This window comes from Pungitius pungitius, chromosome 15 (genome assembly GCF_949316345.1).
Source record: "Pungitius pungitius chromosome 15, fPunPun2.1, whole genome shotgun sequence".
Classification (NCBI taxonomy): domain Eukaryota; kingdom Metazoa; phylum Chordata; class Actinopteri; order Perciformes; family Gasterosteidae; genus Pungitius; species Pungitius pungitius.
In genome coordinates, this window is record NC_084914.1 from 13,961,691 (window position 1) to 14,022,638 (window position 60,948).

General features: G+C 41.8%; 8 protein-coding genes across 8 annotated transcripts in view; 3 read left to right on the top strand and 5 right to left on the bottom strand.

The window, feature by feature from the left end:
* casq1a (calsequestrin 1a) overlaps positions 1-696 on the bottom strand; it is a 6,560-nt gene extending 5,864 nt beyond the window's left edge. Inside the window, exon 1 of the mRNA XM_037459569.2 lies at positions 274-696. Within this exon, the coding sequence (XP_037315466.2) occupies positions 274-510 (237 nt within the window). The 5' untranslated portion in view covers positions 511-696. The remainder of the gene's footprint in view (positions 1-273) is intronic.
* Positions 697-7,639: 6,943 nt separating this feature from the next.
* On the bottom strand, positions 7,640-21,616 carry LOC119209921 (serine/threonine-protein kinase 33-like). The gene is made up of 13 exons (XM_037459566.2): positions 21,556-21,616; positions 15,611-15,727; positions 14,987-15,100; positions 14,750-14,854; positions 14,420-14,558; positions 12,682-12,767; positions 12,019-12,106; positions 11,125-11,200; positions 10,927-11,039; positions 10,740-10,825; positions 10,581-10,653; positions 9,946-10,103; positions 7,640-9,571 (listed from the first exon to the last, which is right to left on the bottom strand). Exons 2-13 carry the CDS (start codon positions 15,689-15,691, stop codon positions 9,404-9,406), a joined length of 1,287 nt encoding a protein of 428 aa, XP_037315463.1. The 5' UTR covers positions 15,692-15,727; positions 21,556-21,616; the 3' UTR covers positions 7,640-9,403.
* A 1,994-nt stretch (positions 21,617-23,610) lies between these two features.
* Positions 23,611-26,501, bottom strand: LOC119209568 (E3 ubiquitin-protein ligase TRIM33-like). Its single transcript, XM_037458979.2, is given in 7 exon segments — positions 23,611-24,675; positions 24,820-24,972; positions 25,292-25,366; positions 25,470-25,493; positions 25,496-25,598; positions 25,688-26,207; positions 26,210-26,501. Coding segments are annotated over 7 exon segments (1,404 nt in total). The 3' UTR covers positions 23,611-24,438.
* Positions 26,502-27,816: 1,315 nt separating this feature from the next.
* Positions 27,817-32,932, top strand: LOC119209796 (crystallin J1C-like). Its single transcript, XM_037459375.2, has 10 exons — positions 27,817-27,948; positions 29,218-29,272; positions 30,780-30,956; positions 31,076-31,174; positions 31,268-31,360; positions 31,446-31,602; positions 31,865-31,980; positions 32,181-32,258; positions 32,405-32,544; positions 32,633-32,932. Exons 2-10 carry the CDS (start codon positions 29,218-29,220, stop codon positions 32,729-32,731), a joined length of 1,014 nt encoding a protein of 337 aa, XP_037315272.1. The 5' UTR covers positions 27,817-27,948; the 3' UTR covers positions 32,732-32,932.
* A 253-nt stretch (positions 32,933-33,185) lies between these two features.
* On the top strand, positions 33,186-38,791 carry eif2b5 (eukaryotic translation initiation factor 2B, subunit 5 epsilon). Its single transcript, XM_037458725.2, has 16 exons — positions 33,186-33,398; positions 33,590-33,714; positions 33,802-33,987; positions 34,094-34,271; positions 34,356-34,436; positions 34,520-34,597; positions 34,690-35,002; positions 35,107-35,252; positions 35,825-35,969; positions 36,070-36,171; positions 36,260-36,361; positions 37,093-37,183; positions 37,266-37,389; positions 37,482-37,607; positions 37,723-37,833; positions 38,494-38,791. Exons 1-16 carry the CDS (start codon positions 33,198-33,200, stop codon positions 38,554-38,556), a joined length of 2,172 nt encoding a protein of 723 aa, XP_037314622.2. The 5' UTR covers positions 33,186-33,197; the 3' UTR covers positions 38,557-38,791.
* LOC119209403 (mitochondrial ubiquitin ligase activator of nfkb 1-A) lies at positions 38,786-40,615 on the bottom strand. The gene is made up of 5 exons (XM_037458729.2): positions 40,510-40,615; positions 40,255-40,379; positions 40,070-40,157; positions 39,856-39,976; positions 38,786-39,771 (listed from the first exon to the last, which is right to left on the bottom strand). Exons 2-5 carry the CDS (start codon positions 40,369-40,371, stop codon positions 39,279-39,281), a joined length of 819 nt encoding a protein of 272 aa, XP_037314626.2. The 5' UTR covers positions 40,372-40,379; positions 40,510-40,615; the 3' UTR covers positions 38,786-39,278.
* A 2,146-nt stretch (positions 40,616-42,761) lies between these two features.
* LOC119209402 (vasoactive intestinal polypeptide receptor-like) lies at positions 42,762-55,603 on the top strand. The gene is made up of 13 exons (XM_037458727.2): positions 42,762-42,891; positions 44,108-44,201; positions 44,912-45,025; positions 49,464-49,573; positions 49,651-49,748; positions 50,884-51,013; positions 52,237-52,390; positions 53,192-53,252; positions 53,619-53,685; positions 53,765-53,856; positions 54,050-54,179; positions 54,718-54,759; positions 54,887-55,603. Exons 1-13 carry the CDS (start codon positions 42,832-42,834, stop codon positions 55,076-55,078), a joined length of 1,344 nt encoding a protein of 447 aa, XP_037314624.2. The 5' UTR covers positions 42,762-42,831; the 3' UTR covers positions 55,079-55,603.
* Positions 55,604-55,619: 16 nt separating this feature from the next.
* LOC119209401 (kelch-like protein 40a) lies at positions 55,620-60,534 on the bottom strand. Its single transcript, XM_037458726.2, has 6 exons — positions 59,318-60,534; positions 59,072-59,232; positions 58,715-58,822; positions 58,124-58,309; positions 57,751-57,900; positions 55,620-57,537 (listed from the first exon to the last, which is right to left on the bottom strand). Exons 1-6 carry the CDS (start codon positions 60,437-60,439, stop codon positions 57,426-57,428), a joined length of 1,839 nt encoding a protein of 612 aa, XP_037314623.2. The 5' UTR covers positions 60,440-60,534; the 3' UTR covers positions 55,620-57,425.
* Positions 60,535-60,948: the final 414 nt, after the last annotated feature.

A 60,948-nucleotide genomic window follows, 5' to 3' on the forward strand; every position in this document is an offset into this window, starting at 1 on the left:
CAGAAATTCTATTTCTCATGTGACTTCTATGTATGATGACTAACAATCTATTTTTATATTTTCATGCTTAATTTCTCCAACAGCAGCAATCTGTTCATAGAGGTATTCAAAAGCTATGCAAGCAAATTAAACTAAACTAGATTGTGAAATCAAAACTGTATTACAACCTCCAATCAAACTCTTTAGAGCAGCTATGACTTTGAGTGTGTGTAGGGTTTGTGTGCGCGCTGCCCTATGAATCTCATGCTACCCCTGATCCCCAACTCAACCCACCTCAAGGGTCAACTCCTCAATCTCAAACTGTCTCTGGGCGACGCGGCTGGATCCGGGGTGGTCATGGTAGTACACCACCATGACATCGTACTTCTTCATCACAGACTTATAGTTCTTGGCGTTGAGGTCGTGCACTCGGTCCTTGCCATCGTACTCTGGGAAGTCCAAGCTCTCTTTGCCCAGTGATAGCCCCCCAAAGGACAGCAAGACAGTCACAAGCACCCAGGTCCACTTCATGGCTCCTCTTTAGGATATACGTAGATGTATTTACAGTTTCAAAAAGAAAAAGCAGACGCCAAAAAAAAAAAACGGAATAGTTTGGTAAAAGTATAGAGAGCCCCTTCCAATCCGCGTCACCCAGAAGAGAGCAAGACCAACTCTTGCATCCACCTTATTAAAAACCTCACATGGGTAACTGGCAGTGGGCACCGGGTGCAAGAGGGGTTGGGCTAAGTTTGACATAGGTGCAAGTGTATGTCTACGTGGGCTGTAATCGGGACAAATGAGGTGGGGGCCACTGGGGCTACAGCTTCTTGCGTATGTGTGTGTGTCTGTGTGTGAGAGTGATTTTTCAGACCTGTACAAGTGGGTGGAGTGAGGAGATGAGGACCAACCTGCTCTCTTTTCTCACATATCCACAGAGAACAGAAGAAGATGGGGATGGAGGTGAAGAGAGATGGTGCAAAATGAAGGAATAAACAGATAATGGTTGATGGGATGAGTGTATGTGTGTGTGTGTGTGTGTGTGTGTGTGTGTGTGTAAGCTTACCTGCTCTAAGCCAACTGAAGAAATATCAGTATGATGGATTTAGATCTTGCGGCAAATATCAGGCACTCTTTTCCCATATTAAGTCTAGATGGAGGCTTGCATCCCAGCTAAAAATAATGGATGTGGGACAGAGAAGTACATATCAGGCAGGGGTGCCGGTGTCTAATTTGCTTGCTGCTGGCACCGGCGCAGCGCTAGAATGTGTTGCTGGGTCACCCAGGGACACGAAAAGAGGAGAGGGTGGTGCACCTGCTGAGGATTGCAGGTGTCATTTAGCCCTGACTCAAGAAGAAAGTGTGGCATGTTTTAGGTGGGGTATTCTGAGTATGGTCCATCTGTACATACAGTACACAAGTATCCCGTGAAGTGTGTGCAACATGTGCGCTTGAGATGATGTGATATTACTTTACAGATAAAACGGGAGGAGGTAATCTTTAAATAGAAACTACATGGTACCGTGACACTCCCAAAACAACATACGCGACGCACCCCTTGTTTCTCTAGAGCAGTATATATTTCTTAGATATATAGGTAGATCACTAAAAGTAAGTTGAGAACCGCTACTCTAGATCTATTCTAGAAGGACATGAGGCCTGCAGTGGAAAAGATCGTGGAAAGATTTTGAATGAAGGGAGTAGTTGAGGGATGCACTTGCTGTATGCGTGTGATAGTGGAGGAAGGTGGTTATGTGTGGTGTCAATGACCATGAAATATGAAACTATATTGGCGCTTACCGTGTTACTGTAAACCTGTAAAAAATTGCATGAGATTGAGGTTAAAATGAAATATTTTATGGGCAGTAACATAGCAGCTTTCATATTTATTGTTCCTGAATCAGACACAATAGGTGAATTTATTAATAAATATATCAGCTAGTTCATTCATTCAAATGTGACATAATGCCCAAAATGTTTTTTTTTCACACTCCCCAGTTTACTATTCCATACTTTTGAATGGAACTGCACCACTGACTGAGGGGATTTTAAGTGCAATGCAATCAGATGTTTTGGCCTTTTGTCTTCTTTTGTAGATTTACCATTTAATGTGCACTCCGAAATGGTTCAATTTCCCTCTTGAGGTCATGTTTGTGCTGCAATGAAATAAAACTGTTTTCTCTCATGAAGGAAGGTGCAGAGTCTCAATGCAAAAGTTTGTCCACAAGAGGGAGCTATCATTTCCACTCATTTCTGCAGCAGTTTCCTCTACTGGTCAGTAGGCCATATGCTTGAAAACTGAATGTTGGTATTAACGTTATATTTAATTGTATCTTTAATGCATCCAGTGGTGTATTGAAGTATTAAAAGCATTAGTGTCGTACAGCGTTGACAGCATCCATGTGGAAAAGTGCACAAGAGGGGGGAGGGATCGTATTTTACTTCCGCGTGGGCGGTGCTACAACCTTTCAGAACATGTTTACTAATGCTGCGTCACTAATGAGTAATGGTGTGCAATCGTACTGAAGATATTGTGCAGGTAACATAGTTTAAGGTAAGACTTCTTAATGTCGGCATATATTTAACATAAGCTAACAACTATCCGTTAGCTTGCGTTAGCTAGCAGGGCTTCAGCTCCCCGCCCAGGTAACATTGTCGTTAGCGGTACTTTACTCATAACTTAACTTAGGTAATATCTTTTCAATAAATATTGATCGCGTAAATATTCAAGCAGCCTGTCAGATATCATAAATGAAGTTAGTTAACGTAGTGCAAATCACTGAGAAATATTATTATATTCATGGGTCATGGTACTTTAAAATAGATCATTCTTGTGGTTAATCGAGGAGAAGTTCGAGATGCCTCACACAGCTTACTGGAGCTCAAGGTTGACAGACAAATAGGTCACTCATAGGTGACAATGTCTACTTCGGTCCAAAAATCCCCAAAATATTGGAATTGGAAAATATAATGATACCAAACTGTTTTATAAGGTTCATGCCTAAAGCTGATCTGCTCTCCTTGGCTCTAATTTACTCACACACAAACACAGCAGCGTCTCAGGTCCTTAATGATAAGTGTTGGAGACGCAGGCCGTAGTCCTTGACACTAAGAACCAGGGCCGAGGGGCCCATAAAGCCTCTTAAATCTAATCAAAATGTATTGTGACTACATTCTGAAGCTTCCCAGGCTTGAGGCTCCTCGATGCCAGTATTCTTATCTGAAACATAATAAATCCAAAGTGCTGTTCCCTGTGTGTGTGTGTGTGTGTGTGTGTGTGTGTGTGCGTGTGTAAAGATGAATGTAACACAGTTAACCCTAGAGAGGAGGCTTGCACCGGTTCCCATGTGTGGCTGTTGCAATCTTTAATCCTTTTGCATAGAAATAAACAGAAAAAGACATGACTTTTTGCATGATGCAAAATGCTAACATGCAATGACGCAACATGAGACAAAGACTGACAGGGCTTAAATACACAGGGAGGTGCAGGTGATTGGACACAAGTGGGAACAATCATGGACACTGCATTATTATAGACACAGTGCACAACAGACAGGAATGCATTACCAATTTATAAACCATATATATAGGATATAATATAATATATTTAAACCACATCAACATGTAGAATGGAAGCAATAAGAATACGCAGAGCCAGACAAGCAACGTTCCAGAACCAAGACCAGCACCGTTTAAGAAGGACCAGCAGCAAGACCAGAACCAATCCAGAAAGGGTCCCAGAGGCCCCTCAGTCTTCATTATTGAGACAGTTTAGTTCTCAGACCACCTCACACTAATGAAAACAAAACCCTCAAAAAACCCCAAAACCCTCATAACTCCAACAATCCAAAACCATCAGGGGAAGAAAACGAGGACACAATGACACTGATGACATGCCGACAAGCACAACAGGCAACATGCAAACATGCAATGACGCAACAAGGGACAAGAGACTGACATGGCTCAACCCTCCTATTACTTTTGGGTTCAATTTGACCCCATCCGATGTTTAACATCTCTAAATAGATACCTAACATCATTTTTTTTGCTTCAAATGTTCTGACTTTCCTAATTTAACGGGGACAACTGGGTAAACTGGGTAAACATAAAATTACCGTGATGATATGTTTTGAATGTCCTGTACACATGTTGCAATTTGACCCCAGGCTGTTTTAGCAGTATGAAACTAATCAGGTCGTGTACAGGTCAGACACAAAACCTGCACCTGCAAACACAAGCACTTGCAGTATATTATCACATAATCTAAGTAACACATTTGAACCTATTACTTGGGTTTGGTGGGGGGTCGGAGCTGGGACTGCTGCACCAGGGGCTACTGTGAGACTGACCACCTGACCAGCAGGCTTCTAAAGCATCATCTTGGTGCTTTGGGTGCTTTATTATTCTGCTCTCTTTCTCTCAACTGAAAATTACTTCTAAAGAAAGATTTTCTGTAAATGAGGTTTTGTTACAGCTCTTTGATCACGTGACGTAGAGGAGAATGTGTCTGAGACAAAAGATGATGTTGAGGAGGACCCTGACTATGAGGCATCGTCCTCTGATGAGAATAAGATTCTCATTGTTGACCCTTCTGTTGTTTCTCAACCACCAGCAACACTAATAATAAAGTTATTATGGTCCGTCTCCCAACATGAACAGGTAGACTTAGTGCTTCTAATGTCATCAGAAGGCTTCCAGGTTCTGACAGATACACTGTCAGCCAGGTCCATGACATAAAATCAGCATTTGGGCTCTTCAGATCACCATCAATGGAAAAGGATCGATTTGAGATGACACATTTAGAGGGGAGGGGTGTACGGGGAGAGTTGGAAAGTGGATGTGACCGACCTGAAGGCCTACATTGGGTTGCTTTTTTTGGCAGGAATGTAGAAGTCTAAAGGCGAAGCAACAGCAAGCCGTTAGGCTGCTGATACTGGAAATATATCATATTATAATAATATAATAATGTTAATTTGAAGGTAACGGGAGGGTTAAATACACAGGGGAGGTGCAGGTGATTGGACACAGGTGGAAACAATCATCGACACTGCAGACAATCACAGGGGAAGATAGGACAAGGCAGGAAGTGAAGTTAACCCAGAGACACAAGAGACATGACACTAAAAAAAAAAACAGGACATGAACCCAAACCGTGACAGACACAAGCAATAACCTCTGACTCACAGGTCACATCAAGTTCCAGTGCAGGTACTCCCAGCCCCTCCACTGACACTACCCAACAGCAGCAACCATTTAGCATAAGACAAACCCTGAGAATGGCAGAGAAAACGCCCTCACTCACAAATAGAGGCGAACCACTGCTGAGTTATTGGACTCATGAATTAGTAAATGCACACACAAGTATTGTACTTGACACCTCTGGTGTTAAGCTAGAAGGCGCCCCCCACGACCAAGGCGACTGCCTATAGGAAGGGCCGGCCCTGGTTTTAGCTCTATTGAACGTATTTAAACCGTCCAGAGAGCTTACTACCTTACCTGCTCTCTTAAGTGTGCCTTTTTGCTCTGTGAAAAGCCACAGGCACCTTCATTGAACGTGGGTCACTCTCTTATCCTGCCTGCCACCAAAACCTGCTGTCTGTATTTCATGCAGCAGGAGAGAAAAAAATAATGTTTAGGGAAGATTGTAATGCCTTTTCCCATTTGTGGGTTTTTTATTCAAAGGAGTTTGTTTCAACTTAAAATAAAGTCTTGTCTCATCCAAAAGTGACACCAGTAGAAGTTTGTTTTGCTGCAGAAAATAATGGAGACCAAAATGTATGTATTTGTTTGTTAGATTTATTGACAAAGTCTTTCTTAAATCAAAAGATTTCATTTCATTATGTATATATAGAGGCTGCAATGCGTGATTAAAGGCCAAGTAGGGTTTCACTCAGGTGACAGTAAGTCGTTTTCATGTATCTCCACAAGATGGCCCAGTTTCACCAAAATTGATCAAAACATGTAGGTCCATACAGCCAGTGTTCTTAATTTCTCCTAGAAGTCGGCCTGTGATTGGTATAAAGAGGCAGGACATTGTTCAACTGTTAGTAGCCAGACAGACACTGTTTTCTGTGGACTGGACATTTTCGGACATCATTCCAACTGTGACTAGGAAGATTTGTGTGTAAGTATCCCCAAGCAAATGTCTATTCATAACATCTAACTAACCAGTAGTGTGTATTTCTACAAGTAACATTAATGTTGGTGTTGGGGATTCGTCCCCTGAGAAACTGATTTATTGTAGGACATTGACCACCACAGGCTTCTAGTCAGAGAACACGCAGACATCTGGTTTGTATGGAAGTAAATCTGTGCCATCGGGGGTTGAAATAAAAAGTTGATTGAATTTCTAGCACTGAATATTTATGCATTGAAATTATGTACCTGAATGTTTTTCAACATTAAAACACCGCAAAAAAATTCAACCTAAAAAAAAAAAATGTTGAAATATTCGAAATGGAGGCTACAATATTCAACCCAAAAATATTCAACCTTGGCACACCAACATGCGGAGGTAACAATATTCAACCCCAAAAAATTCAACCTTGGCACACCAACATCCGGGACACTAAGGAAGAGCAATCGATTCTAGATTCAAGATCAGGAGCGTGCGTCAAGCTAAAGGAGCGAGCACCCAAAACACCTTCGGCTTTGGATTGTAAACATGTCCAATAATAACGGGGCTTTAACTCTTCTTCATGCCATCTCTGAGCCGCCCCATCCATGCTCCTCAGTGGTTAAAGGTGGATGGAGCAGGGGGGGGGGGCAATGGAGGGGAAGCATCCTTGCCTCTTTTGACATTAGCCCACGTGCTCCCACTTTAAACGCCCCATGACTCTCGCCAGAAGTGCCTCTCTGCACCCCACCTTTGCAAGAGTGAGACTCTCTTCAGGCTCCAAAATGGGGCTGCAGAGTTTTAATCCCTTCAGCCCATCAACCCACCCACCCTTACTTCCATCTGTCAGGAGCACTGCTGGAGGAAAAGGGAGGAGGGTTTGGGGGGGGAGGGTGGGGAGGTGGAGCGCATCCCTTGTTCCATCTCAATGAATTTTCTATTTGAAAATTCTATATGAATTTCCTTTGCCTCCATGCTTTGTCCCAAATTTACGCCCCTAACCGATCCACCATACAGCCTCTCCTGTTCTGTCCCCCCACCCCTGCCACCTTTCTCTGTTGTTTTGGTCAAAGTGAAAGTAAAAACAGAGGCTCCAGTTGGATTGCAACAATACAAACTGTCAGTATTTGAAAGCATGTACACATCTACACAAAAAACCTAACATATATTTTTTGCTGTATTCCAGGCACTTTAAATGTGTTGCATCTCGAGTCAAGCACTACTATAATTTTCTGCAGGTCATATTTTTCCTGTACAGTTTTTTGTTTTTATGTTTCCCTATAATTAATCAAATGTCCAGCATGAGACATGGAAGACCATATGCTGAAAAAAACTCTGAAAAAAGAAGCTAAGAAGACGGTTGTCTAAAGAAATAAACTTTGTTTTGTTTACTTTCTTAAATTATGAATCAACCAAATCACATCAGACCAAATCAAACCAAAAAATAAGCATTTCTTATTTTATTCAAATTGACCAATAAGACATTACCATACAATATATTCATTAGCGACAAGTTACATTTACATCACAGTGTTAACGGGCATCGTTTCTAATTACTATTCTTCATGCACAAAACCAGGTAGTAAGCTTTAGGGATACCAGTCTCCTGTCAGATTAACTGCAGGAAATGAATTCAGACACTTACTACAGCTCCATCTGCTGTTTAAACCCGTCTGGGTAAAACACAGGCAGATAGTTTGTCCATAACATTGAAAAGTATTGCAGTCCTTTGGCAAGCAGCTTGAATCAAAGATAATTAAATTGTTCATTCCCATAGTCTTTTTTATTCTAAACAAATCCTACAAGAGACAGTGTGTTTTGCATATCGACTTACAATGTTACTGACTATCATTCAAGATTAGTTTGTCTACCTGGAAAGAATTTGGAACTTTTATCACCTCAAATCACCTGCAATGTAAAAATCTACAACCTAAATTTTCACAACTGCACACTACATTGACCCCCTACTGGACACAGCCTGTGCATGCGCACAGAAGCTCCATTGTTGGCCCTCATTCACTTCAAGATGCAAATGGGTGGATTTGAAATTCAGCCTTTGTGTGTTATGCTTGACTACTTTAATGTTGTATCTATGCTGGGGATTATTCTCTCTACAGCGGAAAAAACCTGTGCTTGAATGGCAGTGCCCTCAAAGTAGCTCCTACTACTTTCAATGGCCTCCAAACGAGATTAGACCCGCGGCTGCTCTCAGTCCCAATCCTCTGCATTCACATGGAGCGAAGCCAGCCTGTGTGACGGGTTTTCTGTTTTGACACTGAGTGGATACAGTCACTGCGTATATGGCGTTTTGGAATTGAGAGGTCACTTCGGTTGTTGAAATAATATCCAATATAACATCCTGTGCTCTTTGTGACTGTTTAACATTACAATCGAGAAACCATGAGAAATATTTACTCATGTTATTGAAAGTGAAATATGACAAACACAAAATCGTGCAATAGTTCTGTGTTTTGTAATACTTGGCACATTCTAAGTACATTGTCTTATGTATATAGACACACACACAGTTGTAATCACATGTTACTGCTCATTTTGAGGGAATCAATTTGTACATTTTCTTTTTACAAACGTTAAAAATACATGAACAGATAGAGGCTGCACCTCTAGCTAATAACATGTAAAGAATCATCTTTCACTTTTAACAGAAGGTGTTTTAGCATTTCTACATGCAAAAGACATACATTACCGTATATATAATAAAGGATGTCATGATGATTGACTGGATGTGCTGCTAGGTAGGAACTCAAATAACTTAAATAACGGTTGTATTAAGGTGCTGTGCTCCAATCCCCTGGGAAACTCTCTTTACGGATGCCTCTTTATAATAAGGGCCTTCAATCAGATTTCTACAAGTCATGAAAATGCTGGTCACAACAAAATAAAGATTAGTGAGTCTGTATTTGAACTGTGCAACAGTAGGCCTTTCTCCAGCAATTTGGCCCCATATGGGTCACATTTCAGACTGGGGCCCTTCACTTTGGCACGAGGCACCGCTGAGGAGCAGACGCTCGGTGGTCACTTCCACACCTGCATGTGAGGCCCATGCATTTTACACTGCTGTCACTGCTTAGTCGCTGGTTATCACAAAAAAGGTTGCACCATTCAGGGCAGTTACACTAACACCATTGCTAAATTGCAGAATTAAATAAAATAAAAGTGTATATCAGGTTCCCCTTCCAAGTTCACCCAAGAGAAAGAACGTGAATCAATCAAGAGGGAAAAACTCTGCTCACTAGAGTGTACTCCTTTAATTCTCTGCCTCAAGTGATAATGCTTGAAGGGGTATTGGTCTTAAAGTTTGCGGGGTGCAGTCCTACTATTACTGGAGGTACAAGGTCTCTGGTCGTCCACCCTACTGAGTTCGGAGGCTGGTTTCTGTCCTGTACTGACGTCCTTCATATCCTGAGGTCTTTGCTGCTTTGCACTCAGGTGTCTGAAGGGTTTCATCCCAGCAGGAGACTGCAGGGATAATATACATAATCTTCTTACATTGCAGAATTAACTATCACATCTATTTTAAAACAGCTGCATCAAAACACCTTCATTAACATCTTCTGCAATAGGTAAATATCGCACCATCTAGTGGTCAATTAATATGGAAACCAGTTTGCATGACAATAACAAAGAATACAGTGTTTTATAACAAGACGTAAGAAGAAAAGCTATTCATTAAAGAACAAGCTGTGTGTAAGCAGAAGTAACACTACTTAAATAGATAAGTAAAGACTTGACAACTTTAAAATATTTGGGAATCGTCTTAAATTAGAGTCCTGGAAAAAAAACATACATAGCCATCTGAGGTCAAATGTGGAGCTGAGTAAAAACAGACGTACGGGTTTGATGGATGTGGAGGGTGTGCCGGCGCTGCCGTCCCTCTCAGTGTGGCTCCAGCATTTGCCGTCTGTTGATGTTGAGGCGACGCTGGGGACCAGGGATGGGTCTGGTGTGCCCTCAAAGGAGGTGGGGGGCGAGTCGTCCACAGTCTGTCTTCCTATTGTGGACAATTTAAAATAACATCAACATCCAGTAACCTCACATGTCTTGGTTCTCTCCTCTGCCTCTCTGTTCCTCAGTACTTTTCACTGTATGATAATTAAATGCCTCATTCTAAATTATTACAATCAGTTACTGGCATGTCGATTTTTTTTACTAATTTGACCTTTTTGACACTGGATTTTGCACAGCTATCCCTAATTTTCTGATTGGTTGGTTGTTATCTGTGAAAGCTTTGTATCAAGACGTGTCAAACACGGTATTGTAGCAAAAACTCAGGGTAAACTGCAGGTAACCATAGCAACAATACAGAAGCTTAACTTAATATAAATGACAATGGCTTTGACTCCACTTTGTCCATTATATTCAAACCGTACACCAGAATATATTGTTGCTTATACAATAATGATTATTCAAGCTACTATAACATGGATATAGTTATTTGAATAAAGTTAAATCCTTATCATTGTCTTACTCGCTCTCTGTTCAAGGAGGTCGTGCATCAAGTCCAGCACATTGGTCGGCATAGCAGGCACATTAGTGTCACCCTGTTGGACAAAGCACCCGGTAAGAGCTCCTAGTGTGACTCATTCAGTGAATTTTATTAAAGCAGCTGAAATAATCATTGCCTTACTGTAATCCAGGGGTTTTCTAACAGCTGATTAGCCGACATGCGGTAGGCAGGGTCCGCCTTCAGAAGGCAAGTCAAAAGATTTTTTGCTGTCGAGACAGACTCAAGCCAATCGGTGAGCTTGTCAGCAACAATCTGAAGACTGCAATGCTACATACTGTACTATAATTCATGTATCACTGAGTTTCACCTGCGTCACTGACTGTGCCCCAGATGGGTTGATGAAATGTGATTTCTTTGTCCATAATCTCCTTAAGTAGGTTTGTTCTTGTTTTGGACAAAAACGGAGGCTCCCCACACAGCCTGAAGGGACACACAGCGCGGATACATGTATTCTTTCACACTATGTAGGCATCCATGTACATATAGTATATGTGTGTCTACTTACAAAATGTACATAACGACACCTATGCTCCACACATCACACCACTGGCTGTAGGCACGACCACTCATCACTTCAGGTGCTGAAATTCACATGCATCCACAAAAGTTTGCCTTTTTTGTCTGTCTGAGAAATGGAAATCAGGGGGCTTAAAAAACAAGTTGAAATAGTTTTGACCCACATATCACTAGTCGCAAAGATTGAAAAGAATACAGACACTAAGGGGGGGGCGTGGCTGTTTCAAAGCGGAGGTTTTGAAGCAGTGGGAGTGACAAGCAGCTGGTCTGTTACTCTGTGCAGATTCTTTCACAGTGATACTGCCACACACGCAAAAGATGCAGTTACCAAACTTTCCAGATGTGTATGCTAGATTTAAATGGAGTCAGAGAATGTCATGGATAGCAAGGGGGTCTGAAGTGGTAAAGGGAGCCATTAGGTGGTTTCCTGCCTTTTCCTGCTAATTGTGAATTTCTTTGCCACTTTTCCCCACCACCAGGTTGCTTTTTAAGTGGAATAGCATGAAACCAATGATGTCATTTTGTAGCTTGCACACACTACACATGTTAACTCTTGGCTTGCTATTTGAGCAAAAGATGCAACCCAAATTCCAACCAAGTACTTATAAAAGAGCTCCATGGCAGCACTATTGGTAAACACATTAGCAGGGTACCTTAACGTATAGATATAAAAACACCAGGAATATCTGATTCAGAAAAAGAAGTATACATTTATTTCTTACAAAAAATCCACTTTTAAAATGAATATAACTTTGGCACCCCTTAGTGGGAGAACCACAAAGATTCTGTGGCAGATGAATAAAATGCTACACACTTATTCAAGCTCTATCCATGTGTACTACTCGCGTGTTTACGGAGATATGTGATATGTGAGGTGTCATACCCATATAGATAAGAGTCCCACAGGTCTCCGTCATCATGTTCTCAATCCTGACACCGTTTGTCTTCACCGATAACCCAAAGTCTGCCACCTAGGCAAAGAAAAGCACTTAATAAAAAGGCGATAATAAATGAACATGAAACGTGCTGATGGAACTCAATCAATAATCTGTTAAAATGTGCTTTTTTTTTTTCCTTTTTTCAACGTGTACAACAACAGTAGCTGTTTAGGCTCTACAGGACCACCCATTGGTATAGGGTTATCACATTATTACAAAAGCAAAAAACATATCCAGAAGACAAGACTAACGCATTTGAAATCAAAGTAACTTATGGTGTGCCACAACAACTCTCTTAAAACATGTACAATATGTCAGTGTTTTTTTTGTGTGAGAGAGAAACATACTGTAGTCTTGTTTTAGCTTGGACACCATGTATCTGATTTGACTCGATCATCGATTCACACAACAATTTGTGCACAGCTGGTAAAGATACAACTGAGTAAAGGTATTCTATAAAGGGAGACCATAGGGAGTACCTCGTAACGAGGTCGTTTTTAAAGCCTTTTGTAAAAAATAGTGGGTGAAGAGATCTCTCCATCAGGGGCTTATACTCGGTCCGACAAAGAATGGTTAAGAAGGTTTCTCAATTGGAGACACCATCTTACCTGTATAATAATCCTGCGTTCCTCCTCCTCACCAAGATCATTCATCACCAGAATGTTCTCAAGTTTCAAGTCCCGATGCACAATGTCTGTGAGATGGAAGGAACACTTTTAGAAATACATAATGGGTTCCCATAACGTGCAGATATATGACAAATAGTTGTCATGATCAATATTTATATCAATATTCTCATGAAGCCAAATGATCAATAGAGCTATAGATGGCAGCTCTGATGAAAAGAACCATTTAAGCCTGTGATCAGAGTGCAACGTGATCTGCTAACGTTATTGACCAGGAAAAGACAATGTTTTCCTCAGACTCGGTCGTAGCGGTCGGTTTACCTTTCTAACAGTCGAGCCGCCTCGTTAACAAAACTTGGTGGAGTGAGAGAGGCAGGAGGGAAAATACAATTTGCCCCGGGCTGTCTTGTTCACTGCCCTGTTTGAAGCAACCAATTATAAAACGGAAAAGTGTTGATGGGGTGTGAAAGGTAAGTTAGAACAACTAGTGTTCACAAAACAAATACCTGAGAATGTTTTCTTTTTTTCCTTCATGCATTTAAGTTTTGTTCTGTGTTACCTTTTTATTCAACTGCTTGCTGACAACTAAACACATAATTTCACATTCAGAACTGTCTATTTAATTTATTACATCTACTGTAAATTTACAATAAGCAATTCGAAAACACTCGAGATCTGAATTAATTTTGCTGTATTTAATGTTTACCAACTATAATATAATTATTACTTACAGAGCCACTGGCAATAAACCATTGTTGTTGTAGAATTAAAGCTCAAATCACAGCCGAGGTGAAGTGAGGCTCCAAAAACTGACAGCTCAATGTGAGAAGGAGCCGACAAGTCTGACGAAGGACAGCAGAATTTAATAATGTCATGAATGTTATTTAATAATAATAGAATAAAGCTTTGTGAAGGTTCATACTGGCTTCCAAGTTCAAAACCAGCTCTTTCTCATTAGCATGGTTACACTAAGGGGAGGGAAACCAGCAGAGAGGTACTTTCCAACTAAAACACACCTATTAATCAGTATTGCTCCCTGGCTTGATGCAAATGAGTCATTAGACGCATGTGGCGATGCCTCATTGCCGAGCAATGTCCTAAATTACCACCAACAACAGTTCTTGCTCTAAAAAGGTTAATCAGCATTTTAAAATCCTTATAATGCTCCTATAATAAATACAAACTATGATGGCAATGTGTTGGGATGCAGCGAAAAAAGGTTTGGTTATTAGCAAGTTAAATGATTGATTAATAGTTATTAATAGTAAAGTGGTTATGTCCTGTGGAACTCAACAATTGCTCTGCCGCTATTATATGTATTAAAAAAGCCTAACAGAGCTAATTGTGCGTGTGTGTTTGTGTTTGTGCGTCTGTATGTGTGGGTTAGTTTGAAATGAAGAAGATAAAGATAATTCTTGTCTTGCAGGAGAGAAACAGGGACTTGAAGAATCCCGGTACAGAAACACTCTGTACTCTGATTCACATCCGTGTGAACATCGAGTGACTCGGCAACAACACTGTTTCAATAGTCTGATGCTTAGTGTCATGTTTGTAACAGTGACCACAAACAGAAGTTGTTAACCTGCAAACTGCAGTCAGTGATTTCAGAGAATGGCGAGGTGAGTACTCCAACGAAGGTCATAAAAAACCTCCTTCTTCGTCTAGCTTTCAAAGATGATTTGTAACACTATCAGAATTTCTCTCTGTAGGAGGAAATTACCTCTTTTGTGGAGGTAGGCAACGGCGTCAGCTAAGCTACAGATGATGTGTCTAGTCTCGTCCTCTGTAAAGTACTTTTTCCGTTGTAACAGCTGCTTAAGATCACCTCCTTCGCAGAGGTCAATAACCAAATAAGTCATCTAAGAACAAGAGAGAGAAAATGCATCTGAACAAATAGTCCACTTGGGTGATTATAAATAGCATTCATGCACACGGAGTAATAGGTCATGATATGCGATATACAAAATGTGTCAAGACACGCATTACAAACAACCCACTGTCTCAACTGGCTTACTTAGAGTTTGTTACTTAGAATGTTTGCTTAGATCACCTGGGCCGTGTGGTACACTTCCTGGAGATGTATTATATGAGCATGATACACTTGCTTGAGAATGTTTATTTCATGGCTCAGCATCTTGGCTCTCCGACTTCCTGCCTAAAGTGACACAATGGGGAATCACAATTGATGACTTTTCATTCTGGTTGTGATCATGTTTCTCTCAACATTGAACTTTCCTATGAGTGCAACTTAAAACAGGCTTTCCAGAGAGACGCCAAATGCACTCACCGCTGGTCTGCAAACCTCCTTAATAGCCCATTTTGTCTGTGTCTCAATATGGGTGGCTTCATAAACCACTCCAAAGCTACCTTGACCCAATTGCCTTCCAAATGTATAGATGTCCTATGGTCATAAGGAAGAGAATATGAATACATTTGTAAAACACACCTCCTGTAAGACTGTAAGACAGCACAGGATGTGCCTTGTGTTTCAGATTTTAGGATCATTTCACTGTTTTGAAATGAATGCGTTAACTTAAGACCTGAATCCCAAAGAGCATCCTAATTCCAAGCACTCGGAAAAACACAGAACATTTTCAGGTCTCTGGTGGTGCAGAATATAGTATTCCTAATCAAGTTACAAATGATTAAGTGGCTGCTGCAGTTTGTTCAATCTCAGGTCTAATTAACTTGATCATTATCTGTGTGCATGCAAGGCTGACCACTGGCTGCTTTAGTATTTGGCGATGGGAGAAGTCAAATTCCCCAATGAAGAGTGGCTATATAGCAGCAAATTGAAGTTTCATCCTCTTCTGTTGCAGATATTATTAAGGTCAACAGTGAGTCTGTGTGTCTGTTTCAGTGGTGGCCCTATAGCAAAATACAGAATCATGTAAAGAACCGCTCACCGTACCCTGAGGTCGGCATCATTCTCCAGGTGTGTCACAGGCACATTGCACTCCAGTATGTCCTTGCTGGTTGGCGTGGACACCATGTTAATGCCTAATCCACTAACAAAGACACGTGTCACCTAGAGATGGAAGAAGAGGGCCGTCATTATCCCTTTGAGATTTCCTCTCAGGCCATCGCATGACAGGTTGTCCATAGACATTTAGAGTAAATGGAGATATTTGTTACAAATAACAACTGCATTGTGTTACGACCCCCGGGTGGTCTAGGGGTGAGGGCCATAGACATATGGGCAGAAACCGGTCGTGTGACAAAAGGTACAGATTTATTGGCAAACAGGTAGGCAGACAGGTAACAAAACAAACAAAAGGAGGGTGGATGAGGGTGCTGTGAAAAATGACAACCACAGTCAAATAAAAGAGGTCCCCACAAGGAGGACTATGCCCATCTACACGTTCAAACAAAAGATAAGTTCGTACTAAAGAAAACACAAAGCGCACAGCACCCACTACACATATGTGACTAACAGAGACCAACTGTGTGTTGTGAATTAGTATTAACTCTTGCCCTACTACAAAAACCCACACACAATCAAAGGTACTGGAGCCACAAACTGGCTACGACTAACCGTTTACCCTCGTGCTAACACAGTACGTCACAACGTTATACACCGCAGGCACTCAGGAGGCACACAAGTCAATGGGCTGTCACAAGCTGCCGCGAGCCACCTGTGGTCTCTCCTTTTGAGCAGGATGTGCAGCTGAGGTGGTGACGTGCCATTGGTTGCGCTGGAACAGGGTGGACCAATGGTGGAGCTGAAGTGAGCCTGACGGAGCTCCCCAGAAACCAGGAAGTAGGCGGGGCTTCAGTCCGCAGGACCGCACAGTCTACTTGGCACAGGCAAAACAAAGACAGAAATACAGACAGACCACGGTGACAGCCGTGACAATTGCCATGAGCTATTCTTATAACATAATAAATGTGCACGAATGCGATTATTAAAGAACAAAACACATTTGTGAATATCATTTTACTTGATTGGTTAACATTTATAATTAACAGCGCTGTTTGCAATTTGTCAGTATTATCTCAAAATGTATTACTGACTAAAAGTGTGACATTAACAACACACTGGATCATTTAAAACAATTTTTAAATAGCTTCCTAAGTGTATTAAAGAAACAAGTTTACTAATATCTATTGTCTCATTTGTTTGAATGAGTGGTTTATGACCAAACTTCTGTCTCAGTACCTTAAGCACAACTCACCCAGTCTCGCCAAATTAAATGTAAAGCAATTATCAAGGGATGACAAGGAGCTATGAAGTGAATCCACCACATGAACAGCAATTAATTATTAACAAGGAAGCTGTGTCTTTAACCTCTTCACTGATGCATTATTTTAGCCCTGTCAGGGCTCTCATAGCAGGCCTGTCTCTCCCATTACCTCATGTCTATTTTCCAATCAAAACGATTGTGACAGCCTCTGGAAATTCCAATCACCTCAATCTCAGCTCATTTGTGGAAGACAGAGGCATGTGATGAGTGTATCACCGGGGACTTGAAGGTACTTGAGCAGGGTCCTGCGCACCTCAGGTGCCTCCAAGACAGAGGTGTCTGGTCCTTAGACCCCAGTTCCAAGGTGCAAAGGAAATTGGATATCAGGGTCAGGTCAGCGTGAGAAAGTCGGATCTTAGAAGGGGTAACTAGCAGACACAGGTTCTGAATTGCTTTAAGTTTGGGGGTCGTCAATCTGCAATTCCTAGACCGGTGTTTGTAACACTACCGACCAAAGCACAGTATATTACCCTGTGTTACCTGTGTCTGTTTTTAAACGGAGTCCCTTCAAATGTTTACACAAAACAAAACACTAACAGAGGACCTCAATGGCGGGAGGAAGAAGGCTAACACAGAAAAGTTCAATTGTGGCGCCCAAACGCAGCCATGAATTATTTCATTTGAAATTAATTCAATACTGTTATACACAGTACCTTTGCTACTAGTGTCCAGTTTAAAAAAAATTCGTAAATTGTAAATGCAACTGTTCCTGCTATTCCTCCTAAATTCCACCCCTCTCGGCTCAATCAACATGCAAGAGATTGCTACAAGAACCTTTCGCAGGTTGCAACTTGGACAAGTGTGTTTGTAGCCTGACCAAACTGCTGGAAATAAACTCCCTCTGGGGTTGGTAAGGAGTGGGCACCTTTGCCACCTGTTCACATAAAATGTTTTCCATGAAGTAGCTGGTACATCAGCAGTACAGACATCCTAGAAAGACCATGTCTAGACGGCTTGTTTTGCTGTTGTTCACTTGACTAAGTGACAATATTCTTTGCATGGATCTTTTTTCCCACCTCTTTGTAGACAGAGGATTAACCCGTGGATGAAAACATAATTCTTAACTATGTCCAGCAATGATTAAATGATGGTCGACAGCCCAACTTCACAATGTCAAAACATAGTGGTCTTTGTTGTCAGACATGTCAACCATAAAGAAACAAAGGCTCCATCCTATTCATAGAGTTTGCCTCGTCTCTAGTTTCCACAGGAAGTAATTATAACCACCGATTCATCACAAGTCAAGCCCATACTTGCCTCATCTCTCCATCATTCTGTCACACAATCATTTGTGTGTATTTACCCTACTGAGTATTGAGAGACAAATGAAGCTTAGGCGAAAATTCAGTCAGGAAGACTGGACAGGCGTTGCCATTCTCGGTAGGCTTCCTCTCTCCATGGGGGCACACGGCCAGCTGATTAGGGGCGGGGTCAGGTAGTACCAGCCAACCAGATGTGGGTGATGTTACCGTAAACCAATTGCATCAGGGCTGGCAAACGTTAAAAGACTGTTCTCTCTCTCTGCTGTCAGTTGTCATTTCAGCGCGCACCAAAGGCGACCCGCCACCACCCCTGACACCTCCAATCTACAGCAGTACCTGGCACATCAGGAAATTGGAGCAACTTATTCTCTACCACCATCACCAGTGTCTGGACTCCCGAAGGGGGGGATATAGCTCGGCTCAGCATCCCGGCCTCTGGTCTTTCCTACGGCTGGATGGAGTCCAAGCCCCAAACACATTGCAATAACAAAATTAATGCATGTTATAATAAAGCACTGTTCAAACTTCAACAAGTCTCTCCGGATTGAAATATACGTGGTGCCTAATGACTGAAGGATGGGGAATACTCTCTAAGAACTTTGCAAATAAAATCAATGTCACTTTGGAACAAAGAGAGCTTGGATACAATGCACAAATCTGGCCTTGTGTGCCTTCCCTTAAACCTGCTCATCGTTTGTTACCTCAAGGTAATATGCATTTACTAGAGAGGCTGTGGTGTTCTTATCAGGCTTTGGACCAGAACACAATCCTGTCAACAATGTACAGCAATACAGTAATAGTGCTGCTGATCAACTGGTTTCAAGGGTTATCTTAAGGAGTATCTGTCGATAGAACAACATGAGGGATGCTGATGATGCCGAAAATATTTGTAGATTCATCAATCGACATGAAATAAATCAATGATTTTCTGCCCTGTAGGTCAAAACGGCTTTTTCGGCAAAAAAAGCTCTGTCTCCTAACTGGGAAATGCACCTCTGTTTGTGGCATGTTCTTAAATATCCACCTTTTAAAAATTCTAGTATCATTGTAATCATCACTTATTGTTGTCTACGTGCAATGCTTCATGTGTTGACTATATGTAGTCACCACTTTGTACCAGAGACAGATTCCACTAAAATGCGTCATGTTGCCATTTAGGTCAAGTGTTTGTAAATAAATTTTTTCAGATAATTTATCTAGAATTATATTTTTTCAAATGTGATATGTTTTCCCAGTTTTTAACACTTCAAATCAGTGACCTCTTGTTCTAGAAAAAAAAAAGATATTAGTCTGTTTGAAACAATAAGTACTAAATGGTTAATCGTTTAATCATAAAAAGACTCAATGCAAATATCACTAATAAAAATGATCAGTATTTACAGCCCTAATTCAATGTATGTGTGATTTTCCAGTAGAATAACTGCAGCATATCAACTGTCAGCAGTGGTGTGTCCCAGAATTAAATGGCAAATAGTATGCTGCTGAAACCACGTTGGTAAAACCAGACCATCAAGATAATGCAAATTTAAATTATTATACGGCGCTTTGATTTCTTTAATGAAATAAGTAGCAGAATAAATTAGGCCTAAGCAGCTTCTAATCACGGTGCCTCAGGCTGTAAAAAGCAGCCTCGAAAATATAGCCTCAAAATCAAACACAAACAGAATCTAGCTTACTTCAATTAAAATGTACACTGCTATTCATTTTGCTTGAGCCCAAATATTAAATTTTTCCCCATGTGAAACTTAATCATTTATTGACAGCTTGGCTTTGACGACAAATGATAAACTTCACAGTCCTAATGAAGCGTGGAATTACATTACCTGATGAGACAAGAAATTGCATGTTTAGAATGCAAATATAGAGCCCATCTACTCCGCTAAGTTATTTGGTGACTCATAATATTATGCAGAGAGATTATCAAGGCTTGTGGTCTGAGTGTAGTATATCAAGAACCTTCCAACCTTAAGCCATTAAAGCATACAACACTTACTAAAGAGCTGTAAACACAATGTAATAGATAGCTGACGGACCACGGGGCTAACAAAAAAACGCTTCTTTAAAAATCTATTCCTACATTCAGCAAACAAGTACTGCACGTTGCTGCTCCGAGAATTCCCTCTGTCTCCAATGGTCATATTTAATAAGTCTATTGGAAAGAAAACATGCTTTGCCAAAAGGAAGTAAAAGATCAAATTCTGCCATTTGCTCAGAGCAGTCCACTTGTTGCTAGAAGATAAGGGCCGACACATTCAAATTTTCTCATTGGTTTAATCCTGGTAAAAGCTAATCTCTGCCCTTGCTGGGCTCAGCCTTGGGAAGCTATGAGGGCACACATCAAGAAAAATGTGGGCCTTGGCAAAAAAAACAAGAACAAATCAAATTCATTTCAATGACAACCCGAACGGAATTGAGCACATTTATATCTGAAAACACAGATGTCTGACGTTACACCTTGGGTTATAATTCAGTAATTGTCCAACACGCAAGCTGATCACGTTGACACAAAATGTTTTTTATAAACCGTTAGCCAGGACAAAAGATGTAGGGCAACACAACCGAATAGTAACGAGGCTGTAACTGACCCATTAGATCCAACTTACTAATGAAATCGAGGAGATTATGAATATAATGAATTAACATTATCGGCATCGACAGCTCCTGCTACTCTGGCAGTTTTCAAGTGTCTAAAGAATGGAATAAATCTGTTGTTATTCGCTTTTTAGTACAAAAGGTGCCTTAATTACTTCACCAGAGATCTAAAGTAGCATTTTTTCAACATCTGTCAGACAGATAACTATCATCATCTCAGGTGATACCAAGCAGTTAACAACTGAGCTGATAAGAAGGCAGGTTGCTCCTTTCTAGTACTTAAAGCTAATCTGGTTATTTTATGTTAGATGTCCTTTGGAAATCGGTGAAGGTTTTGTTCGCTCTCTGAAATGTTCCAAGTGGAGATATATTTGCAGTTAACCTCGACTAGCTTGAAGTTGATGGGAACACGTAAGTTAACATTAATTTAAGCTATAGGCAAAAGAGATAACGCCGGCTTTTTAACGGAAAATGAATTTACATTAACGCGAGGCAATTTCCGTATGTCAGCTCTGCCGTTAACTGTAAAACAAAATGTTTCACGTCAATAGTGTAAGAGTGTAGCGAAAGACTGGGCGGTCAACTTTTATCAAAGCTAAAGTAGCATTACCCCATTGCAAACGTTGTCATGGCAACAAAACATGACGCTGCTGAAGACGACCGGCAGAAACGTCTCAAATATAACACATATGTGAGTTTTATTTGTCTTGGTTGGTAAGACCCTTCAGGTGTGAGAAGGTTGAACGATCGCTTCTTACCTCTTGAAGTAACGTTAGATCATGTTCATTTAGCGGATTGGTCTTCAACCAACACACAAACTTTTTCAGTGAGCGGGAATGGAAAGCGAAGAGGGACAAACCTCGAACCATGAATGAACTCTCCTGAGTGCGGGGAGCTTGCAGCGCCCCTTGTGGCTCGTGTGTGTCTAATGACGGACCGGACATTGAAAAGGCACAACGTGACCACCTCTGGACTTTCACCCAGTTTATAACGTGAGCACTGAGCGTTAGTTCTCTCTTTTACTAGTTTTCTCGGTGGTACCCTGGATTTCGGTTGGTCCGTAGTCTCCATCTAGTGGACGCTACTGGTGTGGTTTGTCTGAGTTTTAAAATTCAGTGTTGGTTGTATTTTGGGACATTTCAACCAGTTTTCTGTGAAGATAAAGACGATGACTCACGAGAGAATTGACATTGAAGTATTTTGCATTTCATCCACTAGACAGATTACGAGATTACATCATGAATCGGATGAAACTGTATGTCAAAGCATATAGCCACTATGGCATACAACTTAAATAAACTCTTTACTGTTACTATGTGCTGTGAGATACTTTTCAAGACATGGCCGCTGCTAGACATGAGCCTGTGCCCTCTGCTTCTGCACCTTCAGCACACAAATGTACCCAATTGGGACACCCAGGTTGACATAACAAATGCTGACTACAACAGAGATAAACCTTGACAACGTTGACCTACTTTTGACTTTTGACCACCTACAGTTTCTACTGTTGATTCATCTTTTTTTGGACTTCTCTCCCACTTTATTCAGGACGCTGTCCCCTTACTTTACTGTATGTCTATTTTTTATGTATTGTAATATGCATTGCTTGAGAATCAATTGCCCTTAGGGGACACAGTTTAAAGTGTGTCATTGGTTTAAAAATGTGAGATTTCAATCAATATTAGAAAAAACCTTTGATATGCAAATGTATAATATGTTTGTTGTGCTATGAAAATGTCTGGAGTACCCAGACAAAATGTTTAATTACAGATATTATGGCCGCTAATTTCCAGCATCAGCCCAACTTCCCCCTTTTACCGGTTTATTGATGAGTTTGTCGATGGGCATGGAGCCACTGTGTCTGCGGTCTGCAGGGTGCTCTAGGTTCTCCATAACATGACAGATCAGTTATGTGAAGAAGCTTGATCTCAAAGTAGCTCTCCTCTACAAACGAGGTCTGGAAGCGGCATCAATCATCCTGAACCAAAGATCGGCCCCTGAAAAGTCACCAGTCTGACATAAACTATTAAAGCTGAATTATACCACTTGTGAACCAGGTGGTGAAGCGGCCTGAGATAGAATAAGATTTGTTATAGTGGTTATGCCCAAGAATCAATTGAACAAAACAACAGTAGTGTGTCTTAGAACATAAAAGTAGAAATGCTTTTTAGTAGTAGTAGAACATTTTAGTGGTATCAATAAATGAAGATGCTTTTGTAATCTACAAATATATCTATTTGCATTAATAATTAATATTTCTACATTTCTATTTTCTACATTTCATATCAGCAGTGTTTGTTAATGTGCATTTTTCTTAAATTAACCCCCCCAAAAACCTTTAATTTTAAACTCAATATTATTAACTCTTGCTATTTACTGTATGCACTGAGTGTGTGCTTTGATACATTGTGTAAGCTATTTACCCCGTATTCACTCAGTTAATTCATGTGAAGGAGCTCTGAAATTTCCCTAATTGTATGAATCCAAAATCTAAATGTCCTCAACCTAGTGTGCTTGAATCTTTTCTACAGGGAAACATTTGCTCATCCCAGTATGGCCTCTGGAATCCAGTCCAACATAAAATACTTACAGCACGAAGCTGTGGAAAAAACATGGTAAACTATTTGCTAAGATAAACAATAACCAGAATGGATGATCTAAATTAGTAAAACATCTGTTAAAAATATATACATCAATCTACATCCTTTATAATATCAATCCACAAAGAAACATGCAAAAATATGTTTGCTATAGAAACTAGGATTTGCTATTAATCAAGCATTAACCAATGAGCATCAACATGGTGGAGTCAGATGCACAAAGCTTTCTAATGAGCAGCAATGAACAACGCCTGGTGCCAGTTTAATCAAACTACGGGACAATGATTACTTTAATCACTGTGGTGCATGATTGCTCATAAGGAAAAAACAAACCAATTAATTTAGAGCAGAAGAAAAGAGGTTTCAAATTCAACACCCCTCTGCAAACTGTAATTCTATCACAATCATCAAGACTGTGAGATAAACACTTAATGATAGTAAAATGTGCACTGATTTCCAACACATGTGACACGGACAGAGAATAAGGTTTTGTTGACCATTGGTTTCCTGTAAACTTGTGATGATTGAAAATGTTAAATGGAAAACATTAAGACATTTTTTTCTCTTGAACAAACTTTGTACAATACAGCATAGAACATTGGGTATGTGATTTGAGGAGGTCTAAATGTAAATAATGTAATTTCCAGTGCATCAGTGGCACAATTATAAAGTAAAAATTACAGCCTTGCAGGCAGACGCCACCCTCAAGTTCTGTTTGAGTGGTTTTTCTCCAATCAGGCGAGTTTGCAAATGTGTAGAATATAATATGCAACAAAACATAGTTTGATCTTGAACTTCTACTTCTTTTATCACTTGAAGTTTGCTGATTGTTTCTCCAGTATTCGTTAGTGCTTTAAATATCTGAAGTACGTGTCAGTATGTTCAGCTGCCATCGGATGGCAGTGCTGTGATATTGTTGCGAACCACTAAATGCACACTAAAAATTACAGAATGGAAACAATGTCACAAGCCCACACGATGCTAAATAAAAACAGCATAGTCACACAAAAAAACATTTTAGTCCATTGTCCCACTCCGCGGTTAGAAGAGCGGTCTCCTTGACTTGAGAGAGGGTCTCCTCTTCCTCTTCCTGTGGCACAGCTCTCTCCTCTCTGGCCAGGGGAAACCACTCTCAGCGGCCCTGTAGGCCTCATCGTACTCGTCGCTGTCAGAGTCCGCCTCTGCTGCAAGAAAAACTCTGTCCGGGAAAACCTCCTTCAGGTTGGAGATGAAGAACATCTCGAGATTGCGGCCCGCTTGAGCCACCTCGGAGTCAGGCTGCGTTTAGAGACGGAGAGAGCCAATAAGATCGGTGCTGGTGAAGCACTATTGATTCATACGCATTATTTAAACCAGGATTCATTGTGATTGGACTTACTGTATATTGAGTTCAAACATACAGGATGTACATTTTCTACTTACATAATTGAACTTTGCACAGTTGCGAAACATGAGATAGACATCAGCAACAAACTCCTCTGTCGAGATATAATGTTGAGTATTCCTCTTGTTGAGTTTGGCTCGGATCACGGACAGGTCCATAGGCCTCTTAATGATCTGGTAGTAATGACGAGCCTGCATGAAAAAACAGAAACCTTTCACCCTGGATATAATCCACCCAGACACTATAGTTTCTTATAACATTAAAATGCAATTACCATCATACCACTTTCTGCACTCAAAATGCATCAAATACATGTTTCATAGATTGAACCTATAAATCTATATCAGAGGCAGACGGAGGGGATTTTTCAACCAATATTATGTATGTTGATACAACCAAGAAAAATAATTGCTACAGTGTTCCTGTAATTGTAATTGTAATGAAAAATATGATGGAAAAAGTTGGCCTTTTCTGTAAATGGTCTATAAAAGTAAAAAGGTGATCACTCACAAGTGGACTGACGGGCTCGTGGAAGGGAGCACTCAGGACGTTACTTAGGATCAGTAGAGTCAGCCGCTCACATTTCTACAAACAAGAAAGAAAATTGTTATGTAATGCAGCAAGGGAAGAAAGTGGCAGAAAACCACTGGCCATCATTATTATGAATGCAGGTGATTGAACAGCTTACTCTCTGGTCACAGGCAGACAGTCTACAGTATACGCTGATGTGTGTTCTCCAGATGTTCTCTCATTCTCGCAGTCATACTCAACCTCTGGCTGCATGGCATCCCTGCACAGGCCGCACACCCAGTCGCCTCTGAAAAACAAATGAACAGCTTGAAAGGAAGTTTGCGAGTAATATCAAATGCACTGGAAGCATTTCATGTTTGGCTAGAAGAAGCTTACGAGGGGAAGCTTAGAAGGGACGGGATGTGGCAAGACAAATGAAAAACTTTTGGGCAGCGTTCGCAGCACAGCAGGTCCCCTCCAATTAGACACACGGCACAGAAGTCCTCACTCTCCATCTCCGGACAGTCCTGGTCGGCCTCGGCCTCCTCTGCGGCCCTTTGAGCGACAGGGTTTGAATGCAGAAGCGGCCCCCAAGCAGCACCGCTGTGGCACTCCTCTTCCAAGTCAGAGCGAAGTGGTTGTGGGTCGTCGGTGGGGAGTTCAGGTTCTGATTCCAGGTCGAGCTCGGACTCGAGAGCGCCCTGAGAGTCTGGAGGCTGGTCGGATAAAACGTCGGAGTCGGCTTCTGCCGGAAAACTGGGATCATTGTCGGGCTTGACACAATAATCATCCAGCCCTTGACCATCCTCCGATCCCTCTGCTGCATCTGATTCCGGGTCCGCCTCATATTCAAGACTTGGCTCTGAATCCCCCGTGATATCAGGTTCACCGCGGAGCCGCATCTGTGCTGGAGCCAGTCAGAGGAAGACTCTGCATTTCGGTCGGAATCTGGAGATGCATCCGAGTGTAGATCTGGATCCGCCTGAGAAACACCTGCGTCCTCTGAGACTGATGCGGGATCAGAATCTGAGTCCAGCTCCAGTGCAGTGTAACTGTGTGGTACGTATGTAGGGTCAGCGGACGCAGGCGCTGATGCTTTACAGGAGCCGATTGTGTCTCGCATGTCAAACTCTCTGGTGGTCGAGGGTGTGGAAGCCGGATCAAGATTCTGTCGCTGTGCACATGGTTGAGCTGTGAGTGAGCAACACATGGGAGAAGAGAAGAGAACACAAGTTGTTATGTTCATGTGGTTCCTTTATAGTTGCTGGTTTACAGCACCCAGCTGAATTAGACGTTATTTCAACATTATGTTGAGTAGAATCTCCAGTGATTACCAGTGATACAAGAAGTTTTCCTGAACAAAACCCTGTTTGACTTTTCAATAAGAAAACAGTCACTTTAGTTGATGTTTTTTTTTTCTATTCCAAATTGGTTGGTACAAGAGAAGTATTGGCATTCGACATTCAAGGATCACCTTTTCCTCGACGGTATGCAAAGAAATGTGACGTACTTCAGGCCTTGCATCGTGCCTGGCCCTCTGCGGAGGCAGGGTTTGGCTCTTCTCCGTCCCGCTGGCCGGTAGAGGGTCGCTCTGCCGTCGTCCATGTGGGGGAAGTTGCGACACGAGGATTTTGAGACGCTCTAAGCAAACCACTGGAACCCTCGGCCTGTCTGAGTCCTTGTGAACATCTCTGTTACTCCAGAGGCAAGCCTGAAAACAAAAGAAAAACCATCCCGCACCCAGGGATGTCTAAGTCTTACTGTCTAACTAACAGTCTAAGTTTAATACTATTTGGCTGTGTTGCCAAGGGCATTGTAGGAAAGGGAGGAATGGGAGATCTAGACCCAGGACTGTACGTAGCAGACTGCCAGACCCACCAAATTCATGCCAGATTAAAACACATCACAACATCTTGACTTTAAACTTTATTCTGATTATTATATATACACGGGTACATATATGAAATGTACTCTCTGCATTTAAGCTTCATGTGGCTTTATGTAATTTCCATGGGCATATTTTGAAAAATATATTTCACCATGTTATATCATTTTATTTGCCATATCGACACTTTCTTCAACAGAAATGGTGCATTATGGTCATCCCAACTATATTGATAATTTCATTTGATTGATTTTCAACATATTGCAGCACAATCTAACTAAAAAAATAAGACTTGTGTAACTACCCTCATACAACTTATTGCATAATTCTGACCACTTTCCTCTTAAAAACCGACTCTTATTGCGCATATTCATTGTGTATTTTTAGCCCTTTTAGACTGTAGCGCCATCGTGTGGTGTTTTCTAGGCATAACGGAACATTTGCATAAAGGAAAACTTGTAAAGAAAATAACTGGGTAAAATGTGGACACAACAAATAGCTAGACAATAAGCATGTGGGTCCAACACGACGCACACAATTGCCTTTCACTCATTCAACGCAAGGTTGGTACCAAAACGTGAACGATAGCTTACAAAACTCGTAATCTCTTCTCGTGCGTCGTCCCGCGTCTTCTCGCGATATCACGACCAGAAAAAGCAATTCCTTGTAAATAACACCGCTCACATCTTCCGCTCGCGTCACAAGTCATTGACATAACAGCGTGGAGCAGACGCTGCGTTTGACTACAGACCCGTTCGCTCGTCCGAATAAGGTATTAGTCTTTTATTCAAGCGAATTCTTCCTCCGTCCCCAATCGGAGTTGAGTAACAGTCGAGTCTTAACTTTGTTTATGCATTCATGCAAAAAGTATCGATACACATGTTTGTGTGGTGTTTGGAAACCAAAATATTTTCTTGCCAATGACGATGTACAATGTCATGGGAACTTGAGAGATCGCCGACGGCGTAGCGCCTCCAATGTGTTGTTGTTTTGCTCGACACGGTTTGAATCCAGATTATGGCAATCTTTTAATAAATGTATGTTATTTTATGTATTTACGTTCGTGGCAATCGTGTAGTGCTCACTTAAACAATCGTAATCACTGCAATGGGTATGTGATGCATTTTCAACATTTTCAGCAATAGGTTTGTGTGACAAATCATGTGATCGAGGCAGACAACATCTGCCGCTGTCGGGGGAAAAGAAACAAACAAACAAACACGCACGCGTAGACAAACCAGTAGGTTAAAAAACCAGTAGGCAGAGATCTACGTCCACTATGATGACGCCATCCGCGCATCGTTATAGTCCCGCCAATGACGGGTTGTATCAGTGGTCATATTTACGTTTTTTCCGACAAAAACTCTTCAAACTGACTTATTCTCTCGTAAAAAATATTCGTTTTAATAATGGCGGAATTAGGTTATGAAACCAGAAATGTGAGACTCCTGAAAGGGTGCAGTTAGACCAATCATCAGGCTCGCGGGCTGCGTGTGCTCGCGTAGCTTTTGACGCGAGTTTAGTCACGCAAGGGGCGCGCACGGAGCTCTTGCGTCTGCGTGTCCTTGCGTTTCTCTGACAACGCAGAAGCATAAACTAGGCCTTTATGGAGCCAAATCCAGGTCAAAAGTTTAGTTCATTCGAGAAAAAAAAGTGAACCTGAAAGTTTTGTTGTTGAACATTGAAAAATACAACACTGTATCCACCTTCTACCTGGGTTCCCTCCCATCAACTTACCTACTGTTGCTCTCTATACATAGTCAAATAAAAAACCTTGTTTGACTTCACAGTACGTGCGAAATTCTTATCGTAGGGATATCTTATACCTGTATACCGATTGAACCGGTGTAGCCCTAGTATCATGCTTTAACCATTTTTCAATATCACTGCATACTTGTACATTCAGTGTACAAGTTCAGTGATAATCTGAAGGACATCCCATCAGGGAGTATTTCCACCTATATATATGTATATATTTATTTGTTAAATAAAAAAATAACAATTCTACTAAATCACTGCATTATTTTGCATCATTCTACAGATGGCCAACAGAGCGATAGGTGCCATTGTAGGATCAGCAGTTGCAGATGCAGCAGGTATCGTTTGTCAAAGTGTAGTGTTGTATTGGGTCTGATGTAGTTGGTTCAATGTGTTAATGTAAAAAGAAAGGGGTCCTTCTCCCAGCCCATGTTATGATCATAGACATTACAATATGTCTGTTTTTGGGAGCCAATCTCAGACAGAGAGAAAAAGCCTGGCAGACAATCGCGGATTGACTGAATGTGGAAGGGATTTCAAAATACAGTATATACTTACTAGGAAAGATGTACACTGTTTGCTTTTAATATAATTGTTTTATGTGTTGGTATCTGTTGTGCTAAATGTGCTTATTTTACTGTAAAGTGTCTGAGTAGCCTACCATGTAAAGCACTATATGAATAAAATTGTTAGTATTATTATTTAGACTATACTTTGCTTTAAAAGTGACCAGAGAATTCATATTCCTCTGGAAACACTAGGCCTCATTTCAAACCTTTATAAACAATGCAATAATTAAAATATGCAGAAATCTCTATAAGGTGTGTCTAATTCTAAAAATATTTCTAAATGAATGAATGGCCTTTGTTTTAAACCAAGGAAGGCCTGCGATGGAAGGGATTCAGGGTGGGACAGCTACTGACTGTTCCACCTGCATAAACTCTTCATCTTCGAGTACTGCACATCAAACCCAATCACCCATTTATATGCATATATGAACTGTCTTGTAGAAATCCTCGTTGAGGTAACCCATTCTTCTGTGGCCAGGGAAGGTAATAAAGATGTGTGCCAAGGACTTTAGAGCGAAACACACACACACTTCTAATAGTACGGCAAATAATGCCTTTATTTACAGTTTTGGCATATAAAAAGTGCAGTGCCATATACAGAGCATCTGTTGGATGGTGTGAGCTTCGTGCTCAGCCTCTCACGTCTGAAAGCACGTCTCAATATCAGTGCTTCTTCATCCAACACGTGGTTCAGAAATGGGCATCATGGTGCAGGAAGGAATACCGGTGAGTGGCATTTTATATATCGCCCTCATCATATATCACTGCCCACCAGCGGACACCCCCTCTAACCCCGCCCTGTTGGTCGGTCCGCCCGCAACAACTACAACTACTACTCAGAACACATTCAGAAAACAACGGAATAGCTGATTTAACACATGAGACTGCAGGATTAATCTTAGCCTGGCTGTTGGCCTGGTCTGGAGCAGGCTAGCTTCAATTAATACATCGCCATGGTTACTTGGCCGGGTTTAATTCAACCTGCTTTTGTGCAACCAAGCTCAACCTAAATTCCTCCAGGATAACCTAAATATCCCACCTTAATCCCTTATCCGGGTTTTCGTGCAATGCCCCCCCCTGGAAGCTAAAAAAGCCACATTTTGTGAACTATAATAAACAGGCCTCACCCAAAGAGACAAAAGACCTGTAATATCTGTGACAATGGCAGCAAGGAACAGGATCTTCTCTTGCACCCAGCCGTGTGGTTTACCAAAATCAGTGATTACACATCTTCAAGTCCTTTTTTAACTAAAGTCTAATGACTGGTCTCCTACAGCGCAGCCTCTCCACTGGGTGTATGACCTCCAGAAGCTGCAGGGGATTTTGGCTCAGCACCCGAGCCCTGAATTCATCTCTGAGTCGGCCAACCCTTTCTACAGGAGGCAGACGGGTCAGCAGAGCTGCTACGGTGACCAGGCCTTTGTTCTGCTGGAGTCCCTGTCTGAATGTGGCGGTAGGCTTGCTTCTTCATCTTATCCGCCCAACAATAAATTCTCTAAAAATAGGTTTTGCTATCAAGTTAATATTTACTGTCAATTCAACTCAAACTGCACCCATAACCTCTTTGGCTAGGTCTAAATGTTGACGACTTGACGCAGCGCACACTGAAATTCTTTGGCCCTGGATCCGACTATGACACGCCTCTCAACAATCCTTACAGAGAGAAGGGTGGTAAGACACTATTCAGCAGAAGAGGAGGAGTTTATTAAGTTGTTACAGAATAGTTCCTTCCACGGATTATGTGTTTGTCCTTGTTTACAACAGGGCCGACACCTCAGCTGCCCATCGAGGGACCATGGAGACATGCTAGTTTGAAGAGTTTCCTGAGGAATGTGGATTCAGGCAAAGAGGAGACCGGTAGATCTGTAGTCATTTTATAACATTAACTAACATGACATAACTAAGGGAAACGGCTTTAACTGATGTGTTGTGTTGTCCGCAGGCTGTGAGAACGACTGTCAGATTGATGGGATAACCAAACTGGCTCCTATAGTTGCTTTTTATGCAGGGAAGCCCGACATGCTGGACAAAGTTGAGCAGGCAGTCCGTGTCACCCAGAACAATGATGCATGTGTGGCAGAGACTCTAGCAGCTGCAAGGTCCGTATGGTTTCCATTTATACATCAGTTTGCTCAAAATGGCAACAATCTTGTTCTTTTTTTAATCTGGGTTCTGAGACAAATAAAAATATACATATATATATATATATATATATATATTATCGCATGCCACAATAGGTGCAAAGAACTTTACCAGGTTATCAGTACTGAGAGGGAATAGTTGACAAGAACTGTCAACAAATATTCCTAATTGTAATATATTTGTATGTATAAATTAGATGGTTTGGACTCATTTCCCCAGGTTGCTGGAACATTTTATCCTGAATGGTCCTGATCCCAAAGCTGTGGACTCGGTGCTCAACCAGCTCAGTGACCCGAACAGAAAGCAGCCCCAGGATCTGGACAAAGCCATCATCGGTATGCGAGGCCTGCCTTTTTGTTGCTTCACTACGGCAAAGTCATGGGACAGAGTGATGTGATTACCCGACCTCATCACGTGCGAGTTAAAAAGACTAAATAGTTACTTACTTTTTTACTGACTTACTTATGCAACAATGTATGTTTTATGTATATTTCCATTTTTCAATTATGGGTTGTTGTATTTAATTTGATTCCAGGGCACATTCATGAGGTGAAGAAGAATCTGTCAAAGACTCCTCAGGAGCTGATCCCCGCTGTGTTTCCGAACACATGAGGTACACTCACAAAGCTCATTTGGACCTCTTTCATCAGAATCGGAGTACTTAGCATAACTTCGGCATCTGTCATACACTGTGCAGTACTGGGGTAACTAGTTACACTGCCATCACTTGATTCACATCTGTAGTTGACGTTCTTTCAGGTTTGCCTGGTGCGTTCCAAGCAGCGCTACACGGAGTCCTGACAGCCAAGAACTTTGAGCAGGCTGTCCGAGACACCATGAGCTGTGGGGGATGTACCTGTAGCAGAGGGTCCTTTATTGGAGCCTGCCTCGGGGCTCAGGTATTACTGCTAATCTTTTGTTATATTTAATATTATACCAGCATTGTAGGTTTGATGATTCTAAAGCGTGTTTTTGAAATGTCAACAGATTGGATTTGAAGGAATTCCAGCTGCATGGACATCCAAAACTCTGCTCTATGGCTCAGTGTTGGAGCATGCCAAGAAGATAACCCAGCAACACCAATAGTTGTGGCCTTTTTCTGGTAGCGTAATGTGCTTAAGGAGGCTGAGGACAAAATGAAACACTGTCGAGCTATCGGGGAACATTGTATGAAGGTTCTTGTCTAAACTACATGACGGCAGGAGCCAGATGTTGTTGTCTCTGATGAAGTTTTACATGTTGTTTCAGAGTTCTTTTGCAATAAAGTCATCCTTAAAAAAATCATGTTATAGAGAATCTTTTGTGCAAAGTGTTTTCACCCAGCTATGGCGACGGCCACAGTTATGAAAAATAAATGTATTTTGTTCTATTGTTAATACAAAGTATTCCTTTTTAAGTTTAAAGTATGATTTGTGGTGTAATACCCATGTAAACTAAATAGTTGGAATCCAAACAATGTAATCAAAGTCACAATAGATCTTGCAACGTGCGAACACCAATTTCACTGCAACCACGGAGAAGGATTGTCCCCGCGCAGCCGCCGTAGCCGCGTATGACGACACAGTCTGTTTCTGTTAGCACCTGCGAGTCGAACATGGCCGCCAGAGGAGGAAAACAGAGCCGTTCGGGCGCCGGCCTTTCAGGTAGGAAAGGTGCGGACGAACAGGAGGAAGAGGAGCAGCCGCTGCAGGCTGTTTTAGTCGCTGACAGCTTCAACCGGAGGTTTTTCCCGGTAACCAAAGACCAGCCGAGGGTAGGCATCGAACCGAGCTAACGGGAGCGCTAACGGTTGCTAACTAAGGTCCATGCTGTGTGAACGATGAAGAGACCGTTACAACAGACATAAACACGTCACTACTCGCCTTAACTTGTGCAGTCTGGTTGGTGTTGATACCAGTTGCTCGCAGTCCCACTTATGACACCTGTCGCATTGTGTGATGACAGGCTCTGCTGCCGCTGGGTAACGTCGCCATGATCGACTACACCTTGGAGTTCCTCACGTCCACCGGGGTGCAGGAGACGTTCGTCTTCTGCTGCTGGATGGCCAGTGAAATCAAGGAGCATTTGCTGTAAGTTCTCACTGACGTTGTGTGATTACCATCACCGGCGCCTCGATTAGCCTCGATGGCACATTTATTTGTCCCCGCGTTTGACAGGCGCTCGAAGTGGTGCAGACCGAGCTCTCCAAACACGGTCCACATCATCACCTCTGAGCAGTACCGCTCCCTCGGGGATGTTCTCAGAGATGTTGATGCCAAGTCCCTTTTGCGGTCTGATTTTGTATTGATCTACGGAGATGTGGTATCTAATATTGACATCAGTCCGGCACTGCATGAGCACAGGTAAGAGGTAGTTTTTTTTTAATGTAGTCTGGAGAAATTACATTGTTTCCAATAAATAGAATCCCTCTTTGCTGCTTTAATACTGTGTGTCATTGCTTACACATAGGCATCGTCGAAAAATGGAGAAGAACATCTCGGTGATGACTATGATCTTCAAGGAATCATCGCCAGGTCACAAGTCCCGCTGCGAGGAAGATGATGTCATTGTTGCAATGGACAGTAAGAGCCAGCGGATTTTACACTACCAGAAGACCCAGGGGCTGAAAAGGCTCCAGTTCCCCATGGTAGGAGTCCCACATCTCGTCACATCTTTAACTTTCTTGGGCTTTTGATGGCAATTGACTTTCACTCCCCGTTTGTTTTCGCAGAACATTTTCCACAATGGAAGTGACGAGTTCGAAATCAGACACGATCTCCTGGACTGTCACATCAGCATCTGCTCCCCACAGGTTAGTTTACAAACAGATGGAGCCTGTTGAACCGACAGTTAGTTTTTCAGGTAACAAGTGTTTCTTTTCCTCTCATTTTTCAGGTTGCTGAGCTCTTCACCGACAATTTTGACTACCAGTCCAGGAATGACTTTGTCAGAGGGATGTTGGTCAATGAGGAGGTCCGGCACAAGCACAGTTGATTTTCTTTTAATTAGGAAATTGTTATTTTTCAAATATCATTAAATTAGTAATTTCTTCTATTTCTGTTTAGATTCTTGGCAACCAGATACACATGCATGTCACCAAGGACGGTTACGGTGTCCGAGTATCCAACCTCCTCATGTATGACTCTGTGTCGTCGGACCTCGTGCGGCGGTGGGTCTACCCGCTCACCCCCGAGGCCAACTTCATTGACCAGAAGGGGCTAAGTTGCACGTATTCTCGCCACAACGTTTACCGAGGGTCCGGAGTCAGCCTGGGCCACGGCAGCCAGATGGAGGAGAACGTCCTCATCGGCTCCGACACTAACATCGGCGCTAACTGTTACATTTGTAACAGCGTCATCGGCAACAATTGCACCATAGGTGAGCTCCTTGACCGGCAGCAACCGAGACTAATAGGGCTCAAGATCATATGCAAGTACTTGTACTAAAAGTGGTGTTAAAGGTCCCCTTTTTCAACACAACAGGTGACAATGTAACCCTCGACCATGCCTACATCTGGAATAATGTTCACATTGCCAGCAATGTGACGATCAGCCAGTCTTTGGTCTGCGACAAGGCAGAGATCAAAGAACGGGTGAAGCTGAATAGACAGTGTGTCCTGGCGTATAATGTAAGCAATGCATGTTTTGTCCATTTTTTTATCCTTCATTTTAATTAGCTAAAAACTGATGCATCGAATAACTCCTGCTGCTTTAATCTCTTGCTTTCCGACGGACATTTCAACGTCTTTCATCCTGGGCATTTAGATGAAACTTCAACGACTTTCAGAGACTGGCCTCACTTTAACTGTTCAGCATATTCATCGCAACTGAAATGCGGAAAGTTTAGATCCATGTAACTGCTTCGATTGCTGCAGCTGATACTTCAACTGTACATTGTACACGCAAAAAAATAATATTTGAAAACCGTAACTTAAAAAATGGTCATCTTTTTTTTTAAATCAAATGTTTGCGTTTGTAGAACTTCTTTCAATGGTAATGCTGCATGTGAGCAAATAGATACAATGAGATACACCGACCGTGAAGTAGGTTTTGGTTGCAGATTTGAAAGTTGCCGCTAAGTCCTACAGTTCATTTAAATGACGTCATGTGCTCTCCTCTACAGAAGTGAGCTCCATATTAGTTGTTTTCAAACATATATATATATACCACTTTCATTAAATCCATGACTATCTCTATCAAGGTGGTGATTGGACCAAACATCTCTCTACCTGAGGGCACTGTGGTGTCTATGCACCATCCAGACGAGGAGGAAGAGGAGGATGATGATGAATTCCTGAGTGATGATGCCGCTGTCGGTCACAGCAAAGACAAAACCAAACTTAAAGGTGTGTGATGAGTGTCTGTGTGCCGACATGTATGTGAATAAACAAATGCTTACGTGTTTGTGTTCATGTCCTCATGTCCTCATGTCCTCCTGTGCTCCAGTGTTTAACCCGGCAGAGGTTGGAGCCGGGGGAAAAGGCTACATCTGGAAGGCCAGCAGTCTGGATGACACAGAGGACGAAGAGATCTCACAGTGTCTCTGGGGTTAAGTGGCATGATAGCAATAAAAAATCCATTTCCCATGTTGCTATGGTCCGTGTCACAGCAACCTGGCTTGTTTCCTGTGCAACAGGTTTGGTGTTGAATCCAGATCCTGAGAGTGAAAGTGAGGACAGTGAGCCTGAGGACCCTGATGAGCCAGTGATCCCCTCCCCAGAGATGGATGATGTCAAAGGTGAGAGTTGCTTGTTTCTACAGCCTGAAACCATATGTTGGACCCATACTGGCCCAAAAGACAAAATAACAACTGAGCCTGCAATTCATTTTCAGGCGTTGATTGATGGGATTACTCATTCACTGAAAACGTATTGTGAGAAATGAACCATTTCAGACAGAAAGTCGCATGAAAACAACATTAACTGAACCGAATGAGATGTGTTAGTCACTTGAGAGGTGCAACTAACTAATTTGCATCACATTGAAATGAACCTTTTTACTTTGAACTAAAGTCTAAGTCTTTCAAATGTTTAATGTTATCGACTCATCAACAAATTTCCTTAGCCATGTGTCCCATGCCAATTTCTATAAATAGTTGCTAAACAGTAGCCTTTAAAACCATATATTTTTAATTAATTTGTCCCTGAAAAAAGCAGAAAAATCTTGTTACCTTAAGAGCAAAAGCTTAAACTCATATATTTGAGGTAAATTAGGCAAGTAATTTCCTATCTTTGAACTATGGAAATTGGTACTAATTCTAGGGCAAACCACTGAGATATGTTAACCTACAGTCTGTGCACTGCATCTGTAAGAAGCTTTCTAGTAAAAGTGATGTGTATAAATAACCTGCAAAATAGGGTTACTATTGGTCCCAATAATAAAGTATTTTCTTTTAATGAGTCAGGTCTTCTGGGTCCATCTTGTGTGCTCGGGTTGAGTCGTCTAACTCGTTGGTGTTTCCATGTGTAGTCTTCCAGCTGGAGGTGCTTGGGACTCTGCAGAGAGGTTTGGAGGAAAACATCAGCTTTGACAATCTCGTACTTGAGATTAACTCTCTCAAGTAAGAAAAGGTTTACGCACTGTTCAATTGCTCAAGGTAACCGCTTTTGCCCTTCCAGTTTGACACACTCTTCTCTCTACAGGTACGCCTACAACATCACCCTTAAAGAGGTGATGCAGATTTTAACCAGAGTGGTGCTGGAGTACCCTTTCCAGCAGCAGGGCCCTCAGCTGAACCCCTCGCAATATGTGGCTCTGCTCCTACCGGTAAGCTACACCTTCCATTCGCGTGTCAAGTGCCGACACGATGGCAGTAAAGATCCGCCACTCTTGAGTTCATGCGTTTTTTCAACTCGCAGTTATTGAAGAAGTGGGCGCCGGTGTTTAAGAACTATGTGAAGAGAGCCCAGGACCATCTAGACTGTCTGTCTGCCTTTGAGGAACACTTCCTGGAGCAGGAGAGTCACTGGGCTGCTATGGTCAAGGTCGGGAACAATCACAGCTACCATTCTGTGGTTTGCTGATTTTTCCACATGGTGAACCTGGGGAACAAGAGCCTGGACCTTACCTGGTGTTGTTTTTTGTCTCCCTCCCATCCAGGTCCTGATGAACATGTACCAGCTGGAGATCCTGGAGGAGGAGACGATACTGCGCTGGTTCTCGCAGGGAGCCACCACCGACAAGAGCAGGCAGCTCCGCAAGAACCAGGGGGTAGGTACAGGGGAAACCGGGTCACATGGGACACTTTCCATGACGTTAATTCACACTCGTACGATCAAGGGTTGAAGTTTGGACGATTTGGACGGACGGTGTGTTTCCAGCTGGCGCCAGCATTACAGAAGTCAAATATGAGAGTATGGAGAGCTTTGGGTTTGTTAAATACCATTTGAGTGTTCATCCTTACTTAAAATTGCACTGATTAAAGTGCTTTGCTTATGTCAAGGCAACTGTAGTACCTTTTTACCCAGGAAATAGTTAAAAGGGATTTACACAAAAATGTAATGACTAGAAAAGTGAAGCGGTTCTAATAGAAATTGAAGTCACTGCTGTTGCTTACTACTGTGATTGACTATATAGAAAGTGCATATGGGTGCTACAACAAACATGGGGCATGTTTTTTAGGTGATCAGATTAACTTTTTTTCTAAAATATTGAAATACCAAAGGGAATAAGAGTTTAACAGTCATTGGTTTGAACTCTAATCTTCGTTTGCAAAGAGGTGTTCTCTCACCCGAGCTGTCTACGAGTGCATGTTGCTGTTTGTTTGACAAAATACAGTCGCCGCCATCATATTACTTTAACTAAATCCCATTACAACCCAATGTATGATGGAGTTGCATAATTTGTCACGTCACGTTTTATCTCTTACAGCTACAGAAGTTCATCCAGTGGCTAGAGGAGGCCGAGGAGTCTTCAGAGGAGGAAGGGGAATAACGAGGAGCACTTGACAAAGGACAGAGAGGAACATGAAAACTGTCATTTGGAAGAAGAGATTGAGGCACTTGTTGCCCTCTGCAGCATCTTTCTGCCACTGATATTCACCAGGACCCTCTGACATTTCATCAGTGTCACGTCATGTAAACGACTGTGATGGTCGATATGCAAATAAAGATGACCCTGAGACTGATGTCAACAACACAAACCGTCTCAATGTTATAAGTAATATAATATTTAACAATGTTTTATTTTAACAAAAACTACATCTGGACATGAAACTCAGGCGACTAAATAACCATAGATACATTTATCAAGTTCAGTTAAAATCAAAGTAAAATATTGTAAAAATAAATTATTGATTAAAAACTTGCTGATTTCACCTTTAATTATAAAAGAAATACAACTTCATGAAAACAAATGTTCCCTTCAAAAGGTAGTCCTCTGAACCATTTTATCACATACATTCATTAGGATCTGGGTGTTAAGAGAGCTTCAATAAGATCATAACTAGTAGTATTCGGTACAGTAGTACTTAAGTAAAACCAGAACACTTAAAATAACGTTCATAAGGAATCTTGGGTTCTGTTCTGTCCAATATTTGACAAATCATCCTATAATTATGACCTTAAAAGACATAACCATAGGCAGTATTGGGACACCCAAAAAGCCGTCACACAGCAATTAAAGCTGTTAAACCTGCAACATCTACACCTAGAAGCCTACTTTGATCTGTCGTCCTGATTCCCTACAAGGCCATAAATCACTTTGGCCAGAAGAGAAGCCCCCGTAAGGCCGGTCACAGCGGTCAGCGTCTTCCACATGTTGGCTGATCTCTCGTGCCTGTCCATGAAGCTCCTGTAGTCGGTGGGCACCAGGATGTACTTGCGGCCGTCCCGCGGGGCCTGCAGCCTCAACACCTGACCCCCCTCCAGCACCACCTCCCCGAAACCGGTCATGGTGCTCCCCACCTGCAGCAGCTCCTCGCTCTCCTCCATCGCCACTGGTTTCTCCCCGTTGAGGCCCTGCAACATCAGGTTCACCCAGTCCTCTTCAGCACGTCTTACTTTGTAATAAACCCTGTCAAGGTGGCACCCAGAGGCCTCCAGTGGGTTTTGAATCTTCACATACACGTCAGTGATGTAGGCGCCAGGGCTGACCAGATTGAAAGGCACGGAGTTGTTGGATTCTTTTCTGTTCATTGTCCGGGGTTTCCTGAAAAGATAATCAGACTCTTATTAACGGGCTGGTAGACTGGCCAAGACACACTGTTGGTTTTATGCTGCAGATTAAAATCACCATGTCTTGGTGAGGGAGTTCCAGTATTTCCAGTGCTCCTCCACTACTATCTTCTGAATGACACCAAAGCATCGGGGGACAAACTGGCTGGCCAGAGGCTCCCCATCTGCCTGCACCACACCTCAGAAGAGATATGAAGGAAACCGTAAAACAACTGGCTGATCCTGTTTTCAGACTGCATTCCCTAAAAGACTCATTATAGGCATGGCTGTACCTTCTACTGCAACATATTGAAGTCGCTTGTGGGGAGATGCTTTCAGCACTTTGATCAGATGTGTATCTGGTTGGAAAATTGGTATTTCCTAAAAAGCCCCAAAAAAGAGAAACACTATGTTTTCAAATCATTGCATGAAGAGAGCTGTGAGAATTATTAAACACGACTAAGGCAGAGTCACTTGCCTTCAGCTTCTGAAGTTCTTTTTTCTTCTCTTGGTATAAATGGTAAAAAAGGCCAGAGAATGCAAAGCTGGAGCCGACACCAATCAAAACCAGTGGGTTAATAGGAAGGTCTGCCATGTTTCTGTCTGCAACAGGAAGAATAAACAGTTAGTCAACACAGTGAGTGAGTCAAATCACAGTGAGCTACGCTACAAACAGTAATAAGCAAAGTAGAAGCTACGTTGTGTGAGGACAGATACGTGGAATAAAACGCACCTTTTACTCTAGCAGCTACAAACTTTACTCCACCTGCAGTTTGGTCACATTAACAGAAAGCGAAGCCTTGGGTTAGTTTCATTTCCTGGTTATCCCATGTGACGTCATGATTCATTCAGAAGCAGGACATTTTAGACTTTCAAACACCAGGGGGCAGTGTACTTTAATGTTTGAAACACGTATCACGTTCTTGCACTTTTAAAAATGAAAATGTCCAGTTTAATATTTATTGGCGCTAACAATGTGGGTAAAAATGTTTTTCTTTGGGTTTTTAGTATTATACATTTGCGACGCTCACCAAAAACCTTTGAAAATCATTGACACTATAATTCTAAATTCTACCTAATAAAAATACTGTATAGTATATCATTATTTTAAAATTCACTTTACTTTAATTTTGTTAATTGAGAGAACATTATTTATATTTGCAGTCACACATACATGTTTAGTTCTTTGTTACATGACAATAAATATTGTCAAGAGTTTTAAAATTGTACTGAATTAATTTGATTTGTTAGTCCCTCCTCTACTCTATTTAATCACACTAATTAGTCACATTAAGTAGTCACATGCTACTATGATCTTCCGGGCCTTTGCTTCTAGAATTTTTCTCTAACACGACCTCTTCACGTTTTAGTTGAATACCCCTGGCCTAAAGTACTGTATAAGCAGACCACTAGAAGATCCGGCTCTTTGCATTGTTGTGACAGAGTAACCATGTGACTGGTTTTCACCTGCCACGGCTTCCAGAGGGAGCAGACTTAATATTTCAGTGTTCCCACACTGTTTTGGAAGAATTATGAGCTGTAAACTCTTTGGCCTCCTCGGCTCTACTGCAACCATTTCGCAAACATATGTTCACTATGCATCATTCTCAGTGCATATACAGCAGTATTATCTTATCTTTTACCAACCCCATATGGGAGCCCGTGGAGGGAAAGTGATTTTTATTGCATGTCACCAAAGTATATGGCCTGACCCACTCATAAAAATAGTGTCTGTATTTTGTCAATCTGTCAATGGTAATTCACAGTGAAGTGCACTTGATGACCTAATGCATATGCAATAGTGTTTATATTGCTCAACTTCCTTAAGTTTTTAAGGGAAGGAGTCTAAAAAATCTAAATCTAATACTCCTCTGCCTCCTCCTTTTAGCTGTATACACTTACAACCAATGGGCAACAGATTAATGTAAGAAAAACACCTTCCATTGTTATAGGAAGTTGTTAATTCATTCATTTTCATCCTCATCACCCCATTCAAATTCAGATTTTTCCTTGAATTAACTTTTTTTAGTTTATCACTTCTGTCCGTCTGTATTAAGTTTATCACATTAATGTTAATAATTTGAACTTGATATAGGAGAATTTATAATAATCCAAATATCTATACATGGTATAATGGATAAGGTGCAGATGTGTTATCATTACAACAGTGGAAGTATCAACAAAATACACTTCAAGTATCAAATAAAAAGTATTGATAAATGGCCTTTGTGACAGATACCTGATACTGTTGAATGCGGATGCCTTTAACTGTTGTAGATTGTTGTTCCTGAACTGGGGGTCGGTGCCCTTGCAAATGGTCCCAATGGAGAGAAGACACAAGAAAAAAACATTCTTCAGAATACAATTAAGATCCTTTTTTACATTTCAATCATTGTCCTTCTCTTGGACCTCAAAAGGTTTTTGAACCGTTTGAAAAGTCCAGAGCAACTCATGGGTTCAGGAACATAACCCATGAGTTATGGGGCCCCACCAAACACTGTTGTTTTTGAAAGTCACAAAAGTTAATATAAACTGGGCTTTATGACTTGTAAATTCCTTTAAACTGCAGCTGTTCAATAAATAACACCATCAACCAATTGTCTCTTAATCGTGTATCTCAAATACGTAGAATGCTCAAATAAGTTACTCATATCGTACTTAGGTATGGTGATGGGCGCACTTCACTCCCTCCCTCTCCCCCCACGGTGTGTGACGTCACATAATAACGTGGTTGCTCATCACAAACAGCTGGAAACGAGACGAATGTTTAGTCAGGTCTTGACATTCATTTATGGTGAGGCATTCAGTAGTTCACTACTGCTCACAGCCGATCATCTGCTGACGGGCACCGAGAATCATCCATTGGTTACTAATGCTCGTTCAACCTCCATCCTGACAGCAAGGAGGAGGAGGAAGAGGAGGAGGAAGATGTCAGGAGCGGTGCAACTTAGTCCACTCAGAGCGCTGGAAGAGAGTCAGCCAGAAGACCCTGTGGAGGATGATACCTCTGTTACTTATTTTTGTTCGTTAAGGCTTCATCTTACGCGGAACGGACATGCCGGTGGCGGGTCGGAGCAGCGCGCTCATCCTTCTCTCCTGCGCGCTCATGCAGCCCGTGAGTCCCCTCGCGACACTTCGGACTCTTCTCGTGACTTGATCCTTGTGCCCGTTTTCAACGCGCGTCAGTTTCAGATGTAGGAGTTTTTGCCTTCATGCACGTTGGCGCGCGCACTTGGGACCCGTTTGGGATGCGGAGCGCACATTTATGCGTGAGAAGCTGAAAGCATTCATCATTTTTAGTTATTTAAAGGAATTGCAGATTAAATAATATTACAAACCCCCTCTTCCTCCATCCCAGCACGGTCCTCCTCCTCAGGCAAATACCTGTAGCATTTGAAATGACATTGGTTTTATGTCCGGGCTTATCTCTTCAGACCTCTAAAGTTAACCTGGTGAAGTTACAAGGTCTCCCAACACCGATGACCTCCTATTTCTGCCTCTGTACTCTTGGGTCTCCATAGTGTCTGCATTTACAACCTCTGCAATCGTGTCCTACAGAGAGGAATGCATATGATTCATGCCGCAGCAGTTGGAGGTCAGAGCCCTCGGAATAAAGAGTGTGCTGGCTTTGAACATCTGTCTCTGCGTTGTAAAATAAGGCGAAGCAAGAGATGGGTTTGTTATTGCTGGAGGTGGAAGATATGATAATCGCGGGTCACAATGATGGAGCGCAGAAGGTTCTCCCACCATGCTCCACAGCGCACTCGCTTCCTAAGGCGCTGCTGATCCATCCCTGACAGCACATCCTCCAACCGTAGTCCACAGGTGCCCTTCTGGGTGAAGTTGCGTAGGACATGCAATGTAGCCCACGGAGTTAGATGCATCATAACTTCAGTGGGCAGTCACCATACATGGAGAGTATGGAGTCATGTAACTAACAACAGCCCCACTGTACTAGCCTAATTAATGCCCACAAAGAGGAGACTCGTCCACCTAAATGCAAGCAATAAACCTTGTGTTCCTGCAGATGGTCACATTATTACATTACATTCTCTGGGGATGAACCCTCACGGATTCAGCTTCAAGGGAAGAATCACGTTGCGTCTTCCACATTGCCCGTAACTGCAAATGTGAGGCGTGTGAGGCCTGAATCGCAGACACAAGATTGATTTTGTGTGGCGAGATGGATCCCCGTGAGGCGCTGTCAAGAGAGAGCACACGCAGCACAGCTCATGAGTGTCACTAATAGACAAATGATCAGAGACTAAGGCTTACAAATGTCACAGTGGAGAGATGTACGGACGAACATCTGTGAAATGTTCCCCTTGCAGGTGTTTTCCGCACACAGCCAGATGTGTGACATGGTGAAGGAGATAGAAAAGGAGGAGGAGCTGTGTGAGGCTCAGATTGAGAACAAAACGACAGGTATGTGGTCTTTTGAATGAGTGTGTTATCTGCGTGCCTTTATTTACCTGGCTGCAGTGATGTTTGATCAGAATTTGCTTAATCCACTAGTAGCTTTTGATCTAAGTGACACAAAAACCTTAGTGTGCAACAAACTCACTTTGTCCATTTCCCGTTTCAAATAATTGTTGATAAAGCTGGAATTTCTTGCTAAGTGATTGTTAACAACTAAATTGTTGCATCCTTCAGTCGCAGCACATACTGAGGTTCCATGGAGAAATAATCATACTTCATTAAGCCGTCATTTCTTTGGTGTTTAAACCTGACCTCCTTGATCTTAACTGCCTGCATCGAGAGACTCTGGTTACTTTCCAGTTTGGAAAAAGTCACTCTGCTTGCATCTGGAGACCAAGCTCTCTGTCAACAGTTGGAATTGTCTGTAGAACTCAACTAACAGTGTGCACTGAAGGGCGGGGCAGCATTGTATTTGTCATGGTGGCGGCGTGTTAACTCAGGTCATCCGCTGTTATGGACCCGCGTCCGTAACCACAGCAGGGCCGACCACATTAACACACGGCTGCCATGGGAACTCCTGTGCTCCACTTTAACACAGGGCAGGTCACTGTTTGTCACTGAATGAACTAATCTTACAGCTGCTAGACAAAAGAGGTTCAGTGAACAGCTGGTCTATGTTGATATCTTCTCATTCTCCCTCTCTCTCCCTCTGTCAGGTTGCAGAGGAATGTGGGACAAGATCACCTGCTGGCCCAGTGCTGATGTTGGACAGGTGGTCACCATCCCTTGTCCAAAATATCTTTTCTACTTCTCCGGGGACGTTTCCACAAGTAAGAACCTGGTTTGTATGGGCCATGAATGTGTCTCTGTGTGTGGGGGTGTGTATGAGTAAAGACACTAGGAGGAAAGGCAAGGCAAGCAAGTGACTATATGCTTTTTCTCTGTGTCGTCGTCTACTGGTAGGACATAGTTGCACAGACACGTGTATGACAAACTGATAAACTTGACTGTTACCAGTTACCCAGTAGTTCAACTCAAAACAGAGATTCTGGCTAATTCCCAATAACCACTTACATTTTTCCATTATTTTTTAAACAGCATAGCAAGAGTCTTTAAAGTTGGTCCATTGAGTAATTCTATGTTGAAAGATGCTGAATAGTAAAGTAAAAAGCCGTCAGTCATGTTGACAAACCCACTGATAACTAATTGCTCATTCTGTAGTTCCCGCTCAGTACTAAGGACCATTTTATCGCTTTTTAGCTCATTGTTGATTTATCGCTTGGTTTCATTCTGAACTTCTTATTCCAGAAGCAGGGTGCTGTTTTCAGTAAAACAAAACTGAATGTAAGTCATGCCTTTTCCTGGAGGGAGTTGAAATGTGACAAAGATTTAAAAGAATGACAAAGAAAAGCAAAACATGCCACGCTGTCGAGTCCTCGTCAGCATCACATTATTCATAATAATAATAAATATACATTTTAATTTGTAGAGCGCTTTCATGGTACTCACAGACACTCATATTGCACGTCTGAGACCGCACAGAGAATTGGAATCTCAAAGTGCACAGAGTAGCATCACAATAATGATGCCATTCAGTCCCATGATCATCGGTTTCATTTATCTCTCCTGACTCATATATCACAGTAAAATGAAAACACTTGCTGAGCATCAAAGACACACTCTGTCTATTTACTCTCTTTAACGTAGTAGAAGCCTCACAGGGAAATCGTTGTAGTAGTAATAAGAGAAACCACTCTCTTCAGGATGTATTGGCTGAGTTTGAGTGTGTTTGTTTCCGTACATCTCCATTAATTACCACCCATCTCCTAAGTGTAATTATGCTGTAAGAGTTGATTGAGTTGTTTATCTGTGTACAGCTGGCTGTACACAACTCCTCCAAAAAGGGATGGACGGGGAAGTACTCAGACAAAACTAGTAGTGCTGGGCAATACTAAACAACGAGGAAATCAAAATTTGCTCTGGATAAACTTGAAGAGCTGAAATGTTAAAAAAGCCAAAATGCAAAAAACAAAATTTGTCTTACCGAGGAGATAAGGGAATAATAAATCCAAAACGAAACAAACAAACAAAAGGGCTCTGAAAAGACTCAAAGAGCTGGGCAGCAATGAACGACATAAGGCCAACTCGGGATTCCACAATGGGGTTCGGGACAGACAAAACTATGACCTGGACTGGACACTGCCGTGAGGCGGGTGTGCAGGACAAACGGACGTGCCACACTGGCACAGGACAAGGGGAGACGCACACTATAAAAGTACACACGAGGGAAGTGTGGGAACAGGTGGACACAATCAGGAATCAGGGGAGACAATCAGACTGGTGACACATGAGGAAGAGCAAGGAACCTGAAGAGAGGAGAGTTAACTTCCAAAATAAAATAATCGTGGAGACAGGACAAAAACTCAACATGACATACAGGTGGGACAACTTTAATGATGCTGTAGATAAACAAGTGATGGTGAACTGTGTATTGTAAAATATAAACTAAGAGAAAATACCTTGTTTGAGTAGCTTTACTGCAGTACATTTCACAATGTATTCATTTTATTATAAATATTATATTTATTTATTTAGAACCCTGAGACGTTAGAGAAACATGATGGGATGTGGAACATGCGGCACAGTGCCTATTATCAAATGCATTCCCTTTGTCAATTGTGTAAGCTATTGACGCACCACAAAGCATTGCGAAACATGGCGCCACAGACACTCAGGTCATAAATTTAGTTGAGATAGAGTTTGCTATTCTCATGAACTCTTTACCTTGTAGGCCTAGGTCACACACAGTCACACACACACAAGCAGTCATTAATCTCTTTCAATAACAGATTGCCAGGCTGTCGATGGTTTCACGCAATAATATTTGCATGCTAATATGAATCTTCATCCATAATATAACGAAGAAAGAAAAACCACTTACAACATTATCAGAAGAACCTTAAAAATGGAAATAATAATGATTACGGTGATTAACTGGTTTGAGCTCTGCGCGTTGTGCATGTCACTAGAAATCCTTGCAGTCCTGTTTTGGGGGGATGATGAAAGCATTCTTCTGGCAATCCCTCAAACAAGCCAAATCCAGTGGTGGCATGAGCTGAACCAGCAAGGGCTTATCTGCGCCTTTGTATCCTGTCATGTTGTTTGAGGAAGCTAAGCCTCCGACTTCTCTGCAATACGCTCAGGTATTTTTGAGCTGACCATATTTTAATGCCAAACATTCTAAGACTTTCGATTGTTTATCATTTCACAACAAGGTCTTATTTGATAGTGGCCATGCAGCGATAGGATTGGGAAATGTGGGGAATGTCCTACATTTGGATTTCTACAATGGATTTCAGTTTAAGGATGAATGTTTTTGCCAACACACGCAGCTCCCTTTCTCCCAGAAAAGGATATGTGGAAATGCGGCAAATAATTATTACACAATAGGATACTGTGAGGTAGATTTGTGCTTTTTGCTGGTGATAAGATTAGAAATGGAAGTTGGAAGTTGTGAGTTTGGTTTTCAATCTAAATGATTATTAGTGTCACATCTGACCATTGACGCATTTTCCCTCTGTTATTAAGGAAAGGTTATTTAATGTACTAAACACAACTATAGCTTAATATGTTGTGTAAGATGTGCACTTGGAGCACTATTTGAGGAGGTTATATGATACAATAATGCAAAATGATTTCTGCCATTTCAGCCGTAATTGACAGATAATTGAGACGAGTAAACCACTGGTGTGAGCGGGATGAGATGCAACAAAGCCTAACCCTAACCCTTACCCTATACATCTTTAAACTGTTGGCACTTGGTTTCTGTATCCATTCATTTAATCCATACATTCAATCCTATTCTATAAAACTAATTGCTCTTCTGCTCTCCTCTCCTCTACTGTAGTGAGCTCTAGTTTACTTTTGTAAGAGCAGATTATATGTTCATATGAACATGTGACTCATGTTCCCCTGATTGGCGGGTCGGCCTATATAGGGTAGGACCCTTTGAGGGCAAGGGGAGGTGTTTCTAACAGGACTAGACAGAAAATAGTTTTTGACCGCTGTAAATTTGGTGTTATCTCCGTGTGGATGTTTCTGTGACGTGTTATATAAGGCACAAATAAATAGACAAATCTGCATCTCAATAGAAAGGCAACAGGACTCTCTTTCATCCCTCAAGACAAAAAGCAGCACGTCAATCACGTTTCCGGTTTAAAATACCTCAGTAGCTTAAAGTGTGGGCTTAGCTTCTACAACTTTATTGTAGTGAGCTCTAGTTTACAATGCTGTAGTGAGCTCTAGTTTACAATGCTATAGTGAGCTCTAGTTTACAATGCTATAGTGAGCTCTTGTTTACTTCACTGTAGTGAGCTCTAGTTTACAATGCTATAGTGAGCTCTAGTTTACTGTACTGTAGTGAGCTCTAGTTTACTGTACTGTAGTGAGCTCTAGTTTACTGTACTGTAGTGAGCTCTAGTTTACTGTACTGTAGTGAGCTCTAGCTTTGTCCACAGTGAGCTGTAGTCTGTACTTTACGCATGTAAGCTCAAGTTTACTACACTGTGTTGTTCTCTAGTTCAGCTTTAGTCTATTGCTTCACTGTACTGTACCCTGATCAGTTAAAGTCTACAATATTGTACTGGACTACAGTAAATTATATTCTCATGTCCTGTACCATACTGCACTTTATTGTACTCTGGTGTGTTTATTAGAATGTGTTGTACTCTAGTAAGCGCTGAACTAATATGCTGTACTGTTCTGTATGACTACTTTAACCTTCTCTCATGTCAAGTGCCCTCTCCTCTCTTTATTTGTCTATTTTTATGGTTTCTCAAATGCCCTCGGACCTTTCACTTCTGCCCCTATGGACGGGCCAGAGTAAAATATCTATCTGCTGGCCTTCTTCTGTGTATGCAGCCTGAGAGTCATCAAGCAACAGATGGAGGCCAATACACATGGGACCTGTACCAACATGTCATCCCCTTCAGCCATTCCTTCTATTTCCTTTTAGTATTTGAGAGTATTCCAGGGAGACACATACATCCCATAGGGATGTTATTAATGTATTAGTGTAAATGTAGGTTTGCCTTGTGGCTCATCTATTCATCTTTCCCCTCCCCCAACACACACACACACACATGCATACAATATTATAATTTTGATGCATAATGAATTCTCATTGAAACACATCAAATCTGCCGAACCAACGAGTTGTATTCTTGCATCAGTGGTGTTGAATGTTCGCTTTGCCCCTCTGCTGATCAGGTAACCTGTCAAAGACCTGCACTGAGACTGGCTGGACCCCATTCAGCATAGACTCATACATATTGGACTGTGGATACAATCCCAACAACACAATGGATGATAATAAGTCGGTATGGCGAAACCTTTCTGACCCTATGTGCTTGGCCCTGACTTCATTTTCGATGTCAAACTAAGTGTCTTTTTGCAGGGAGAGTTCTTTGGCGCAATCAAAGTGGGTTACACGATTGGTCACAGCGTGTCCCTCATTTCTCTGACGATGGCCATCATCATACTGTGTCTCTTTCGGTAAGGAGTTGAATCTAAATTCTACATAATGTCCCTGTGTAATGCTAATCAAACACCTTTTCCCATCATTCAGAGGGATACAACCTATATTTTATAGAGGTTTTACAATGTTTTTCACACCGTAATGTGACTCGGCTAGATTTAGTTGCACTAGACGTCCAAATTTGACATTTTCTGCTGTTGCAACAGTTCTCAAACAAAGCGAGGAGCCATAAAGTCAAACAACTTAGACGGGCTGCTGCTGCTCACAGCTCCCTTTGACCTTCAGTCCTGGGGTTGGAGAGAGTTAAAGTGTGAACAAATGTTAGCACGACACTTTGCTCGCAAATAGTCTAAGAGAAGCTGGTGTGTGTGGCTTCTTTTATACAACCCAGTCAGTTGAGGTAGGTGTGTTTTCGCAGTTGGACTGTTTGCACGTGACGGGCTAAACAACATGATGTGTGTTTACACCTTGGGTTTATAAAATGCCAATTGTTTGGACTTTCCAGTATGTGAACAGCGTATGCTGTTTACGTCCAGCTGTGGACGCCCTTTTTTTAGGCAGATGGTTGATGCTGTGTGTCTTTGCACTCTTCCTGCTGAAATGACTTGCCTGACGGGCTCATGCAATTCCCCCATAATTATAGGCTCAGCCGGAAGGCATTTTTTTTAGAACACCCAGGAGGGAGGATTTACATAAGTGTTGTACACTTGTTTCTGAAAGATATATATATATATATATATATATATTATATAAAACTGGAAAACTACCTCTTATATCCAATAGAAACCTACAGATAGTGCTGTGTGACAATTATTTATACAATTACATATACACATTAGTACATTAGTAGTAGCAGTAGCACATTACAAAGAAATGTAATACAATGTTCGTTCAGTACTTATAATGATTACCCTCCTTAGCTAAAACATTCTTTCACATTCTTTCTGTGAACATGGATATTTCCTTCCTGATTTATTCCGATTGCATGTTTTGATGCCTTAAAACACAGACTTTATCAGTATTTTTGGGGGGAAAGGTCATTTAAAAAGGTTATTTGAGATCTTTAATAATAAAGATTTTTTAAGAGAGTTGTGTGTGCTGCTGTCCTTCTTGATTTAAGTCATCTTACTGTTGGTTTGTCCTACTTCGCAGGAAGCTGCACTGCACACGAAACTACATCCACTTGCATCTGTTTGTGTCTTTCGTACTGAAAGCTGTGGCGGTTTTCATCAAGGACGGGGTTCTATACTACGTCGCGGAGACAGACAGTTGCCAGTTACCTGTGAGTAGGCCGTGTACTTCTTGGGCTCCTGATTGCCCCCCTCTCAGTCGCCAACATGCCATTTTTTTTTATTGGCGGAGCTGCACATTTTATTGATTCCGATCAGCATCAAAGTCCCGTATCATAGATCAAGTTAACTCTTCCATCTGACATGCGAGCAGGAGGCTGTTTCTGTCTACAGCAAACTGCCTCTATCTAATTATTCTCTGAGACTTTACTGACTTCAATGCTTTGTCTTTGAGTTTACATAACATGTAGGAGCTCAAGTACTCGTGGGTGTAGCAGTGTTTGCCAAGTCCGCTCCACTAAGACAACCTTCCCTAATTCATCTCTCCAGCAGGATCCTGGGCCAGTTCCTGTTTGCTGAACATTAAGCCGCAACTAAAGAGAGCTTTGTCAATAAATCACATTTGAAGTTCCGCTATCTACTTTAATCATTTCATCTCGGCAACATGACCTTGGTGACAAAACCAAAACACCACACGAGCTCAGCTAAGATAAGCCACTGGATCGGGTGCAGTTTCATACTAAAGCTATGTTATTCTTATTTGATTGATCAAGCCACTGACGTCAGTGGTGTTTTTTTTTTAGCTCTTTCTCCGGCTGAGCACAGCTTCCTTACCAAGGAGGATTAGACCAGCAGAACTGTAAATCACCTGCTTTACAATCTCTAAGTGCTGATTGTTAATAGTTGGCTTTTGTTTTTTATCCCTCAGGGTACACAGATTGCCCTGGTCCAAACACAGCTGCTGTTCCTCAACTGTTTCTAATTAAACAAATGAAAAAACTTTTGTAGTAAGCAACACATTAATAAGGAACCAATTTATCCCATCAAGATCACATGGGTATAAAAAGTGTAGCCTCACTGGTACATTTTAGGTTATATTTGAGGGGCTTTATAATTACAACATGAATATCAAATACAATTTAAGTGCAAATTAAATCATTTCAGCGCCCATTAGCAAACTTTGCTTGTGTTACTTGGGATAATAACAGTATACTCTCTGCTGCTTTTGAAGGTTGACTTGCCAAGTCTATCTGAACGTTTTCTCTTAATTGAGTCATCAATACTCATTTGAGATTAATTTACTAAAAACGTTTTCTGTTCCAGCTCATCTGCTGGCAGCTCAGTTTGTCTTGACCGTTTGAAGTGCAATGTGGTTTTCATTAAACTACATTTATCGGTAACGTAATTAACCGTTGACATCCTGGTTTTCCTGTAGGTGAGCTGCAAGGCAGCGATGGTCTTCTTCCAGTTTGGGGTCATGGCGAGTTACTTCTGGCTGCTGGTGGAGGGCCTCTATCTCCACACTCTGTTAGCCGTCTCCTTCTTCTCCGAGAGGAAGTACTTTTGGTGGTACATCCTAATTGGTTGGGGTAAGTGCCTCGATGATTAGAGACAGCTCACGCAGGGTCATTTGAAGGAAGATTTGAATTCCATTGAGTCTCAAGTCTGTATTTAACTGGCAAGAGATGTCCATTTGCCAACCAGAATGTCTGGTTAATCTTTACAGCAACAGCCACAACGACATGACGACATGCAAATTCATCATGTGAGGTTTTATACATGCACAGGAAAATGTTGCCTTTTTCATTTGCATATGTATGAGTTTTGCTGCCCCTGTTAGGTCAGCAGGAGAAGGCAGCTGCCAGTCTGATCCACTTTTATAAGTATCATTCAATGCTTTTGATGCTCTTTATAGGAGCACAGCTCATTTAGCGATTCCATGCAAGCATGGCAGACATAATATGTAAATAAAATGAATCCCTCCCCCAAACTAAGACAGTTCATTTTGATGATTGTATACGGATATCAAGATTTTGCAACTGAGATGGTCTTTTACGGCAATAAAATAACTCTATAAATAGACCTGACATGTTGTGTCTGGCAACTGGAAAATGGAAACAAGCCTTTGACTTTAGTGCAGATACCCAGGATGAGCCCATTTTGGCACAGAGACCATATCAATATTATTAGAAATGATAAGCTTAACCGAAATGCTATAGAAATATTAAGACATCCAAAAGATTAACAGTGTGCACATGCATAAAGCTCACGGTCATATTTGGTGATGTTGAGGCAGTGCAGTGTTTGTTTGAAAACAGTAAATTAATAGTTGAGGATCAACATATAATTTCAATGTTGAAATAATGTAGAAAAAAATCTGTTTCTTTCAGGCGCTCCAACCCTTTTTATCTCAGCGTGGGTGATAACAAAGGCTTCTTCAAATGATCTTGGGTGAGTTCATCATTTGTCTTTACTCTGATTGTGTTTATTAATGTAACGTATCAACACGATTGCTTTAAACATCACACATTGTCCATACATTGCATTTTGTCTTTGTGGAGTCTGTGCCGGTAAACTATTCATCTGCAACACACTGCTGAGTTGTTTGTGGCTACACTATCTTACAAAGCACAAATGTGCAATTACTACATACTTGTTCAAAATTAACCATTCTTTAGCACACAATAATCATAAAAAAGTATGTGTTAGTGATGTGTAATTTCCTGAAAAGAATAGGTAAAAACATTTGATTTAATACGTTAATTCTTTTACTTTGGGAGATTTTGTTTGTATTTAGTCTGTTTTGTCCTTGGACAGCTGCTGGGAGACAATCGATGACAAGCCATGGTGGATCATAAAAACACCTGTTTTGGGAACCATACTCGTGAGTCCCTCAAAATGCCAATTCAACCTTAACGTTTCCTCGTAACGCAATCAAATCAATCAGTTTCACTATTTTGCAGGTCAACTTTTTTCTCTTCATCTGTATAATCCGGATTTTGCGACAGAAGATGAATTGCCCTGACATCGGGAGAAAGGAATCCAATCAGTATTCGTACGTTTTCAGTTTGAAGTGTGCAATACATGTCATTTTAATGTCAGATGACACTGAATGAATGATTGTCCCGCCGCTGTGTTGTTGGTTGTCAGCAGCCGTGACTCTCTTGCAAAGAGACAAGCTCAGTCTTGACTCAAGCTTTCGTAGATGAACAGGAATTTTCACTTTTTCTTTTTTCTGTTTTTTTTAGGAGGCTGGCTAAATCCACTCTGTTGTTGATACCTCTCTTTGGCATAAACTACATCATTTTTGCCTTTATCCCCGACCACATCCATCCACAAGTGAGGATGGTGTTCGACCTCATTTTGGGGTCCTTTCAGGTAACGTCAAAGCACGCAGGTGTGAGTTAGAAATCTGTCAACATTCCAAATTTCAGACAAAAGCTGCACTATTTCATGATGAATTGGGGGTTTAACGTGCCTAATCCGTTTTTACAGGATAAATATTTGTGCCGCCAATATGGCACCAGAAAGAAAAATAGATTGCGTAAAGTTACATGTTTGTTTGATTAAGCAAGTAACCGGTTTGTTGTTTATTTAGCTGAGATGTTTAATTTGATATGTTTGAATAACGAGGCAGCTGATTTACTAAGAATTAAATTCAATGTGAATGCTGAGAACCAAGTGCAATGATGGAAACCAAGCGGTGGAAAGAATTCTCCATTTGTAACCGTTTTAGTGCAGATTGAAAACTTCTGGGAACATTCCGCGGAGATCTAAATGATAAACCTCCTGCCTGAGCCTGAAGTCATAATCTCAATGTCATTATTCATACAACCATTTTGAGTGCTTCCCCAGTTGTCATATTGCATTGGTATTTTGTCACTTTACTAGTTTTATCTACTTCTCTCTTCATCAGGGTTTTGTTGTTGCAGTTTTGTACTGCTTTCTGAATGGTGAGGTAAGTACTTTAAAAAACATCTCTTTTAGATGTGCAATGTTTTTTTTATGTCATTAAATCTCATTATCAGTGCCCTTCCTCTTCACGCCCCTTCTTCATCCTCTTGGTTTGCACTCTGTCTTTGCAGGTACAGGCAGAGATTAAGCGTAAGTGGCGGAGATGGATGCTTCAGAGGTTCCTGGGCGCTGACACCAAGTACCAGCAGCCCTCCATGGGCAGCAACGGCAACAACTTCAGCACCCAGATCACCATGTTTACCAAATGCAGCCCGACGACACGCCGAGCGTCCGAGTGTCAGGAGCACCTTTCTGCCACCTGAAACCAGTCTACGGCTCACTCCCCTCTCTGTTCACTTGGGTACGGTACCGTAAACACATCTTCAGTTGATATTGGTTACTGGAGGCTAATGGGACATTTTAGTACTGACACTAATGTTTGTTTAATCCATAACCAAAAGAAGTGGCAGGTGATCAGAGTTTTTCCTTGTAAGCTTTTTAGGAGAGTCTGAAAATAAGTTACGGAGCACGACACCTCTTTGGTAAATGAGGTGAATCATTTCCTTAAATGTGGTGAATTCATTTGCTTAAAAGAACATTTTAAAACTATATTCTATACTATAAACTAGTTTGTTATTCAAGGTAAAGCTTTGTTGAAATCACATGCTAAGTCAAACCTCCAACTGGCTGGCTGTATGAAGACTTCCCCGAATAATATCAACAAAGTCATCGATAACAAAAACACTACAAAACGCTGCGGGGACGAAAAGGGAAATGGAGCTCATGGCTCGCGTTGTTGAGCAATTGCCGGACAGAGCCGGAGACGAGTCCTTAACGAAGCAAGATGTTTATTAAAAGTGTGTTACACAAGAGGACGCCAAGCACTTAACGTAATGGCCCATGTTGCTAAGGGGACAAATGGTAATAACATTAATGACATTGTCAGGCTGACAGTAATCACAGAGGAGGAACAACGTACCGGGCGTCCCTGTCCTGTCCGTGACAGTTTTACACGGGGCATACACTCTGCTGAAATACTGCCGGATAACATTCCAGAGGAGCCTCTAAAGCTTGTGAAATATAGCTCAGACAGCAAAGGCTTTTAGTTTTGTCTGAGTGCACATTTGCCCAGCAGACATTCATTTGGACTGGTTCTGAAGCTAATGGACCAGATGTATTCCGTTATTAGTCCACAATACACAACATTGTGAACGGCAACACTGCTTATCTTCCATTAACTGGATAGCATGGACAATGAATTCCATTGTTTGATTGTAATCTTTCTATTCTATTGTTTTCTATATTCACAGATTTAATAAATATTGTTATGGTGCCATACTGTTTGGCGCTAGCAAGCATGCCTGTTGATTGCTCGGCCCACTACTTTGGTCCGGTTGGAAATATCTTAATGTAGGATGGATTTCAATTTTTACAGCCATTTATTGTCCCCAGAGAATGATTTTTAATGAGTTTTATGATGCTCATAATTACGTTTTAGCTAGTGCCACCAACTGTTCAATGTTTCTTTGTCGTCTATGCGTTTTGCGTAACTAAGGACATTCTCACGAGCCTCGGCCACACTATAGGACTTAACAAATATCAGCATGCTCACATGCTAAACTAAGAAGGTGAACATAATGAATATATACCCTCTAGACAACATGTTATTATTTGTATTGCTAACATGCTAGGGTGCTAGCATGAAACTGAAACCATAGCCTCACACAGACACTAGCTCGGCTGCTAGATGAAAAGGGTGTTGTCTATGCATAATAGTTGGTGTTCTCGCTCTCTGTCCAATAATATCTTTTGTTTATTTGTGTCCACCTCCTGATTTGGACATTAATATACAGTTAGTGACGGTGTCACCTTTGACATAGTGAGTCTTGCTGGAGTGTGATGTGTACTTCACACTCTAAGTGAGTCTTCCTCCTGTACCAGTCTAGGTAAAACTGCACTGTAACCAACTGAACGTACCTCAGAGGAATTGTCACAGTCATTGTGTACATGTTGTGTAAATAGGACTGAAGTTTTGACTGAAGTTTTGTGTTGAAATCTTGAAGTGCTCAGGTGTCAACTGGAAATCAATGTTTACATTTAAACGTTCCTCACTCATGTTATTTGCGTCACACCACTTATGTGTCTCTTATTTGTTACCATGTACATTTTGTGTAAATACTGTGTACTGTACAATATTCAGAATCAGCTGTAAAGACGTTGAACAAAATGTCAGGTGAAGATGAATAAAAGCATTTGCACTGTGGGCCGTCCCTCTGTCACTCCAGCAAAACGTAATACAGACCAATCAATGATTTTCTTTATTCCTGCTTCTAATACAGCAAAATGCAGTTATGAAAAGGATTTTATGAAATAATGTAACAAAAACAGATGTACAAACTATGTTAATCAACATTTGGACGGTTTTTAAATTCTATTTGGTGGGATATTTTAATGAATGTCGTTTAAATCCTCACGTGGACGGAACATTCATCTCTCTTCTCTTGCTGCTAAACATAATACTTTTTCATCATTAGTGACCACATTCAATCATTACCTTGAAACCTTGGCTTGTACCCTAACCCAATTTCGGACCACTGTCCCCAACGAGTGCGCGTGTTCACTTCAATGGCACTCCGTTAACCTTCTGGCACCTCCAACAGGTCAGTTCAGTTATAACTTGGTGAGGCGCAGAGTGTTGAGGCGCACTGGAAGAATAGTGCATCCCTCTGCATAGCTAATCTCTCGCAAAATCCCATTCCAGCACTGGTCTGGCTCATCGTATCTGAGGAAAAATAGAAATCTTCATCATTGTTTAAAAGGAGAGAAGATGGCAGGAGTGGGTTGGCTCCATCGCTAATATTGAATGGTAGGAAGAACTGAATATGATGTAAATCAATAATATGTTTTATTTTTGGAGATTATTCTTTTCTGCATTTCAGATCTCAATCACCTATATCTTTATGCATGGAACTACATTACAGAATCTGGATCTAACCTCCAGATGTCCGTCATCTCTGTTGGGACGGGCTCCTCACTGGTTTCACTGGGCATCATAGCAAAGCCCCCCACAGCGTACAGGAAACCTCCCATCGAGATCAGATTGAGGGAGCTGCGCTCCTGAGGGAACTCTGTGAACTCAGACCACCTGAAGAACAACACAGTAATAACACACACACACACGACCATGGGAGTTATGATGGTGTCATAAGCTGCTACATTACTGTACAAGATGTAGTGCAACAACTGCTATTTTATGACCTTTTGATCTGCCATTCACACTCGATGAGTCAGTTGGTCTACTGTGGATGGATGTGTCGACTCATAACAACGAGATTAAGTGGGTCATGTAAATAGAACTGTTGTCTCACTTGTTGGTGGCGATGTCATAGACTTCCACGGTGCTGGTGAGGCCTGAGTCGGTGACGCCAGTCACCACGTAGATCTGGTCTTGGTGCACAGTGATACCGAACAGGGAGCGGGCCAGCTTCAGAGGAGCCAGGTCCTTCCACTCAAACTTAGTGGGGTTGTAAACACAGACTCTTCTCATGCATTTCCTGCATGAAACATGTGATACAGTTTGTGAAAGAGGATGTTACATGAAGTTCTTTCTTTTCACTCAAGGTTGTAAAATGTTTTCTGTGAAAAAAAAGAGTTCTGGAAAAAGCAGTAATGATGTCAAAAGAAGGTGCTATATAGGAGGCAGGACGGGTTCAAGATGCTCGTGATTTGCTTAATGGGGAGTGAAGAACACAGTGTTTTGGGGGCTTGACTCTTTGGTTTGGGTTTTGAATCTTTTCTGTTGAGTTTCTCAAAACTACAGAACTACAAAACCAAATCCCTGGAGTACCGATTTTTTGGTTTTACTAAATGAGGAAATAAACAAAAAACAAATTATTACTCCATATGGTGTTAGTAAAAGGTGGAATCATATGAATAACAAATAATACAGTGCAACATACTTGCTTTGAGATTTTCCTCCAACCACGTAGACTAGACCTTTGTGTGATACAGTTCCATGGCCGTACACTTCATAAGGCAGGGGGTCTGATTCTCCCCATTTGAATGACCTGTGCACCAAGAAAGAAGATGTTTGTCGTTGTTGTTTGTCTACATATAATAAAATACTAGTGTTACTAGTAGTTGACAACAATATTAAATGTGACTACTAGAGGATTTACACGTCCTTTTATTTAAGGGAATAACTGACTATTGAAACATATATCAAGAGAGGACCTCCCTGAAAGTGTGAGTTTCATTTAGATACAAAAAAAATCATACAAATAATATTTAGTATTACATTTGATATCTGCTCTTACTGTCTGTCATAGATGATGACTGAGTCCAGGGCGTGCTCGCCCTCCTTCAGTTCCTTTCCTCCGACAACAAAGATGGAGTTTTCAGCTTCAGTCAGGCCGAACAGACAGCGAGGGCTGGGTTGGGAGGGCATCCCTAACCATTGTGAACTCACTGGGTCAAACTGGGGATGACAACAATGATAAGTTGTTAAGTGAGGAACAAGAGGCACGAGGAAGAGAATATAACCAAAAAGTGATGTACACTACCTGCAGGAAGTAGGAGCTGTATGGTTCGTCTTTGTTTTCTTCGTTGTAGAGAAGTCCACCGACAACAAACACCTGGTTCTCCTTGGTAACAAGGCTACAGTGGTTTTTGGGAATTTCTGTGGACTCAGAAGCCACAAAGCACTCATTTCCTACGGGGTCATACGCCACAGTCCCAGTGTCACTGATCATAAGTATCAGCTCCAGCTCAAACATCCCAAAGCGAGGGTTGTTGTTGAGAATACCCGGCAGGTATCCTTCCTCCTCATCGTCCTCCTCCTCTCCTCCTTCTCCTGCCTCTGCCCTTCTATCGCTGTGCTTACTGGGCTTTGGGAGACGCCCATTGTAAGCATTGTTGACGAGATCCAACTCCTTCTTGATGTCCTGGCTGAATTGCAGGTACTGGTGGCGCTCCACTTTCTCTTTGAAGTAATCCAAAGGGATGAGCCTGAAACGGATACAGTGCAGCAGCTCTGGCAGGTCCTTGACCCGCTTGGTCTCGTCATGTCTGACCCAGTCCATCAGGGATTCAAACACCTGCTCTTCCCGATCAATGTTGAGGGCATCTGAGGTTATGATGATAGCCAACTCGCTCGGGCCCAGCTGCAGGAAGTCCTGGTCCCTGACGACAACCTGGTAGCGCTCGCAGATGAACTCTCTAGCGGTCAGAGTGAGCCTTGGACAATCCAGCAGCAGACCCAGCCTGAAGATAGCCAAGCAGTTCCCCAGCACCAGCTTCTCTTGGAGGTAGGACACACATACTGAGAAGATGGAAGGGATCTGGTACATGTTGGCAACCATGAAAATATCCTGGACGTTCTGTTCTGTCAGATTAATGTCAGAGGTATACAAGTATCTCAGAATCATCCCCATAACACCTGGCTCCACGTCTTTGAGGACAATTTCGCGCTTCTTGCTCTCCTCCATGTCGGATAAGAACATGGTCTTGAAGAAGGGGCTGCTTGCAGCCAAAACCAAGCGGTGGCAGGGGAACTTCTGGTCCTGAATTTTGAGGACACAGTCCACAAACTTGTCGTTCTCCAAGAGGTCACAGAGTCCGTCCTGAAGCAGACTCTGTTGGTACATCCGAGGCTGCTCCAAAGGGTCTATGGTCATGGCAGCCATGTTATTCTGTCTCTTTGTCCCAATTGGGTTTTGTTGGAACTCTACTGTCTCCCCACAGCAGAGCAGAACTGCCAGCGTGCACAGGGCTGCTCTGATCGCCGTGGATAGCCTCCCCCAGTTGGACGGCCGGTGGCTGCAGCTGTCCGTGGCTATCAGTCACTGCGGCGTATTTATAGACAAGACCCTCACAAAGCCCAGGAATCCATTTTGGTGGACCCACCCACTCCTGCACCACACAGACCCCCACAAACAGCTGAATGACTAAGCACAGTGCCGACGCCAAGTTCAATACAGCAGAACGTCACACTTCTTTCTGGTTCTTATGACTGCACTCAATTTTTTTCATACACTTTTTAAAAGTTGTTTTTCTGTCTGTGATACACTATTGATTGAGGAACAACACGTACTGCCGCTACAGTGGGGTTAATCAGTTTACAGTATTACATGTACATGGACAGTGCAGGACAGTATGGTGTGAATATAACAGCAGTTCCTTCATGGTCAGCATG

Bases quoted from the DNA above. Each gene is read 5' to 3' on its own strand.
- eif2b5 (XM_037458725.2), top strand. From the start codon at position 33,198: ATGACGACACAGTCTGTTTCTGTTAGCACCTGCGAGTCGAACATGGCC. The intron at 33,399-33,589 runs GTAGGCATCGAA...GTGTGATGACAG, and splicing joins TAACCAAAGACCAGCCGAGG to GCTCTGCTGCCGCTGGGTAA. The intron at 35,970-36,069 runs GTGTGTGATGAG...CCTGTGCTCCAG, and splicing joins AGACAAAACCAAACTTAAAG to TGTTTAACCCGGCAGAGGTT.
- LOC119209403 (XM_037458729.2), bottom strand. From the start codon at position 40,371: ATGGCAGACCTTCCTATTAACCCACTGGTTTTGATTGGTGTCGGCTCC. The intron at 39,977-40,069 runs GTACAGCCATGC...ATCTCTTCTGAG, and splicing joins TCAATATGTTGCAGTAGAAG to GTGTGGTGCAGGCAGATGGG. The intron at 39,772-39,855 runs GTGATTTTAATC...TTATCTTTTCAG, and splicing joins AACTCCCTCACCAAGACATG to GAAACCCCGGACAATGAACA.
- LOC119209402 (XM_037458727.2), top strand. From the start codon at position 42,832: ATGCCGGTGGCGGGTCGGAGCAGCGCGCTCATCCTTCTCTCCTGCGCG. The intron at 51,014-52,236 runs GTGAGTAGGCCG...GTTTTCCTGTAG, and splicing joins CAGACAGTTGCCAGTTACCT to GTGAGCTGCAAGGCAGCGAT. The intron at 53,253-53,618 runs GTGAGTTCATCA...GTCCTTGGACAG, and splicing joins GCTTCTTCAAATGATCTTGG to CTGCTGGGAGACAATCGATG.
- LOC119209401 (XM_037458726.2), bottom strand. From the start codon at position 60,439: ATGGCTGCCATGACCATAGACCCTTTGGAGCAGCCTCGGATGTACCAA. The intron at 58,823-59,071 runs GTAAGAGCAGAT...CTTGGTGCACAG, and splicing joins GTCATCATCTATGACAGACA to GTCATTCAAATGGGGAGAAT. The intron at 57,901-58,123 runs GTGAGACAACAG...GTTGTTCTTCAG, and splicing joins TATGACATCGCCACCAACAA to GTGGTCTGAGTTCACAGAGT.
- LOC119209921 (XM_037459566.2), bottom strand. From the start codon at position 15,691: ATGGTGTCCACGCCAACCAGCAAGGACATACTGGAGTGCAATGTGCCT. The intron at 15,101-15,610 runs GTACGGTGAGCG...TTATGACCATAG, and splicing joins AGAATGATGCCGACCTCAGG to GACATCTATACATTTGGAAG. The intron at 12,768-14,419 runs GTAATTTCCTCC...TCCATCTCACAG, and splicing joins TGCCTACCTCCACAAAAGAG to ACATTGTGCATCGGGACTTG.